At 39.2% G+C, this 60,948-nt stretch overlaps 1 protein-coding gene and 1 pseudogene across 1 annotated transcript; both read left to right on the top strand.

Moving 5' to 3' along the window:
• Positions 1-3,919: 3,919 nt before the first annotated feature.
• LOC137757638 (ubiquitin-like modifier-activating enzyme 1) lies at positions 3,920-19,044 on the top strand. The gene is given in 27 exon segments (XM_068534240.1): positions 3,920-4,706; positions 4,825-4,883; positions 4,987-5,155; positions 5,250-5,384; positions 6,025-6,135; positions 6,367-6,453; positions 6,569-6,701; positions 8,565-8,662; positions 8,751-8,897; positions 9,021-9,197; positions 9,314-9,418; positions 9,509-9,605; positions 9,921-10,075; positions 12,011-12,025; positions 12,027-12,068; positions 12,070-12,178; positions 12,301-12,497; positions 14,391-14,455; positions 14,677-14,872; positions 15,532-15,606; positions 15,730-15,916; positions 17,399-17,487; positions 17,685-17,777; positions 17,896-18,087; positions 18,372-18,473; positions 18,578-18,709; positions 18,837-19,044. Coding segments are annotated over 26 exon segments (3,159 nt in total). The 5' UTR covers positions 3,920-4,487; the 3' UTR covers positions 18,683-18,709; positions 18,837-19,044.
• Positions 19,045-45,900: 26,856 nt separating this feature from the next.
• On the top strand, positions 45,901-47,349 carry LOC137757629 (ubiquitin carboxyl-terminal hydrolase 11-like; annotated as a pseudogene).
• Positions 47,350-60,948: the final 13,599 nt, after the last annotated feature.

The raw sequence follows: 60,948 nt of genomic DNA, 5'->3' as shown, positions 1-60,948 counted from the left end.
AGATGGACCCAGCCCTGCCAACATGTTGACTTTAGCCCAGTAAAACGGATTTGGGACTTCTAACATTTAGGATTGCAAGAGAACAATTTGTAATGTTTTAAACCACTGAATTTCTGGAAATGTGTTACAGCAACAATAGTAAACTAATGCAGTTACTTTTTTCTCTTACCAGATTTAAAACACAACTCCATAGGAAAAAGAATTATTAATTGGTGCTGATGTATAAAGTGTATAAAGATGTAATTTATGATAAAAACAACACATGAAAAAGGGGGATAAACTACATAAAAGCAAAAATTCATATTTTGAAATTAAGTTGGTATTAATCTGAACTAGATTGTTAGAAACTGTCAGTTTAATTTATAACAACCTAACTCCAGAGCAACCACTAACAAAATGACTCTAAAATGTATATAGTAAAAGCAATAACAAATGACCATAAAAATGGTACACTAGAAGATGTCCAATTAAAAAGCAGAATGGCAGTATGGATTTTTTAAAAACATGACCAACTACATGTTGTCAAAGAGACAAATCTTAGAGTGAAACAAATAGATTTTAAGTAAAAAGTGGCAAAGAAAAGTTTCATGCAAACAATAACCAAAAAAGAGCTATAGTGACTATACTAATGGCAGACAAAACAGATTTTAAATAAAAAATTTTATGAGACAAATGACAGTATATATTACTATATTATTATATTAGATTAATAATATATTATTGATAAAGGGGTAAATCTGTTGAAATACGTAAGAATTATAAACATATGGTCACCTAACAAAACAGTTCCAGATACCTGAATCAAAAACTGACAAAATTTGAGAGAGAAATAAATAGGTTCAACAGTATATCCAAATAAATGACAGAACATAAGATCACAAAGGGAACAGAAGACCTAAACAACACTATAATATAAACCAAGTGGACTTAACAGACATGTACAGAAAATTCCTCCCAAGAACAGAAGAATACACTCTCCTTTCAAGTGAACTAGGAATGTTCTCCAGGATAGACTTTACGTTAGGCCATAAAACAAGTGTCAATAATTTAAATCACACCAAATATGCTCTCTGACCACACAGGAATGAATAATGGGAAATCAATAACGGGAGGAAATTGTGAAAACTTGTAAATATGTGGAAATTAAACAGCACATTCCTAAGTAATCAATGAGTCAAAGAGTGTCCAAGGGATATTGGAAAATACTCTGAAGTGAATGAAAATAAAACACAACATACCAAAACATGGGATATGGCAAAAGCAGAACCCAGGGGAATATATATATATATATATATATATATATATATATATATATATATATATATATATATATATATGTATGTATATACATACACACACACACATATACGCAAGCCTACATAAAAAGGAAGAAAGAGTTCAGAAACTGGAAAAAAAAGTCTAACCCCAAAGCAAAGCGAAAGAGGAAAATAATAAAGGTTAGTATAAAAATAAATAAAATAATATAAATAGAAAAAGAGTAAAGAAAATCAACAAATACCAAAAGTTGGTTCTTTGACAAGATTATTAAAATTGAAAAACCTTAGGTTGACTGAAAAAACAAAGAGAGAGAGAGAGAGACGACTAAATTACCAAAACCTGAATGAGTAAGATAAAATTGCTATGAAACCATACAGAAATAAACAGAATTGTTAGGAATTCGCTTGGACATTACTTTTGACTATATGAAATAGTCAAATTACTAGAAAAACAGAGTGACTAAAACTAAGTAAAAAACTAGAAAATCTGAATAGACTTGTAACAAAGAGGTTGGATTAGTAATCAAAGTTTCCACAAATAAAAGCATGGGACCAGATCTTTTTACAGTGTACTCTACCAGATGTTTTTCTGAGCATGCCAGTGGCAAAATGTCAAAGACACAGGTGTACTGTATATTAGCAAACAGTTAATGTCATATCTTATGATTATTCAATAGAAATGCATTGGGTGCTTATTGTATATCAGGAGGTTTGTTAAATGGTGGTGCCTATGATGACTTGGTATTGTGTTTTTCTTATTTCATGGGCACTGGTAACATTAGCATTATGCTTTCAGGGTCACTCTGGAAGGGTGTTTCAAGGCCTCATTATGAAATCATGTCCCCAAATGGAGGTTTCTCTGGTGCCTGGGTATATCTTCACCCATAATCAATTTCATATTAATAGGAAAACATGTATTAACATATAAATTTTACGTTAATATTTAAACTTAACATTTAGTGTTTAGTGCATAGACCGCATTGCTGTAAACTTTTTACACAATAATGATTATTCATTTTATCTTATTTCCATGTACATAATATTTCAAATTTCATAACATATCGACCATATCAGGTGGCTGCTGTTATCACAGTTGTATAGAAGAGGACAGTGAGGCATTGGCCCCTAGTCACTTATTAAGTTCAGGAGTGGTAATGGAAATCAGAGCGCTCAGGTGGCAGAGCAGAAATTTTAAATGCTTAAAATATGTGCTGTTAAAAAGAACCATAAGCAGTTCCGGGAAACTTTAGCACCCGTTTGGTTTCATATGCCTCTGTTGCAAGTCTCTTTCGGCACGGACTTCCACTCAGGCCGTTAACACGTAGAGTCTTGTATAATTCGAGACCAAAAGTCGACTTCTCTAGCTTGCTGTCTTCCCTCAGAGTGATTCAGAGATGTAACGATGCGTGTTTCAGCTTATACCCATTTTACTGATGCAGCCACTAGATGGAGCTGTTTTCCTTCTGCCGGCAGCACACGTAGTAAGTCACACAAGGGCTGCTGACGTCACCAGTGATTCACTACCGGTGCGACGGCGAGTAGGACCAAACTTCTTGTTTGGGCTTCCGGCTCAGCGGCCGCCACTTTATCTCGGCGGTTGAGGTAAAGGAGGCGTGGTCAGTGGAAGAGGGTAAGGCTGCGGCGTCTGCAGCTCTCCTCCAGCCAGTCGGCGGGGGAGGAGGAGTAAAAAGAGGGCGGCGGCCGGGCTTGGCTTCGGCTCCACTTGGAGTTGGCGGCGGAGCGACCCTGGGAACGGGCATTTGTAACAAACGGCCTTTCTCGACACCTCTCCCCGGGCAGGGTTTTCGGGAGGGTCTTGGAGGTGGCTAACTGGGCGGAAGAGGCGGCATGGGGGCGGTTGCTGGGGCGGGGCCGATGTTACTCTTTCTTCCCTGTGTTCTGGAATCTGACCTCAGGGCTCCAGAAGCCCAGTTCCTACCTTTAAAGTCTAGGGTCCAACATATCTAGCCAAGAACCTTATTCCCTCACAGATCTAGCATGTTATAGCACCAGATTCAATATTCCCAGTCAATGTATTACATTGAAGACCTTAAACCAAAATTACTATCCTCACAGCTTCCAAGAGGAACCGGAGCCCTGTCAAGGTCTGTTTCCGTCTCATTTCCCTAAAAGAGATCTTTCTCTAACATCTTTACTCACACTTCACTCCCTTTTTTCCTCCTCCTAATCACCTTTCAGAGCTAAAAAAGTACAACACTATGGAATACCACAGACCCTGACTCGTTCTCAGAGACCCCTTCCTCACATCTCACCCTGGTAGTCTCGTCTGTCAGAGATCACTCTGTATGCAACATTTCTACTTAAAAATTTTTTTTAGCATTTCCGTTTAAAGACCTTTATTACCTGCCGTTTAAGACCTTCCTGTCTATGGCATCTTCAAGAAATGTCCCTACACCCAGAATTTCTACTTAGTTGTTGACCTTCCCAAACTCCATTTTAGCATTTTCCATCAGAAACACCTCCGAATCCAACTTTGTCCTTCACTAAAATGTTTTACTACTAACCCAATATCTGCTGTTAGAAAATACACCCCTTTTCCATCGTCTCAGAATTCTTTCCAGATAATCCCAAGTAACTGCCCTCAGAAGCTCCCAAGGGACCAGATACCAGGTAGGAATTCTTCAGATACATAATCTGCCAGACATCGCTTCCCAGGCCCCCATCACTGCACCAGGTTTTGATAGACCCTTTCAGATTTTGGTTCTAACCACCCCTATCAGAGACTCACCTTCACAGTCTTGCCCAGGGCTCTACCTGTGCATTCAAAAGCAAACAGGTTTTCCTACCTTCTTTTAAGATCCTGTTACTCCACATCTTGCCTTATAGTCTCCCCTAGGGCCTTTCAAGGTGCCAATATCTTCATTCAGAAGCCCTCAACTTCTGCTTTCAACCTCATAGGCCCCTATATCATTATTATACAACCCCTCCCCCAGCACGCTTCCATCAGACTAGATCCCCTTCTCGGCATCTGTTCAGCCTGCATGGTGCTCTGCATCATTAGTCACAGAAGTCCAGCCAGACTTCACAATCTAGCCAGTGTCTGCTCACTCAGTCTTTTAGCCTGTTATCTTCCTGAAACTTTTTATCCTCCATTCCTAGGGAATATCAGCTGTCTGAGCTCAGCCTCCTCTTTCCTCCCTCTCAGAGTAGCTCTAGTACCTAGCATGTCTTCATGTTTCTGTTCCTGAAATGAGGATGCTAGTACTTAAGTCCTTCTCTCCACCAGAGTTACCACTAACAAAACAGAAAAGCCTCCCTGTATCTGGCTCACCTCTGACCCTTTTTCTAAAGATGTCCACTTTGCCACAATCGAAGAAACGTTGTATGTCTGGACCTGATCCAAAACCAAGTTCTAATTGCCCTTCTGCATGTTCTGTAATGTTCAAAGTGCCATCAGAACCAACCAACGTGAGTGTCTTTTCCCTAAATCTTGGAGGTGGGATGGTATTGTGGTTGGTGGGAAAGTACCTCTTATTTAAGCGTTTTTTTGCTGTCTTGCTGAAACTTTTTTCCCCTCCATTCCTAGGGAATGCCCAAAACAGGCAGTGCAACAGACGTAGATGAGGGTCTTTACTCCCGGCAGCTGTGAGTTTGGCTGAGCCTGGGAATGTGAAGCAGGAGAGGGGCACAGAGAGGATAGAGTTGGGTGGGCCAAGCCCTGACCCAGAGTCTCCTTCAAATCTGGCAGGTATGTCCTGGGCCATGAGGCTATGAAGCATCTCCAGACATCCAGTGTGCTGGTGTCGGGCCTTCAGGGCCTAGGGGTGGAGATTGCGAAGAATATCATCCTTGGTGGGGTCAAAGCTGCCACCCTCCATGACCAGGGCACTGCCCAGTGGGCTGACCTCTCATCCCAGGTACCTCTTCCTGGATCCCTTCCCCTTGCCCAAGCACCAAACCCCCTGGTGTCTGCATTCACTTCACTTCTTTCCTTCTTGTATCTTCTTGTAGTTCTACCTAAGGGAGGAGGACATTGGTAAGAACCGGGCTGAGGCATCACAGCCCCGCCTTGCTGAACTCAACAGTTATGTGCCTGTCACCACCTACACTGGGGCCCTTGTTGATGACTTCCTTAGTGGTTTCCAGGTACTTTGCAGCATCACCCTGCCTCCTGACTTACACCCTCAGATCCTTTTCCTGGTTGGTTTGTTCAGTATTTATTTAATGGACCAGCCCTGTGGGTGCTTGCGCTGGGGTTTCCCAGAGAACTTGGGCACTGGAACTCCTGATGCAGCAGTAGGAACTTATCCTGGTGAATAAGGAAGGGAATTCAAAGATGCCCTACCAATCATCGCCGAGCAGGCTTTGCTTTGTTCTGTTTTGTTTTATTTGAGAATTGAAGCAAATGAGTGTAGGATTTGGGGATAAACCCAAACTTTAACTGGGAACAGACTGTGCCTCATTGTTTGACTCCCAGGACATGCAGGGCTGTAGGCAGGCAGGAATGGGTGTTTTTCAAATAAGTGGATTAGTTGTCTTCAAATTCTGTCCTCCTAATACTGTTTTACTTTTCTTGTCATAGTCTGGGGTTTCATATTTCTCTTCATTGAGTTTTACCCTCACTGAGTATGACACACATACTTTGTAAATATTTGTAGAAAAGGTCTGAACCAGTAAGCTTTAGTCCTGACATTCTGCCAACCCCTGGCCTGCCTTTCTCCTTTATTTTCTTATTTCCCTTCACCCCAGTGCCAGTCCCTTTGCATGAGCTTCCTTCTTGTTACAGGTGGTGGTCCTTACCAACTCTCCTTTGGAGGACCAGCTGCGGGTGGGTGAGTTTTGTCACAGCCATGGAATCAAGCTGGTGGTGGCAGACACTCGGGGTCTGTTTGGGTGAGTGCCTGCTTCTTCCTTTATCCCCAGCTCCTTCCAAGCCCAGGCTAAGACCCCCTGGCTCCCAGTGCTGTAATGCTACTCTCAGACCACCAGGTTTTCCATTCTCCATGTTCACCTCTCCCCAGTTGGCATGAGCACTGATTGCCAGCAGTGATGGCTAAGCTTTCTTAGGAAGTATTCACTATGTCTAAGGGTCTCAGGCATCAGTCCTGTTGTCTCCTTTTACGGGCAGTTGTTCTGTGACTTTGGAGAGGAGATGATCCTGACGGACTCCAATGGGGAACAGCCTCTCAGTGCTATGATATCTATGGTTACCAAGGTAAGGAGATTGGCCCCAGGGGTTCTGATAGGCATGTGGGTAGCCATAGTTCTCCTTTATGCTCCTGGTACCCTGATCCTACCTCTGAGGCTTTCTTTACTTCTCTTCCAACCAGGACAACCCTGGTGTTGTAACCTGCCTGGATGAAGCCCGACACAGGTTTGAGAGCGGTGACTTCGTCTCCTTCACAGAAGTTCAGGGCATGAATGAACTCAATGGCATCAGTCCCCTAGAGATCAAAGTCCTGGGTATGCCAAGACTGGGGGGCAAGAAATGGTTGCCCAGATCAAACAGAGAATTGTCCCTGTGGTGTGGGCTGACCCACAGCCGAAGAGGTGACACATTTGACTTGTACCAAAGTCCAAGAGGAGATGCCTCTCTGAAATCTGACTTGAGACTTAGAAGAGATGTGTCCAGGTAGCCTTAATAAAGACATGTGAACTGAGCTACAGGCAGAAAAGGTTTATACCACTAGTATTTGATTCCATTATTATTTTTTGGCCCATTGACTATATCTCTTTTTTTTTTTTTAAACTGTTTTAGAGTGTATAGTATAACAATCTCTAAGTAATACTTCATCACCGCACATATTAAAGAAAAACTTACAACAAAATGTTTCCACTTTCTGGTTCACCATTTGCTATCGTCGTATATTTTATGTCATAAACTTCTCAATACATTATTTTTGACTTCACTGTTATACTGTTGAAAAGATTTAAGAAAGTTTATTTTTACCCACATATCACCATTTCCAGTATACTTTTCTGTGGCTCTAGATTTGCATCTGATGCCATTTTTCTTCTGCCAAAGAAAGCCTTTAACATATGTTGTGGAATGGAGTCTGCTGGTGGTGATTCTTTTAGCGTTTTAATGCTTGAAATTTCATTTTGCCTGTGTTTTTGAAAGATGTTTTTACAGGGTGTAGCATTTTAGATTTCATTGCTTTAAAGACATGGCTTTATTGTCTTTCCTGCCTTATTTTCCACAGGAAGTCTGCTATTCTTATCCTTGTTTTTCTGTATTTAATGTGCTTATTTTCTCTATCACTGATCTTAATCAATGGAATTATGATATATACATTAGTATAGTTTTCTCCGTGTCTCTTTTGCAGTTTATTAAATTTATATTAACTATGGGTTTATAGTTTTATCAAATTGGGAAAATTTCTGGCCATAGTTTTTTTCAAAATATTACTTTCGCAGCTCACTGCCACCCCATTATCTCTTTCCAGAACTCCAATTATGTGTATATTAGGCCACTTGACTTTTTTGTCTTTTTCCCTGCCTCTTTGTTGTATTTCGGATAGTTTCTTCTGCTTTGTTAAATCTCCTAATTTTTTCTTGTGTGTTAATTTGTTAATCACATCTGTTATGTAAAATCACTGGTCAAGAACATTAAAACAACTATTATACATATATTTCACATGTCAAAGAAATTCCCAACAAAGGTGTGGGCTGAAAGAGTTTTTGAAGAAATAATGGCCAAAAATTTACAAATTTGATGAAAACTAAAGCCACAGATCCATGTTCTGGTAAGTTTTGATGGATGGAAGGTAATTGTGAATGTTAGCTTTTTGGAGTTGCGTTTTGTGTTCCTTTAATATTTTTGAGTTTGTTCTAGAGAAATTATGTAGTTGCCATTGGATCGTTTCAGGGCTTACTTCTTTTTCTCTAGAGTGGTATTTAGACATAGGGTACCTGTGCTGTCTGAAGAAATCAGCATTGTGTTTTTGTTGGTTTTTTATGATGCACTATACCTTATTTTTATTTCTTAATTGAAGAATAGTTGATTTAATGTTTAATGTTGTGCTACTTTTTGCTTTACAGCAAAGTGACTCAGTTATCTATATATACATTCTTTTTCATATTCTTTTCCATGATGGTTTATCTCAGGATACTGAATAGAGTTCTGTGTGCTCTACAGTAGGACCTTGTTGTTTATCCATTCTATATATAATAGCTTACATGTGTTAACACAAAACTCCCACTGTATGGGGGAGGGGGTTGGGGGAGGAATGGAGTGGGAGGTTTTCCCATTTTTGTTTTGATAGTGCTGTTGATCTTGGGAGGGAATGAATTGACACATAACCGTTCATTCTTTTCATCCCCCAGCTCCCTACACCTTTAGTATCTGTGATACCTCCAATTTCTGTGACTATATCTGTGGAGGCGTTGTCAGTCAGGTCAAAGTAACTAAGAAGATGAGCTTTGTGAGTATGAGCAGGAGGGTGTGCTGTATGGTTCCAGGCATCTCTACGTGTTTTACTTTTTTTGGTTCTGATATCTTGCTCTCCACAGAAATCCTTGCCCACTTCACTGGCAGTGCCAGACTTTGTGATAACAGATTTTACCAAGTATTCTCGCCCTCCGCAGCTGCACATTGGCTTTCAGGCCCTGCACCAGTTCTGTGCTCAGCATGGCCAGCCCCCTCGGCCCCACAATGAGGTAGATGGGTGGGCAAGCCAGCCAGGTCCTTGAACCAAAGCTCCACTATGTGTCTTCATCTATTTAGTTTTTCTACCTCTCCCTCTCCCCACAGTGGTGTGCTTGTTCTTTTTCTTGTTCCAGGAGGGTGCAACAGAACTGGTGACCCTAGCACAGGCTGTGAATGCCCAAGCTCTGCCAGCAGTGCAGCAAAACAGTCTGGATGAAGACCTCATCCAGAAGCTGGCTTATGTGGCTGCTGGGGATCTGGCACCCATAAATTCCTTCATTAGGGGTGTGGCTGCCCAGGAGGTTAAGAAGGTCAGTGCGAGTGGAGGACAGTGCTGGGAGTGGGCCAGGTTCCTTCCTGGCTCTGCTACTTGCTGTCCAGCTCTGATTAACCAGTGATCATTTCCTCTTTCTTACCCCCTCCTCAGGCCTGCTCTGGAAAGTTTATGCCTGTTATGCAGTGGCTGTACTTTGATGCCGTTTAGTGTCTCCCTGAGGACAAAGAGGCCTTTACAGAGGACCGGTGCCTTCCAGTATGTGATTGGGGCCCATGGAGAAGACATTATTATGGTTCTTTTAAAGGTGCCTTTTCTCTAACCCTCTCTTCCCTTCACATGACTCAGTGCCAGAACCGTTATGATGGGCAGGTGGCTGTATTTGGCTCTGGCCTGCAAGAGAAGTTGGGCAAGCAGAGATACTTCTTGGTGAGAGATCCTTTTGGTCAAAAGCTACCTTTATGTCCCCTAGCCTCTGGCCACCTCTTCTGGAGTCTCCTCTTGGCTTACAAGGGAGGGTGTTTGGTTGTACCCTCATCTCATCCCTTTTCCATTTTCTTCATACCAGGTCCTTTATTCCCTGGTCTTGTGCCTCTTTCCTTAGATGACCATGGATTGTTTTGGCCCTGGGACTTAAATATGCAGTAGTAGATCCTCTTACCCTCTCTTGCCATCTCCAGGGGGAGTGAGGACTGATGAGTGGCTTTGTTACCCCAGTGACTCTAACCATCTTCTGTCTCTCTTCTTGGCCACCTCCCAGGTGGGTGCAGGGCCATTGGCTGTGAGCTGCTCAAGAACTTTGCCATGATAGGGCTAGGCTGCGGGGAGGGCGGGGCAATCACCATTACAGACATGGACACCATAGAAAAATCCAATCTGAATCGACAGTTTCTGTTCCAGGCTTGGGATGTCAAGGTGAGTGGAATGGACATGGTAAGTGGTTGAGCTTTGTTTCTCACTTTTTTCCTGTCTTTTTCTTGTTATCTGTCGTACTGCCTTAGGACTTTTTTGTTTCTCTCTTTCCTTCAGTTCTTCCCTTATTTCTTTTTCTCTACCATTCAGTCTTTCTTCCAGCAGATATTTATTGAGAACTTACTACATCTTTCATTTGTGAGTTTACACGTGTCCCCACCCATTTTTTTTTCCTTTGGTTTTTGGTTACGGCTAATGTGGAACTATAGAAGCTAGGTTATAGAGGGATCTATCTGGGAAGTCTTCTGTAAAGCTCAGTGTTATTTTTGCCTGCTCAGTGTTTATCTTTCCTTTCATGTTATCATGCAAATACTAGGTAATACTTAAGTAGTTAGAATATATAAGATAGCAAAAGAAAGGTTTCTGCTTTTGTCTAGTGAGAAGACATAGTAAATGAGAGATTCTCAAAAGCAGTGGAGGTTGACAGCACTCTTTCCTCAAATCCAAAAGATCACAACTGTTTTAAGAATACTAAGACATTATGTCCTTTTTATCCTCATTTTATCAGGTGAAAGGGTAATTTTCCACTCTACTTTAGGAGGCTGTCCCTAACCCAAAGACACAGTATTTTCCAAATGACCAGACCAGTTCATGATGGTACAGAATTGTGCATTAACTAAAGAACCATTCAAAATACAGAGAAAGCCAGGGGGTATTGATGTGGATTCAGTATTTCACCTTGCAACTAAACTTTAAAGTACTATCACTTGTCAAGTTTTGATGTATTTTTTAAAAAATATCAACATTCGTCTGAAAATGTGATTGAAACATTTTTCTGTAAGGCTGGGTATCCCTTACATCTTTCAAGCAAAACATGTAATAGATTAAATGCAGTAGATAATGAAAATTCAGCTATCTTCTAAGATATTATATAACTTAAAACAAATTTGCAAAACTGTAAATACAGTTTGACTCCTGTCATTAAAGTTTTGTATTGGAGTTTTTTTTCATAATGTTTGTACCATATAATGGAATTATTCCCATTTTTAAATGGAGTAATAATATTTTAAAATTTTCTGAGTTTAAATGTCTAATGTAGGAAATCTTGATAGCTGTGCATCACATTAAAAAAAAAACACCTCTTTTTAAGATCGTTATTTTGGACAACTGCTACAGCAAATAATAAATACAAGAGCACAGTATGTGGTTAGAACATCAGAAGGTGAAAAATACTGTGTAGGGGCGAGAATGAAAAACAAGATAAAGAATTGGAAGTGCCATGAGAGGGTGGTTTGCAGTGTGGTAAAGGAAATCCTCATTGGAAAGGTGGTATTTCCACAGAGAATTAAAGATGATATACGAGAAGAGGAAAAAATCTCAGGGAAGAGTATGTCAGGTGAAGGTAACAGTGTGAGCAGAACCCTGAGGTTGGAATATGCCTGCTGTGTTTAAGGAATAGAGACAGAGACAGACCATGGTAAGAGAGAAAGTTGTAAAAGTAATAGGGACCAGCTCATTTTACCCTTAGTGAAAGTGGGAATCAGTAGAGGGTTTTGAGAAGGAGAGGAATGTGATCTGACTTGGACTTTCAGAGGATCCTTTTTGTTTTTGTAAGTTCAGAGGACCTTGGTTTTCTTTGGGTGAATGCACTCCAACTCTGAGTGCTAGTAACTAAAAAAAACAATGGATGTTCGGTAGACAAAAGAGCAGATATTCAACCCATTGTCTCCTATTGTATCACTGTTTTCCTTTTTTATTCACCCCATTCCCCATTTGTCCCAGCCCAAGCTGTGTGGCATTTGTCATAGACCACAGAGCCTCCTGACCTCAGAGCCTAGGTCTTGTGCATCATTACATAAATCAATTTTCAGAACAGCTCTGTAAAGTTTTGTTGGGTGATTATATGAATGGCCGTTCTGTTTCTCCATCCCTACCCAGAAATTGAAGTCTGATAACAGCTGCTGCAGCTGTGAGCCAGATAAATCCACACATCATGGGTGATGAGCCATCAGAACTGTGTGGGCCCTGACACAGAGCATGTGTATGATGATAACTTCTTCCAAAACCTGGATGGTGTGGCCAATGCCCTGGACAATGTGGATGCCCGTGAGTTTCGCGGGTGGGTGAGGATGAGGGGAGAGTAATGTGTGTGTTTTAGGGAGTGTGTGTCACCGTGTCCTATCCTGATGTTATTTTCCCCACCCTCACCTGCTGCAGCTTTCTCACAGACACGTATATGGACCACTGCTGTGTGTACTACCGTAAGCCACTTCTGGAGTCAGGCACACTGGGTACCAAGGGTAATGTGCAAGTGGTTATCCCCTTCCTGACAGAGTCATACAGCTCCAGCCAGGACCCTCTTGAGAAGTCCATCCCCATCTGCACACTGAAGAACTTCCCGAATGCCATCGAGCACACTTTGCAGGTGATCAGCCTTGCAGGGAGAAAGAGGTGGAACAGATAGGTACCTGGAGAGTGTCTCAGATACCAAACTCCTGTTTTTCAGATGATGAAGCCTCAGTGTATGTAACATCTGCCCTCTCTTTAACTGTCCTTCACTCACTTTAAACCTAGCAGCCTAAGCTTTTCAAAATGATGTTTTTTTAACTTGAAATTTTTATTTTGGAAACATACAGGGAAGTATTATTTATACCATGTAAAATACTTTATGTAAGAAGTGTATATCTAAAAAGTGAGGATATGTTTCTTTGTATAGAGGATACTATTTTCTTGTTGAACAAAATTAACTTAATATCATCTCTGCTAGTTATTTAAATATCTCTAATATTAAGTCCACATTTAGGACTAATTTTCTAATTGTTTCCCAAAATATGTTTGATAGCTTGTCAGCATAGTTGTGTTTATATAGTACACATACATACAAAACACCATACCTATCATGTAGATTGACAAAGTAAAAGCACCCCATTAACTGGCCCTCAGAACTTAGCCCTAGTTACAGTCCCCTTTCAAACCACAAATAACCATCATTTTATCAAAATGATTCTTAATGCAGTCTTTGAGGCTATGTTTAGGAAGTATGGGAATAGGAAGAAAATGAGCAGTAACAGTTCAGTCTGTCACTTTTCCTTCCAGAATGGATGAGTTTATACTTGTGGAGTCAGTTCAGTATGTGTCTTTCTCCCTGTCCATACATCCCATGTTGGTTGTGTGTGTGTGTGTGTGTGTAGGGGTGTGTGTGTGTGTGTGTGTGTAGATACAGAGAGACGGAGAGAGAAAGAGATGTGTTTGTGTGTGTGTGTTCATTTCTATATATATAAAACCTCTACTAGGTTATGGTTCTATCACTGTGTTTCTCTGTACCCGGCATGCAGAAAGGCCAATAAAAAGGCTTTTAAAACAAATATACTACGTGCCCTTGGACTTAACCTCTTCATGCTTCAGATTCCTTATCTGTAAAATTGGAATGACAGTAGTAACTCTCACAGGACTTCTGTAAAGCATTTACACTTAATATGTCCTTGTGACTTTCAAACTAAGCTTTAAATATACACATGTGTACTTATTTCATATTAACTCCATGAGGTGTGGTTTTACTGTTACAGTGTATGTTTTTGAAATGAGGATACATGAGTAAAGATATACCTGATGGTCACAAAACTGTGGCAGAGCTGGCATTTGAACCTGGATTTCCAGCATCAAGATCCTCCAGATCACTTCACCAGTGACTATTTATCGACCTCCTAATTCTCATGGGGCAAACCTCTATCTTACTTTCTGCCCATTCCCCAGAACCTGTGTGGAGATCATTCATGTTTTATTCTTGGTGTGAACTTTTTCTTTTATTGAGGCATGACATACCTAGGGTAAGGTGTGCATCTTAATAAATTCTGCATGGATGTACACTTGTGTATTTTTTTAAAAAATATTTTTAAATTTTATTTATTTATTTTTCGCTGTGTCAGGTCTTAGTTGCGACATGCTGGATCTTCCTTGTGGGTTCTTTTGTTGTAGCACATGGGCGTAGTTGCCCCACAGCATGTGGGATCTTAGTTCCCCAACCAGGGATCGAACCCATGTCCCCTCATTGGAAGGCAGATTCTTTACCACTGGACCACCAGGGAAGTCCCTACGCTTGTGTATTAACCTCTGCCCAGATTAAGATCATTGGTTTTTAAATTGCAGTGGTGGGGGCTTGACAAGTTTGAGGAGTCACATTGGGAGGGCTTCTTTCCTCTGTTCTCCCATAGCAGCCATGCTTTTCCTATTTGCTGTATTTCCTGATGGTCTTCCTAATGCCTACAGAAACATATTTGTTTCCCATAACCCACGTAGTGTTTATTTGCTCTGTCTGCATTGGGCTCGGGATGAGTTCGAAGGTCTCTTCAAGCAGCCAGCAGAAAACGTCAACCAGTACCTAATGTGAGTAATTCTGTCCAAATCCTCACTCACCCTGTCTCCTGCCTGTCAGTCAAAGCATTCTGTAACCAGTGTAACACTTAGGACCTGGCCTACTTTTCGAATAAACTGATGATTCCTTGGGCCTTATAACTTTGGGAGTCAGGACTGACTTTTCATGGAGTTAAGCTCACTCTGGGATCACTGTGTAATTTGGAGTTTGTGTCTCCTCTAATTCTTGATAGAGATTCAACATTTGTGTAGAGAACACTGCACCTGGCAGGCACCCAACCCCTGTAGGTGCTGGAGGCTGTGCAGCACAGCCTGGTGCTTCAGCGGCCATATACATGGGCTGACTGTGTGACCTGGGCTTACTACCACTGGCACACCCAGTACTCCAACAACATCAGACGGCTGCTGCACAACTTTCCCCTGAACCTGGTGTTACACTCTTGTGGGGTCCATTTGTCAGAATAGGCTTACTGGAAACGGTTTGCTACACGCTTTTGACATGATTCATTGCAATTAATCCAGTTGTGGCAAGCCCACCAAGTCCCAGAGATCTCATAAAATGAACAAGCGAGTGATTTTTGAAGTCTAAGACCTATTCCTCCCGACCCCTCTCCTCTACCTGCCCATCCCTGTTCTCTCAAGCAAGATACTTGGTACCTATTTCCCTTAGATATGAGATGAGTCTTTCCAGATTCCCAGTCAGGGCTATAGAGATTGTAGAAGAGAAATTTTGGTGTTAAGAGCACAGGACTGAGGTGGGTTCAAGTCTCAACTGCATTTGATATTGGGACTAATCATGTATTCCCTATCTGTACCTCAGTATCCTCATGTAGGAAGTAGGAATAATGGTGACCTAATTTCATGAGAGTTTTATGAGGGCTAATTGATATTTATTAAGTTAATAAATTAATTATGTTAGTACATGCCTGGCAATCCATACACATTTCATAAATAGCTCTGCGTCTGGCACAAAGTGAGTGCCCAGCGATACTAAGTTGGGACTTCCGGGCTTGAAAATGAGGAGTCACAATTATCAGAAAGACCTCTCCTTTCAGGTCCCACTGCCCCCAATCTTTCTGTTTTCGTAGCTTACAAGCTCAGGAGCCCCTTTCTGGTCTGGGCCTAAACGCTGTCCACACCCGCTCATCTTTGATGTCAGCAGTGTAAGTCTCCTCCCTCGGGTCCCCGACAGTCGGGTAAAATGTGGGTACGTGGATGGGAAGGAGGCTGCAGCTCCTTAGGTGAGTACTGATATGCTTACCCCTCCATACCTTGCCTTCTCTTAGCCCCTGCATCTGGACTACGTGATAGCTGCTGCCAGCCTGTTTGCCCAGACCTATGGGCTGAGGGGCTCTCAGGACCGAGCTGCTGTGACCATACTCATTCGGTCTGTGCAGGTCCCTGAGTTCACCCCGAAGTCTGGTGTCAAGATGCATGTTTCTGACCAGGAGCTGCAGACCACTTCCTGTGTTGGTGAGGATGTTTAACTAGTTGGCCTACAGCTAGCATCCTTCTTATCACCTATCTATGCAAGCCTCCTCTGTACTTGTGTTTTGCCACTGGCTCTGCTCTGAGATCTCAGGCCTGAGATTTATCCACACTGTCCTTTGGTCCTTGCTTCTTCCAATTTAAAATAAGGTTGGTTGGTTGAGGCAAATTCTCTGATGTGCTACTACTTTGTTCTTCCCACTCTTTCTCTCTCAGGTGCACCAGTTGTCTGTCTCTTTTCTGTGTGTGTGTTTGCTTTGTTTTGTTCTTTCCTCTGTTTCTTTTTGTGTTTGTATGCAGGGACAAATGGATATGATCTTTACCAGTAGTCTCTCTGCCTTGATTTCTTCCCTGGTTCATTTCATTATAGATCTCCTCATCCACCTCCCCACCTTCCTTCGGTATGCATCTTTATCCTGTTTTTAACCTCCATATATCTTTCCTCATCTCCCTCTCAAGATAGCCCTCCTCATCTCTCCATCTATAACTACCCCCCAACGCAAATTTCCCTCCCTCTCCCCTATCCTGTCTCATGCTCTGTAAGTCTTCCAGTACGTTTTATCTTCTTTGTGTATATCCTTCAATTTCTTCATCTGTATATCTCTCCCCTCCTCATATATTTCCTGCATTTCCCTTCCCAAATAACTACTCTCTCATGTTCCTCTTTGTATATTTTCTTTATATATCTCCCTACCTGTCTCCCTTTCAGGTATTTTGTACTTTCTCATTCTCTGTACATTCTCTTAATCTTCAGCTTTATTCCCCTTGGTCTCCCTCTTCAAATTTTCTCAGGTTTATCCCATTTCATATTACTCTCTTCTTTCCTGTCTGTGCATTTTCCCCCAATGCCCCTTTCTGTATCTTTTATCCTTCTGTCTCCTGCTTTCCCTTATATCTTCCTTCATGTCTCCCCTTCTCTCTCTATGTCTTTCTTTTTCAGTATGTTCCCATTGACATCCTTTTTTTTAAAAATTGTGGTATGAAACACAAAAGATTTACCATCTTAACCATCTTTAAATATAGTAGACTTCCATTTTGGAAGGCTTAATACTTCATTGAATGGATTTTAAGGCTAAATATTTTAAGGCTTAATATTTCATTGGATGGATAGATAATGTTTTTCTATCCACTCATTCATCAGTGAACAACTTCGGTTGCTTTCACTGCCTATCTGTTATGATTAGTGCTGCTGTCTACATCCTTTCTTAGTGGCTTTATCTCTTTCCCTCAGTGGCTCTAGATATATCTACATGTCCCACACACCTGTCTGCCTTTTTCTTTTCTGAGGTGTTTTCTGCCCTATCTTTCCCCCTTCCTTTTACTCTTTCCCATGATGTGTCTCCTTTTCAAATCCTTTATCTGCCTGAACATCTCTGCCCCACCCTGGACTCCTGCTTTCACCTCAGACCCTGGCCTGGGATCTAACATGTATCTAAGGACTAACATGTACTACCTCCCTTTCTGCAGATGATAACCACCTGCAAGAGCTCAAGGCCATGCTGCCCAGCCCAGAGAGCCTCCCTGGGTTCAAGAGGTACCCCATCAACTTTGAGAAGGTGCTGTGATGGGGACCTTCAACAGTGTAGTAGGATGGGCTGAGCTATCCTAAGCTTTTGTGGGGATTACAGGCCTGCCACTGTGGCTGGTCTGGCAGGTAATTGAGGTGAATATACTCCAGTCCCCAGTATCGAGGAAACCTTTTGTTCCTTTAACTCTGTGTCTCCTGTTCTTCCTCTGTCTCCACTCAGAATAGGATGATGACAGCAACTTTCATATGGATTTCATTGTGGCTGCATCCAATCTCCGGGCGGAGAACTATAACATTCCCCCTGCAGACCGGCATAAGGTAACAATAGACCTAACCTTGCACCCCTTTCCAAGTTTGAGTCTGCCACATTTGACCTCTTCTGTAGACCTTGAACATCTCTAACAACTACCTCTGCTCATCACCTTCTGTGTTACAGAGTAAGTTGATTGCAGGGAAGATCATTCCAGCCATTGCCACAACCACAGCAGCTATAGTTGGCCTTGCATGTCTGGAGCGGTACAAGGTGGTGCAGGGACACCAACAGCTTGAGTCCTATAAGAACAGCTTCATCAGCTTGGCCCTGCCCTTTTTCAGCTTCTCTGAGCCCCTTGCCCCACACCATCACCAGGTAAGGGCTTGCTTGTATAGAAACCTTTGGTGTTACCCATCAGTGAGTGATGCTGTGTGTGGGGGCGGGGTAGAGGTTGTGTGTATCTTATCTCCGTAGAACTGGCTCTAGTTTTCATCATACCAGGTGAGAGGCTTTCTTTAATTTTGTGTATCCTTTGTTCATTGTTTGAACCTGTGCAAAGTAGGAATGGAACTGGCATGTTCGTGAAAGAAAGAGGAGCATGTGATCTCGGCTTGCTCCCATTTCACTCTTTGTGATTTACTCTGTGCTTTGTCCCACAGTACTATAACCAGCAGTGGACATTGTGGGATCGCTTTGAGTTACAGGGGCTGAAGCCTAATGGTGAAGAGATGCCCCTCAAGCAGTTCCTTGACTACTTTAAGGTAAGGCCCCTTCACTCACTGCACCTGTGGTGGTGGTTGCCCAGGTTACTGGTACTGTCCATCCCAGTGACATTGTTGCCCCTCCTCCTTTCCACCCTCCACAGACAGAGCACAAGTTAGAGATCACCATGCTGTCCCGAGGTGTATCCATGCTCTACTCCTTTTTCATGACAGCAAGCAAGCTCAAGGAACGGTTGAATCAGCCATGAGTTGGGCCAGTGGGCAAGCAGAAACAGGTCCTGCCTGGGGTGGGAAGCATCAGCTAGCTATGCAACTCATGTTCACTGTTCTCCTTACTTTATTTGTCTCCGTAAGTCCTTTCCTCACTTTCTACTTCCCTGACCCTCTTTTTCCTCACCCCAGGATGACAGCAATAGTGAGATGAGTATCAAAGCGACAGCTGGGACACCACGTTCAAGCACTGGTGCTTGAGCTGTGCTGCAAGGACGAGAGCGGCGAGGATGTGGAGGTCCCCTATGTACGATACACCCTTCGCTGATCCCTCTACACCCATCTACCTCATTCTCAGTCAAGTCAATCTATTTCCGTTTCTCTTAGAGTTGTGGCAAAAGCTGAGCCTTAAGTTCTTTTGAGAACTTTTTGTTGTTGTTGCTGCTATCTACTGTTTGGAGTTGGAATTCTTAATAAAGAGTTATTAATCCAAGTGTGTCATATCCTTCTTTTGTCAAAGGCCCACACCCTGTTGTCTGTGGGAAAGACCAGCCTTTCTTTAGCTCTGTAGGTTCAGGTGATAATACTAAAGTCTCAGCCCCTCCGCACCAGCATGGAATTTGCCTCACATCCAAGCTTATGAGAAAAGATTAAATCCAACTGTACTGGTAAATCATTGGTTTGCTATTTTTTCCTTTGTCCTCTCTGTTTAAAAAGAAATAGAAGTGAGAGTGGCATAGACATATATACACTACCAAGTGTACAATGGATGGCTAGTGGGAAGCAGCCGCGTAGCACAGGGTGATCAGCAACTTTTTCTTCCAAAAGAGGACACATTGGGTATTGCTAGATAGCTCCACGGGTCATTTCTCAACTCCCCCTCACCCACAGCTACTTCTATATTTGTAGTGGTGGAATCACACTGTAAAAGGAAGTCATCCATAGGTATGTGTTTTTCACCTATATTCCTGCCCTGTCCATCTGCCTTCTTACACGCTAACCAGATTCTCTCAGCTTTCCCCTGTAGCTAGACCAGCTTTCTGCATAGTGGATGCTGATTTTCTAAGACACGTCCAGAACTCAAAAGGAGATGCTACGCCCCTTGCAATGTAGTGGAACTTTGACTCAGTGGAGACTACTGACCACCTGTCCATTCGCATTCCTGCATCATTCTTGTCAGGGAGCCCTTTTCAAGTTTCATTTACTATTACCAAGTTTATTATTTTCAGATCCTATTTTTAAATACTGTGCCTTTTTGTCAAGACTGACTGGACTCCATCCTTCACCTGTGAAGCTCCATCAAAGTTTTACATGCAGTTAAGTACCATCCCAGCTATAAAACCGTCACCGGCAAGAACATCAATTCTTATATAAAAAGTCCTGACCATCCTCAGACTTAGGGCGTCAGCTGGGAGAAACCACACCTTAATTACCCATCTTCTCCCTTTTTGACTACTGCTCATAGCTGTGTGAATATCCTTGATGGAAAACCTCAGCATCACCTCCAGTTCTCCCCGGGAGAAGGATGGGACAGATAGAAGTGCGGCATTAGGTGTGGTGAGGTTGACTGTCCAGTGGCCAAGTCTTCTCTCTAAAGCAAACCTCAACGAAGCCCTCTTACCCATTCCTTGCTTGGTACTGCTAAGTAAGAGGGCTGGGGACAGACTGAGTTGAGAAGACATAGTACATATATATATATGAGTAGGAATGGGTCCTTCCACTATACCTTGTTCTGGAGATGACTCAGCAATACCTGAGCTGAGTGAAAAGGTAAGGTTGTGGTTGGCACCACATAGTGCAGATAGTTGGGACAATTTTAAATCACAATATGAAATAAAATCATAAGAGAAAAGTCTATTGCTGCAAATCCCTTCTGGGGAGAAAATGTCTCTAGCTGGGATAACTGTTAGGAACTTGGAGAATTCACCCTGGTCCCTGTTATTGAGGAGAGCATTGGAAGTTAGCCACGGATACTTCATAACTAGCTCAAAGGGCACTCATCAAGCTGAGTTAGATAGTCTGAAGAGAAGCTGGTAGAAATTCTGATCAGGTAAAAAAAAAAAAAATTCTGATAAGGTAAAACTCAAGGAGTCAGATTTACTGAGGAATATGAGGAGACCAGATCAAGGAAGAAGTTTGGAAAGACTGCTCGTTTGAAAGACACTTGGAAGGCCCAATAGAACCAGACACTCAGGTGTTTGGTTGAAGTGTGATGCACGGAGGTTCAGCGAAGATACCAAATATAAGACCAAGGTCTGGAGTGGCAACAGGAGATGATGTAAAGATTGGGAACACTGAGTTGAGAGGTATCCTTTAACATTTGGTTCTGGAATTCAAGAATGGAGCCAAAGATGGAGCTGAAAGTTGATATCCATGTGGTAATCAAGCCACAGAATAAATGAGATTACATGAGGAAGAGTATAACTGATTAGGGAAGGCATGTAGCCTAATGCATCACAATTGTGTTCTTGGCTGAATGCGGGAGCAGTTTTTAAACTCTTTTTCTTGCACATTCTAACCATTCCACCCTATTCTTTTGCTCCGTGTGGTTATGACTTGCCTACCTAATTCTGGATGAAATCTAGGAAATTTCTCCTCAGGGAGAAAAGACAGGTGGTTCTGTTAGACAACATACTATGAGGAAAACTGAATAGCATTGCTTTGAGCCATCAAGATGTTTAATGCATAACTGCAAAAGCAAGGACTCTTGTGCTCCATTCCATGGTCCAAGGAGGTATTTCCATAGCTCTATCGTGCCCCCTTAGTGTTTTGGTGATGTTTTCCTAGTGTATTGATGCAGACTACCCAAATGGCTGCTGAGTCTTCAGAGGAATCAGAATACACTCCCTGACTGTTTCAACAAGCAAAACTTCCAGAATTCTGTCAATTGACTTCCTCTAATATTGCGTTGGCTTGACTACTTCTGATAATAATGAAGGCTGGTGAGAATATAGCTCTTGCCACTGGGACTGTGGATTGTCACCGAAATTTACCTCTCTAATCTGGGTGCTTGATAAATGTGAACAAACGCAATGCCCTTTAATTGCTGGAGATACTCTGCAGACCTTGAGATGAAATGGCCATTGGATGCACATGTTTTTTTAAATTAATTTATTTCATTTATTTATTTTTGGCTGCGTTGGGTCTTTGTTGCTGTGCACGGGCTTTCTCTAGTTGCGGTGAGCGGGAGCTACTCTTCACTGCAGTGAAGAGGCTACTTCACAGGCTTCTCATTACAGTGGCTTCTCTTGTGGAGCACACGCTCTAGGCGCGTGAGCTTCAGTAGTTGTGGCACATGGGCTCAGTAGTTGTGGTGCACGGGCTTAGTTGCTCCACAGCATGTGGGATCTTCCCAGACCAGGGCTCGAACCTGTGTCCCCTACATTGGCAGGCAGATTCTTAACCACTGTGCCACCAGGGAAGGCCCAAGAGGCTTGTTTCTGCCTCCAGGAACTCAGTGGATATAGTGAAGGAAGTAACTGAAATAGAATGAGAATCATAAGCTTGTCTTGGGAAATTTGTGGCATGCCCAGGTAGGAGTGAGATATGATAGAGGAACATAGGAATCTAGAGGAAAGCATTCAAGTTGTCATCAGGTAGTGAGAGGTTTGTGAGCAGGTAAAGTTAACCAAAAATCCTAGAGGGCCAAGAAGGAAACAAAGAACAAGGAGGTACAGTATAAAGGTTACAAGTTCTGGAATTAGAACACGTTAGTCCTATAATATATTAGCTTGAAAAATAATATTTCTGATCCTTTGATCCACTATCTATAAATGGGGAAAAAAATACAACAAATAAAGCACCTAAAATAAAACCTTACAACATAAAAAGCACGATTCAAGTATATTATTATTTGTAATGTTATTGTTGAGAATACTTAGAGCAGGGGTCCCCAAATTTTTGGCACCAGGGACCAGTTTCATGCAAGACAATTTTTCCACAGATTGGGGGGGTCTATTTCAGGCTGTAATGAGAGCGATGGGGAGTGGCCGATGAAGCTTCATTAGCTCGCCTGCCGCTCACCTCCTGCTGTGCCGCCAGTTCCTAACAGGCCGCGGGCTGGTACTGGTCCCTGGCCAGGGGTTGGGGACCCCTGACTTAGACCATTGTATACTATGAGGGACTTCAGGCAGAATTTTCCTCTACACACAACTGTCAAATTAATAAATAGGTCTGTTTCAAGGAAGGAAGCAATAATCTTCAGGCCAGTTTTGTCAATCACTCACGGATGAGAATGCTTTTGTGGAAGTCCGGGGTACAACAGAGAAGTTCCACAGCACACTGCTGGAGAAAAAAAAAACTAAGGTTAAACACATTGAAGAAAGTAAAGGGAACAGTTTGACTTTATCCAAGTCACCCCTCCCCAAATGTGGCATAGCTCAATGCCAAGGGAGCCCTACTTGGCTCAAGAAAGTGAGATAATGTGAATTTTCCCAGATAGTGGTGAGAGACTATGTGGATAGCAGCAGGCTTGAAACAATTATCATAGGGACATTATACTAGCTGCATCATGAATTAAATCAAGAGAGCTGTGCATTAACCACTGTGGATTACCCAGCTGGCACATGGACACTCCTGAAATTCTTCATGCCTCTCCCCAGCCCCTCATTGTACCCTGTGTCTGGCTCCCTGTGTGCTCCCAATGGCAGCATGAATGAAGTTTTGCAGACAGCTTGTGAACATTTGCAGAAAGCTCATCCTAATTTTCAGGCCTGTAATAAACCATAAATTTGAGCATTCAGCTGTGTGCTAGGAAACACTAAAGGGAGGCTGTCCATATTGATCTAGCTTTGAAGGTTTCACAGAAGGCACACAAGCTTAAGTTCTGCCACAACACGGAATAACAAGTGTGCAGTACATGTACCCATATAAAAGGCCTGAGAAAGCCTCAGAATCTGTAGCAGAGTTGACAGAGGGTATTTATTTCCTAAAATCAGTCAGTAAAGACTGGAGGAGGTGAAACCTTCTTCAAATGTGAACACAGCAATTAAAGACTTTAAAGAACACAAGAAATCGAGGAAATATGGCACCATGAAAGGAACAGTAGCCAACACCAAAGAAATGGAGATCTGTGATTTACATGGTAATAAAAAATATATATAGCTGTTTTAAGGAAGCTTAGTCAACTACACAGAAAGAAAATTCAATAAAATCAGGAAAACAATAAACACACACACACACACACACACACACACACACACACACACACACAATGAGAAGCTTAACAGAGAGATTAAAACATAAAAAAGAACAAAACATAAACTTGGGAGCTGAAAATATGAGTCAAATGGAAAAAATGCAATAGAGAGCATCAAGAACAGGCTCAATCAAGACCTTTGAATTAATCCAGTCATAGGAAAACAAAGAAAAAAGAATAAAGAAGAGTGAGGAAAGCCTATGTGAACTATGGAATAGCATTAATAGAAAGAGTCTACAAATCATTCTTCTCTCAGGAGAAGACCTGAGAGAGAAAAGGGGACAGAAAGCTTACTTAGAGAAATAATGGCTGAAAATTTCCCAAATTTGGGGAGAGAGTTGGACAAACAACTTAATAAAACGAATAGGTTATCTCAAAATTTCCATCCAAAATTAGCGTCTCCAAGATACACTCTAATAAAACTGTATAAAATGGAATACAGAGCAAATTTTTAAAGCAATAAAATAAAAAGCTTTTTTAATAAAGAAAATCCCAAGAAGCTTTCAGTGGATTTTGCAGCAGAAACTTTGTAGGCCAGGGGCAATGGGATGATATATTCAAACTGCTGACAGTAAACAACAGCCAAACAAGAACACTTTACCAATGTAATCCCTATCAAACTACCAATGGCTTTTTTCACAGAACTAGAACCAAAAATTTCGCTATTTGTATGGACACTCAAAAGACCCCAACTAGCCAAAGCAATATTGAGGGAAAAAAATGGAGCTGGAGGAATCAGGCTCCCTGACTTCAGACTATACTACAAACTTACAGTAATGAAGACAGAATGGTGCTAGCACAAACACAGAAATATAGATCAATGGAATGGGATAGAAAGCCCAGAGATAAACCCATGCACATATGGTCACCTTATTTTTGGTAAAGGATGCAAGAATATACAATAGAGAAAAGACAGCGACTTCAATAAGTGGTGCAGGGAAAACTGGACAGCTACAGGTAAAAGAATGAAATTAGAATATTCCCTAACACCATGCACAAAAAATAATCTCAAAATGGATTAAAGACCTAAATGTAAGGCCAGACACTATCAAACTCTTAGAGGAAAACATAGGCAGAACACTCTATGACATAAATCACAGCAAGATCCTTTTTGACCCACCTCCTAGAGAAATGGAAATAAAAACAAAAATAAACAAATGGCACCTAAGGCAACTTAAAAGCTTTTGCACAGCCAAGGAAACCATAAACAAGACGAAAAGACAACCCTCAGAATGGGAGAAAATATTTGCAAATGAAGCAACTGACAAAGGATTAATCTCCCAAATTTACAAGCACCTCAATATCAAAAAAACAAAGAACCCAATCCAAAAATGGGCAGAAGACCTAAATAGATATCTCTGCCAAGAAGATATACAGCTTACCAACAAACACATGAAAGAATGCTCAACATCGCTAATCATTCGAGAAATGTAAAGCAAAACTACAATGCGGTATCACTTCAGACCAGTCAGAATGGCCATCATCAAAAAATCTACAAATAATAAATTTTGGAGACAGTGTGGAGAAAAGGGAACCCTCTTGCTCTGTGGGTGGGATTGTAAATTGATACAGCCACTATGGAGAACAGTATGGAGGTTACTTAGAAAACTAAAAATTGAACTACCACACGACCCAGCAGTCCCACTACTGGGCATATTCTCTGAGAAAACCATAATTCAAAAAGCGTCATGTACTACAATGATCATTGCAGCTCTATTTACAATAGCCAGGATATAGAAGCAATGTAAGTGTCCATCGACTGATGAATGGATAAAGGAGATGTGGCACATATATACAATGGAATATTACTGTGCCATAGAAAGAAACAAAATTGAGTTATTTGTAGTGAGGTGGATGGACCTAGAGTCTGTCACACAGAGTGAAGTAAGTCAGAAAGAGAAAAACAAATACAGTTTGCTAACACATATATATAGAATCTAAAAAAAAAAAAGGTTCTGAAGAACTTAGAGCAGGACAGGAATAAAGATGCAGATGTAGAGAATGGACTTGAGGACACGGGGAGTGGGAAGGGTAAGCTGGGACGAAGTGAGAGAGTGGTATGGACTTATATATACACTACCAAACGTAAAACAGATAGCTAGAGGGAAGCAGTCGCATAGTACAGGGTGATGAGCTCAGTGCTTTGTGATGACCTAGAGAGGTGGCTTAGGGAGGGTGGGAGGGAGATGCAAGAGGGAGGAGATATGGGGATAGATGTACATGTATAGCTGATTCACTTTGTTATAAAGCAGAAACTAACACACCATTGTAAAACAATTATACTCCAATAAGATGTTAAAAAAAAAAAAAGAACACTTTACCTAGGGCAAAGTTGTACTTCAGAATGAGGTGAGATAAACACATTCCAGACAACCAAAAGCTAGGGGAGTTCATCCCACTAGCTCTGCCTTACAAAAAATACCAAAAGGAATTCTTCAAGCTGAAATAGAAGGAGCTAATTAGTTACATGGAAAAACAGAACACACAAGTTGAGGTAAGTATATAGTAAGATTGAGAATACTGTAATACTTTAATATGGTGTTGTGTTAACCATCTAACTCTTGTATAAAAGTAAGAGGGCAAAAGTACTGAAATTAACTACAGGAACAATAATACGTTGGTAAATACATAGTATAAAAAGACATAAATTGTGACATCAAAAACATAAAATGGAGGAAGTAAAAGTGTAAAGTTTTTGTATGTAATTGAAGTTAAGTTGTTATCATAGACTGTCATATTTCTCAGATGTGGCAAGAGTATCTGAGGGAAACCACAAAGTGAGCCCTATAGTAGATAAACAAAAGATAAAAGAGAATCAAAGAGTACCACCACAGAACGTCATCAATTCAAAAAGGAAGACAGCAGGAGATGAAGAAAGGAACCAGGGAACTAAAAAAGAGTCAAACAAGAGTAAGATGGCATTAGAACTTACTTACCTTTCAATAATTATTTTTTTTAACATCTTTATTGGAGTATAATTGCTTTACAATGGTGTGTTAGTTTCTGCTTTATAACAAAGTGAATCAGTTATACATATACATATGTTCCCATATCTCTTCCCTCTTGCATCTTCCTCCCTCCCACCCTCCCTATCCCACCCCTCTAGGTGGTCACAAAGCACAGAGCTGATCTCCCTGTGCTATGCGGTTGCTTCCCACTAGTTATCTATTTTATGTTTGGTAGTGTATATATATGTCCATGCCACTCTCTCACTTTGCAACAGCTTACACTTCCCCCCTCCCTATATCCTCAAGTTCATTCTCTAATAGGTCTTTGTCTTTATTCCTGTCTTGTCACTAGGTTCCTCATGAGCTTTTTTTTCCCCTTAGATTCCATATATATGTGTTAGCATACTGTATTAGTTTTTCTCTTTCTGACTTACTTCACTGTGTATGACAGACTCTAACTCCATCCACCTCACTACAAATAACTCCATTTCATTTCTTTTTATGGCAGAGTAATATTCCATTGTATATATGTGCCACATTGTCTTTATCCATTCATCCGATCATGGACACTTAGGTTGCTTCCATGTCCTGGCTATTGTAAATAGAGCTGCAATGAACATTTTGGTACATGACTCTTTTTGAATTAAGGTTTTCTCAGGGTATATGCCCAGTAGTGGGATTGCTGGGTTGTATGGTAGTTCTATTTTTAGTTTTTTAAGGAACCTCCATACTGCTCTCCATAGTGGCTGTATCAATTTACATTCCCACCAACAGTGCAAGAGTGTTCCCTTTTCTCCACGTCCTCTCCAGCATTTACTGTTTCTAGATTTTTTGATGATGGCCATTCTGACCGGTGTGAGATGATATCTCATTGTAGTTTTGATTTGCATTTCTTTAATGATTAATGATGTTGAGCATTCTTTCATGTGTTTGTTGGCAATTTGTATATCTTCTTTGGAGAAATGTCTATTTAGGTCTTCTGCCCATTTTTGGATTGGGTTGTTTGTTTTTTTGTTATTGAGCTGCTTGAGCTGCTTGTAAAATTTTTAGATTAATCCTTTGTCAGTTGCTTCATTTGCAAATATTTTCTCACATTCTGAGCATTGTCTTTTGGTCTTGTTTATGGTTTCCTTAGTTGCACAAAAGCTTTTAAGTTTCATTAGGTCCCATTTGTTTATTTTTGTTTTTATTTCCATTTCTCAAGGAGCTGGGTCAAAAAGGATCTTGCTGTGATTTATGTCATAGAGTGTTCTGCTTATGTTTTCCTCTAAGACTTTGATAGTGTCTGGCTTTAAAGTTAGGTCTTTAATCCATTTTGAGTTTGTTTTTGTGTATGGTGTTAGGGAGTGTTCTAATTTCATACTTTTACATGTACCTGTCCAGTTTTCTGAGCACCACTTATTGAAGAGGCTGTCTTTTCTCCACTGTATATGCTTGCCTCCTTTATCAAAGATAAGGTGACGGTATTTGCGTGGGTTTATCTCTTGGCTTTCTATCCTGTTCCATTGATCTATGTTTCTGTTTTTGTGCCAGTACCACACTGTCCTGATTACTGTAGCTTTGCAGTATAGTCTGAAGTCAGGGAACCTGATTCCTCCAGCTCCATTTTTCATTCTCAAGATTTCCTTGCTTTTCGGGATCTTTTGTTTTTCCATACAAATTGTGAAATTTTTTGTTCTAGTTCTGTGAAAAATGCCAGTGGTAGTTTTCTCGGGATTGCATTGAATATGTAGATTGCTTTGGGTAGTAGTGTCATTTTCACAATGTTGATTCTTCCAATCCAAGAACATGGTATATCTCTCCATCTACCTGTATCATCCTTAGTTTCTTTCATCAGTGTCTTATAATTTTCTGCATACAGGTCTTTTGTCTACTTAGGTAGGTTTCTTCCTAGATATTTTATTCTTTTTGTTGCAATGGTAAATGGGAGTGTTTTCTTAATTTCACTTTCAGATTTTTCATCATTAGTGTAAAGGAATGCAAGAGATTTCTGTGCATTAATTTTGTATCCTGCTACTTTACCAAGTTCATTGATTAACTCTAGTAGTTTTCTGGTAGCATCTTTAGGATTCTCTATGTATAGTATCTTGTCATCTGCAAACAGTGACAGCTTTACTTCTTCTTTTCTGATTTGGATTCCTTTTATTTCTTTTTCTTCTCTGATTGCTGTGGGTAAAATTTCCAAAACTATGTGGAATAATAGTGGTGAGAGTGGGAAATGTAAATGGCTAAGTTTCACTCATCAAAATTCATACAATAGCTGAATGAATTAAAGGTAGGTAAATGACTCTGGATGATCTGTCTGCCTGATCCTTCCTGACCGTATGTAAGTTACCTACAAAAAACTTTATAATTGCAGTTTATGTAGTTGCTTTTTTAGTTTCAAAGTTTCTTTTCAGTTCCAAGGATATTAGTCAATATCTAAATATCCCAACAGGTAGAAAGGAAATTTTAACAATATTAACTCCTTTGACTCATGAACACAGGATACTTTAGACTGAGTTGCATTCTTCAATATCTGTCATAAATGTCTTATAGTTTATGGTGTACAGTCTTTCATTTCCCTTGTTCAATTTATTCCTAAGCATTCTGATGTTTTGGTGATATTGTAGATGAAATTATTTTATTTATTTCACTTTCAGATTACTCATTGATAGCTTAAAGAAATATAACTTATTTTTGTATATTTGTAATCCAACCTGAAACTTTACTGATTTCTATTAGTTTTATTAGTTCTGTGTGTATGTATTGCTAAGATTTTTCTTATATACAAGATCGTGTCAACAGAACAGAAACATAATTTTACTTCTTTCTTTCCAATTTGGATGATGTTTATACCTTTTTTTTTCTAGGTTAATTACCCTTTCTAAGATTTCCAGTACTTCATTCAATTGGAGTGTTGAGAATGAGCACACTTGTCTTATTCCTGAACTCAGAGGAAAAGCTTTCAGTCTTTCACCACTGACTATGATGTTGGCTGTGGACTTGTCATATATGGCCTTTATTATCTTGAGATGTTTCTTGTATAGCCAATTTGTTCAGAGTTTTTATCATAAAATGATGCTGAAGTTTTTAAAATGAATTTTCTGCACCTATTGAGATAATCGTTTGTTTTCATTTTATTAACGGGATGTATCACATTTATTGATTTGCATAAACGGAATCATCTTTGCATCCAGGGATAAATCCCAGTTGATTATGTTGTATGAGCTTTATAGTATGCTGTGGAATTAAGTTTGCTAGGGTTTTGTTGAGAATTTTTGCTTCCATATTCAGGAATATTGGTATGAATATCTAGTTTTCTTTTTTTATGGTATTCTTATCTTCCCTTGGCATAATGTGATGCTGGCTGCAAAAATGGTTTAGGGAGTTTTCCCTCCTCTTCCATTTTTTGGAAGAATTTGAGAAAGATTTGGTGTTAATTTTTTAGAAATGTTTGGTATAATTTACTCATGAAGTCATCTGGTCTTTGTCTTTGAGAGGGTTTTTTTTGTTATTGATTCCATCTCCTTATTATTGCTTGTCAATTTTCTATTTTTCATGAGTCAGACTATGTAGGTTGTAAGTCTAGGAATAAACATATTTCCTTTAGATTATCTACTTGTAGTCATATAATTGTTCATTGTAGACTCTTATGATTCATGGTATTTCAGTTATACCATTTGTGTGTGTCCTCTTTCTTTTATAATTTTATTGTTTAGTCCTTTGTCTTTTTCCTTGGTAAGACTAGCTAAAATGTTGTCAGTTTTGTTTATCTATTTATACAAACCAACTCTTCCATCTGAAGGGAGGCCAAAAAAGTCTAGAAATGATTTGTGAATTATTGACAATAAGGAACAACTGTATCCAGGTCATGATGCAAGGGAACACCAAAGTATTTTCAAAAGGAAAGCATCAAAATTTAATGAGGCCAGACGGAAGAGAAGACTGAAACTAATGTTGTAAATAATGTCAACTTTACTTACCTCTTTGAAGCCAAATGTGATAGAGCTATACTTGTGAATATTAATAGTCACCACTTGGTTTGCAGAATCTTCAAAACGCTTGCATGTTTTTTCATGAGGCCATTGCTTTGTCACCTTTTTAAGATTTGCTTTCAGCTTTTAGCAAGAGCTTTTTCATAAATTAGGTATTACCTTTTAAAATTGTTGGTTTTTTAATGTAAAAATATAAAGATCTAAACATTCTTTGTATGAAATAAAATATCTAAGTCTAAAAAAATGTAAGTTTTATTGATCATTTATTTTTTTGGTCTATTCTCCATTTCATTGATTTCTGCTTTGATCTTGTTATTGTCTTCCTCTCATAATCTGAGGATTAGTTCTTGCCTTTCTATTTCTTTGAGGTGTAAGGTCAAGTTATGTATTTGAGGTCTTTCTTTTTTTCATCATCTAGTCTTTTATCACTACAAACTTTTTTCTTAGCACAGCCCTTGTTGCATCCCATAAGTGTTGGTATGTTGTGTATTCACTTTCATTTGTTTCAAGATATTTTTAATTTCTCTTTTGATTTTTTTGACCCATTGGTTGTTCAGGAGTGTGTTGTTTAATTTCCACAAATTTGTGCATTTTCCAGTTCATCCTATGTTTAACTTCTAGTTTCCTATGCCTTTGGTCTAAAAAGATTCTTGCTGTAATTTCAGGCTTTAAAATATTTTCTGAGACTTGCTTTGTGACCTAATATATGATCTATCCTGGAGAAAGTTTCATATGCACTGGGGAAGAATGTGTATTCTGTCACTACTGGATAGAATGTTCTCTATGTCTGTTAGTTCCACTTGACCTAATGTATAGTTTAAGTCCAATGATTGATTCCTTATTGATTTTCTGTCAGACGATTTATCCATTATTGAAAGTGGGGTATTTAAGTTCTCTATTGTAAGTGTATCCTTGTCTACTTATCCCTTCAGATCTGTTAATATTTACTTGTATATTTCAGTGCTTGGATGTTGGGTGCATATACCTATATATGTTGTGAAATAAAGGTTTATATCTCTAGTTTGTTGCAAAGAAAAGTAAAAAAAAAGTGTGAAAACTATTTTCAGTAACTTACCTTTATTTTTGTTTATTGAAGTATAGTTTATTTACAATATTGTGTTAGTTTCATGTGTACAGTATAGTGATTCAGTATTTTTTTTCAGATTAAATTCCATTATATATAATAGTATTTAATTGTTATCTTAAAATAGACTGTAATAGCCAGAGGGTAAACACAAAACAAACCATAGTAAATACACACAATATAAATATAAAAGAATTAAAATGTATCATTATAGAAAATTAATAATCCACAAAGGAAGAGAGCAAGATACATATATATATAAATATATATGTATATATACACATTCATATATATTTACAGTTTCTATATCCTCAATGAATTGACCACTTTATCATTGTATAACCTTCTTTTTCTCTTGTTATAGAGTTTGGGTTAGTCTTTTTTTTTTTTTTTTTTTTTTTTGGTCTGGTATAATCCCTACTCTCCCCCCCCCTTTTTTTTATAAAGATGCATTTTGTTAAGTCAAAGAGATGATTTTTTATTTTATTTTATTTTTTAAAAATGTATTTATTTATTTATTTATTTTTGGCTGTGTTGGGTCTTCGTTTCTGTGCGAGGGCTTTCTCTAGTTGTGGCAAGTGGGGGCCACTCTTCATCGTGGTGCGCGGGCCTCTCACTATCGCGGCCTCTCTTGTTGCAGAGCACAGGCTCCAGATGCGCAGGCTCAGTAGTTGTGGCTCACAGGGCCAGTTGCTCTGTGGCATGTGGGATCTTCCCAGACCAGAGCTTGAACCCGTGTCCCATGCATTGGCAGGTGGATTCTCAACCACTGCACCACCAGGGAAGCCCCCTGATCCCTTTTGATTTCCATTTGCATGAAATATCTTTTTTTCCTCTCTTCGCTTTAAGCCTATATGTGCCTCTACAGCTGAAGTGAGTCTCTTGTAGATAGCATATTACTGGTTTTAATTTTTTATTCATTCTGTCACTCTGTGCCTTTGGGTTAGAGAGTTAAATACATTTGATTTTAAATTAGCTATTGAAAGAAATGAACTTGTTATCTCAATAATTGTTTTCTAGCTGTTTTGTAGTTGCTTTGTGATTGACTCTTGCTCTTGCTTCCTCTCTTGTTCTCTTCCTTCGTGAATTAATAATAATTAATTTTTAGTAATTTATTAATTTTCTATAGTGACACACTTTAATTCCCTTATATTTTTATTGGTATTTTCCATATTTTATCACTGGGAGAATGGGCTAATAGGAGTTCATTTTCCACAAAAGGGATTCCCATGAACCCTTAAAAAATATGGCTTTCCTTTCACACTTCCCTTTTCCAAGGTGACTAAAGCAGCTGATGCCAGTGCTGCTTTCAGGAACTATTTGTTTCCGGTCCACGTGTTAGGAAATATAAATGTCAGGTCACTTCCTGTCTTTGGCTCAGTAGCTATGAGACATTTAAGGGGACTGAAATGGTGATAGTTGAGGCCACTACTGAGGCGGTGGAAGCAGAGGACTGACTGGTAGTGGAAAGGGTATCAGCTTTGCAAAGTCAGTGGCAGCAGGTCAAGGACTGTGAAAGCAGTAGAAAGTGGTACTAGTCCTGGAGGGAGCTATTAAGCCAAGACACCTCGTTAGTCTGTGGGCATATTCAAGTCATGAGGGCATGGAGGGGACTGGGTTTTTAACGCCGTGGAGTCAAACTGGGCATAGGAGGAAGGATTTATTAGGGAGCTACCTTGGTGGTGGGGCAGGTCGTGTGGCCTTAGATTACAGCAGGAGAGGAGTGGCTGTGGGGAGTGAAAGGGTGCCTTCTAAGGCGCTACGTTTCCTGGGAACCTACAGACCCTTGGACTCACCTTCAAAGCAATTGAAGTTTATGTCTTAACAGAGAGGAACTTGTTTTCCTTTGTAGAATTTAATTCCTAGTGACTGTTGGCAGTTTATTAGGTAATGGTGAGTGGTATTGGGTGGGAGAAGATCGCTTTTGATGAGTGAATCTTTGAGATATGTATCTATATCTATATATCTATATCTATATCTATATATCTATCTATATCTGTATATCTATATGTTTTAGCATCCCTTTCAGATAGCATAAGGTCCAGAGTCTGGGTCTAGAACATAAAAGGAGATTCTGGACATGGGGCTTTAGTGAGAAATTGGACACGTGGAATGGTGTAGCCTTTTGGGGTGGGAGACCTGTAATTCTGGGACCAGGATTTATTGTAACCCTTGACTTCAGGGGGTGGTTTTGCACAGGGGTCAGCAGCATCTTTTAGAAGTTTGTTACTTTCTATTTCCTATGCATGTTGAAATGCTTATCATTTTCCTAATGGTAATATGAAGTAAGTTGATTTTCTAATAGCAGGACTCTTTTTGATTTGAGGTTTAATCCAATCTTAATATATTATAGAATTTATTTTGTAATAGTTTGCTTAAGACCTTTACATGTGTATTCATGAGGGAGACTTGTCATTAATTGTCTTATAAACTTTTGGTAGCAAGTATATAATTGTTACATGGAATGAGTGACTGAATGTTTTTGTGATTTTAGTCATATGTAAAATTTTAATCATATTTTTCTTAAAAGTTTGGCTGCACTTACTTGCCTTTAAAGTATCTATAACAAGATAGCATAACTTTCATTATTTCTAATTTTTTGTAGATTCCCTTGAATTATCTATTGTAGACTCAAAAACCTACAGGTGAAAATTTTTCCTTCTTTTACAGTATTCTTTTTTTCCTTTCTTTGTGCTAGCTAGAGGTTTTGATGACAGATTGAAATCATAATGGTGTAATCATTATTCAGGCATACAGAATGAAGTCAGGCAGCCATTGAAGATCTAGTCTCAGATACATCCCTGTACTACTGAGAACTTTAATTTTTGTGAACTATTGCAAACTCAAAGACACCATCCATTTTTAAAACGACATTTGCCAATTGCAGCATTGTGCAATTGGCACAAGGATAAAGAGGGCTTTCCCTCCTGTAACTATGCAGCCATTTGCTTAACAAACACCCTACTTCTTGCTAGCTCCAGTTATAATTCTTGACACACTACTCATGTAAGTAACTGTGACTTTATGGTTTTTGCCTTTATAAGCTTTCTCCATTTTGTTTGGTGGAACATAATTCAAGTACTTCTTGAAGCCCTGTCACCTGGGTTTCAGTCCTAAAAAACCTCAAATAAATGCCTCTGTATTTCAGTCAGGTCTCCCTTTCTGAAGTTTTGGCTAACATAGTCAATGTAGAATAATAAGACTAACATAGTCCTGTGTATCTGTTCCTGATTTTAATGGAACTGTTTTAAGTTATATCTAACTGTATTATTTCTTGTCTGTTTCTAATAAACCCATTACCAGGTAAGGAAATTCACTTATATTCTTAGTTTATTAATAGGGTATTTAAAGTTTTTAATTGTAAGCCCAATTGTCTTAAATTTTATCCATTAAATATTCTACAATTCATTGAGATAAGCATGAACTTTTTAAAAAATTGGGATATAGTTGCTTTACAATGGTGTGTTAGTTTCTGCTGTACAATGAAATGAATCAGTTATCTGTATACATATATCACCTCCCTCTTGGACCCCCCAACCATGAACTTTTTATTGTTTGATTTGCTAAAAAGTTTAATTGTGAAAAAATTTTAAGTTTGTAATTATTTTGAAACATAGGGAAAAAAATGGGAGAAAGTTATAAAGTTCAATTAACAAATATTCTGTATTTCCAAAAAATAAGTGTGAACGTTTTTCATATTTGCTTCAAGTCTTTTTGTAAAATACAGACTTTGTAAATGAAGTCTTATGAATGTGCCAAAGTTGATTTGTGCAGTTTGTCTTTTATTTATGTCTTAAAGTGGCTTGTTGTTTCTCTTAGAACCTGTAGAATCCAAGTGTGATGTCCAAAGTATGTTTACAAAGCAATTCAAATAATGCTTCCTTGAATAGTCTCGTACATGTTTCTTTTTTTTTTTTCCACACACTTGCATTTCTGTTGGCTGTCTATGAGTAGAATTTCAAGGTCATAGGGTATTTTATGTTTAATACATAGTATTATTAATAATGTGTTAATAATATACTTAATTAATAATGGCACTAATAGTATATTAATAATTGTAGAGTCTTCCAGAAAGCTTTTCTGTTGCCAGGAACACTCTTATTGAAAGTTAATCTTTTATGCAGCAACTTGCTGAATTCTTTGTTTGCCAGTCCCGATTTATAAAACCACCTGTGGTCTTTATGTGTAGTGATATCTTTTGCCTCAATAATATTTGCAAGTACTCTGGTCTCACTGTCTTGTTTACATTTTGGTTATTTTATGTATGAGCTCTGAGCTATTGGCAAATTCCTGTACATCTCTGTGCCTCTTGCATTAATATAAAGGTGATTATGATTGTATCTACCTCATAGGGTTCTTACAAGCACATTAGCATCTAGAAAGTTTTGAATAGCACACCAAAATCATAAGTAATTAGTATCTATTGAGTCATCATGATTTTTTTGTTTATAGTTATTTGTGAGTAGTTTTCTCATTCTACTGGTTTTCCAGTGTAAACTAGATTAGGAGTGATAGGCATTCTTGATTAATTTCTGACATCAGTGAGACTGCTTCTGAAATATTTTTGTTAAATATGTTTCCTGATATATTTGTTACTGATAAATTAAGTTTGCAGTAGATTTGTTTGGTCTTAAGTTGATGAATATCATTACAAAATCAGCCCAGAGAAACACAGTTTCATAAGCGGGGAGTGTGGAATTAATGACATGGTGATTGGTGGGCACTGACTTTATGGGTTCTTGTATTTTTCTTGTTTGGGTGTTATTTGCCCAACTGCAGTTACTAACTATAAGTTGTCATATAATTAACCCCCAGATAACTAGAAACCTTTGTTATATATCTGGTGTCCAGATTCCCTGTGGAGCACCACTGGTATAAATATATTGAGGTGCAAATAAAGAAGGAGTCAAGACTTCAGTACCTTCCCTAGCCATATCAACAATGCTGAGCTCTTTGAAGGTATTTGTGCTTCCTTGCGTCAACCTGCACAAATTCTGGACTTGTTGGTTTCTCCATCCATACAAATGATCACAAGCAGTCCTCTAGACTGTTGGTGGGTAGGTGTAGTTCCTGGAATTGCCTCTGAGTCTCCTACCTTATTTTTTTCCCTGTGGTCCTCACACATCAGGTGACCTGACATCTCAAGGAGTGGCTGGTAGAAGGTGAGGAGTGTGTGTTTCTCCCAACAGCTACTTTACATCAGCTACTGAACTGGTATGATTTAGAGTATGGCCAGACACCCATTGAAAACAAGGTACAGTGAGTGGAGAGGGTTTTGGGATCCTGTGGAAGGTGCAGGAGGAGGTACACCTAGGACAGGGAGTGTCTGTGTGGGTATGTCTCTGTAAATGCTATGTTTATCATCCTCTACCTTCACAGATTTTTGTGGTTATATCTGTGTATATTTGCTTTATGGTTACATCCATGGGCATATCTCTCTACCCTTACAGGTGTGGAACTTCCCAGCACCCGGAAGGTTGAGGTTTACACATTAGAGCTGTTACTTTTCCAGCAAGCAACATGAATATCCTTCAGTTTAGCCACACAGACATAATTGATAAGTCCTGGGATGGGCCTTGGGCACTGATGACCTGGTTTGAGGAACCCAGAGAAGTATAAATCATAGAAGGTAGCTTAGTAATGCACTGGTTGGTCTCTAGTGGCCTGAAAGGGTATCAGCCAGATTTTAGAGAAGTAAGAAGACAATAGTCACAGTTGACTTTGGTGGTGGTGGATAACTGAGGAAGTACAGGCCATTGTATTAGTTTCCTAGGTTTGCAGTAACAAAGTACCACAAAGTTAAAAAAGAGAAATTTATAAGTCTTAAGGCTAGAAGTTAGCAATCCTGCCCTCCACTCCTGGTCCCCAACCAGTTCATGTCTTTCTTACATGAAAAATACATTGACTGCATGTCAACATCCCCAAAAGCCTTAACCCATTCCAGCATCAACTCTAGGTCCAAAATATAAATATCAGCTCAAAAAAATACCAGATGTCTTTGAAGTAATCTAGGTAAGGTAGGGTTGAAGTTCTGCATATGACCCATCTGAGAGAAAAAAATTCCCCTCCATTTCTAGATCAGTGAAACTAGAAAACAAGAAATCTGCTTCCAGATAGATAATGGTATCTTCAATGTAGATAAATAGCAGCATAGGAAAGACATTTCCATTTTGAAAGAGAGAAAATGGAAGTAATAAAGGGATCATTTGTCCCAAGCATGTTTGAAATACAGCCAGGCAAATTCTATTGGGTTTCAAAGCCTGACAGTAATCATCTGTGGCTCATTGCTCTGCCCTCTGGGCCCATAGAGACCTCACTAGCCCTGGTCTCTGGGTCATGGCTCCTCTTTCTCTGGTGTCAGCATTTGTGACTCAGACCTTGGAGTCATTTTCGTACATTTTGTCTCATCTCTGATTGATCCCTCAAAATCAGTCTTTCAGTGTTGTGCTGGTATAGAAATCTCAGAATATATGTTGGTCTGTTGATGTTAGGAGGATCCATGCTATCAGAAAAGACGTTTCTCCACAAATCTTTCTTGGAGAAACCAGGCAATACCTTCTACACTTTACTTGGAAATCAACTCAGCTAAAATCCAGATTCATGAATTCTTCCCACCTGGGCAGTAGGACAGGAACCCTCCACATGGTTCCAGCTTTTCTTGGGAGGCTGTCAGCCCCACCCACCCACTTCTCAACTCCCATGCTATTGGCTGCACAGCTTCCAGGTGTCCACTCCTCTGATGAGACAGGGCCAGGAGACACTCTCCTCAGCTCCTTGCCTGGGTGGACAAATCAGGCCCTAGGGCTGGAAGCAATCCTCATTTGAGGGTCCCACTGAGTTCCCCGGTCATAGTGCTGTAGCTGAGTGGAGTGGCTGCTTGGGACTACTGTTCAGGAACTGCAGAAAGCCTTCTTGGAATGTGACATGTTATCACTTTGGGACTGTTGGCCAGCTGCTCCTGACTTGGCCACATGAAAGCTGACTCCCAGTCTTTGAACTGAAGAGAACAAACACTATTAGCATGTCTCATCACCATGAATGCAAGGTATTTCAATAAAGAGTATCAGGAGAACATCTACAAATCCCAGACTGGAGTGTGCAAGTTCTGAGAAATGGTGGAATAACAAAATGTATCTGGGTGACCTTTGGAGACAGCTGAGACAGAGCTACAGTAGGGCAGTGGCTGACACCTAACTCATAGCCCATCTTCCCCAGCCATGTGTCTGACAGGCTCTTGGTGCTCTGGCCAGGTGTCAGTCCTGAGCCTCTGTGGGGGGAGAGCCAAATTCAAGACATTGGTCCACCAGAGACCTCCCGGCCCCATGTAATATCAATCAGCGAGAGCTTTCCAAGAGATCTCCATCGAAAAGCTAAGACCCAGCTCCACTAGATGACCAGCAAGCGACAGTGCTGAACACCCTATGTCAAACAACTAGCAAGACAGGAACTCAACCTACCCATTAGCAGAGAGGCTGCCTAAAATCATACTGAGTTCACAGACACTCAGAAACACACCACCAGACACAGTCTTGACCACCAAGAAGACAAGATCCAGCCTCATCCACCAGAACACAGGTACCAGTCCCCTCCACCACGAAGCCTATACAATCCACTGACCCAAACTTACCCACTGGGGGCAGACACCAGAAACAATGGGAACTACGAGCCTGCAGCTTGTGAAAAGGAGATGCCAAAAACGGTAAGTCAAGCAAAATGAGAAGACAGAGAAATACACAAAGAAACAAGATAAAAACCCACCAGACCAAACAAATGAAGGGTAAATAGGTAGTCTACCTGAAAAATAATTAAGAGTAATGATAGTAATGATGATCCAAAATTTTGGAAATAGAATGGAGAAAATACAAGAAACATATGACAAAGACCTAGAAGAACTAAAGAGCAAACAAACAATGATGAACAACACCATAAATGAAATTAAAAATTCTCTAAAAAGAATCAGTAGCAGAATAATTGAGGCAGAAGAACGCATAAGTGACCAGGAAGATAAAATAGTGGAAGTAACTACCTCAGAGCAGAATAAAGAAAAAAGAATGAAAAGAATTGAGTACAGTCTCACAGACCTCTGGGAAAACATTAAACATACCAACATTCAAATTATAGGGGTCCAAGAAGAAGAAGAGAAGAAGAAAGGGTCTGAGAAAATATTTGAAGAGTTTATAGTTGAAAACTTCCACTAATATGGGAAAGGAAATAGTCAATCAAGTCCAGGAAGCACAGAGAATCCCATACAGGATAAATCCAAGGAGAGGCATGCCAAGACACGTATTAATCAAATTATCAAAAATTAAATAAAAAGAAAAAATATTAAAAGCAGCAAGAGAAAAGCAACAAATAACATAAAAGGGAATCCCCATAAGGTTAACAGCTGATCTTTCAGCAGAAATTTTGCAAGCCAGAATAGAGTGGCAGGACATATTTAAAGTGACGAAAGGGAAAAACCTACAACCGAGATTACTCTACCCAGCAAGGATCTCATTCAGATTTGACGGAGAAACTAAAACCTTTACAGACAAGCAAAAGCTAAGAGAATTCAGCAACACCAAACGTGCTTTACAACAAATGCAATAGGAATTTCTCTAGGCAGGAAACACAAGAGAAAGAAAAGACCTACAATAGCAAACCCAAAACAATTAAGAAAGTGGTATTAGGAACATACATATTGATAATTACATTAAATGTAAATGGATTAAATGCTCCAACCAAAAGACATAGACTGCCTGAATGGATACAAAAACAAGACCCGTATATATGCCATCTACAAGAGACCCACTTCAGACGTAGAAACATATACAGACTGAAAGTGAGGGGATGGAAAAAGACATTCCCTGCAAATGGAAATCAAAAGAAAGCTGGAATAGCTGTTCTCATATCAGACAAACTAGACTTTAAAACAAAGACTATTACAAGAGACAAAGAAGGACAGTACATAATGATCAAGGGATCAATCCAAGAAGAAGATATAACAATTGTAAATATTTATACACCCAACATAGGAGCACCTCAGTACATAAGGCAAATGTTAACAGCCCCAAATGGGGAAATCGACAGTAACACAATCATAGTAGGGGACATTAACACCCCACTTTCACCAATGGACAGATCATCTAAAATGAAAATAAATAAGGAAACAGAAGCTTTAAATGACATATTGAAAAAGATGGACTTAATTTATATTTATACGACATTCCATCCAAAAATTGCACAATACACTTTCTTCTCAAGTGCTCATGGAACACTCTCCAGGATAGATGATATCTTGGGTTACAAAACAGGTCTTGGTAAATTTAAGAAAATTGAAATCGTATCAAGGATCTTTTCTGACCACAGCTCTATAAGACTAGGTATCAATTACAGGGAAAAAATGTAAAAATAGAAACACATGGAGGCTAAACAATACACTACTAAATAACTAAGAGATCACTGAATAAATCAAAGCAGAAATAAAAAAATACCTAGAAACAAATGACAATGAAAACAAGATGACCCAAACCGTATGGGATGCAGCAAAAGCAGTTCTAAGAGAGAATTTTATAGCAATATAATCCTACCTCAAGAAACAAGAAAAATCTCAAATAAAAAAACCTAACCTTATACCTAAAGCAATTAGAGAAAGAAAAACAAAAAACCTCTAAAGTTAGCAGAAGGAAAGAAATCATGCAAATCAGATCAGAAATAAATGAAAAAGAAATGAAGGAAACAACAGCAAAGATCAATAAAACTAAAAGCTGGTTCTTTGAGAACCTATACAAAATTGATGAACCATTAGCTAGGTTCATCAAGAAAAAAAGGGAGAAGACTCAAATCAATAGACTTGGAAATGAAAAAGGAGAAGTAACAACTGACACTGCAGAAATACAAAGGATCACAAGAGATTACTACAAGCAACTCTATGCCAATAAAATGGACGATCTGGGTGAAATGCACAAATTCTAAGAAAAGCACAACATTCTGACCCTGAAAAGGAAGAAATAGAAAATATAAACAGACCCATCACAAGCACTGGAATTGAGACTGTGATTAAAAATCTTCCAACAAACAAAAGCACAGGACCCGATGGCTTCAGAGGCAAATTCTATTAAACCTTTAGAGAAGAGCTAACACCTATCCTTCTCAAACTCTTCCAAAATACAGCAGAGAGAGGAACATTCCCAAACTCATTCTACAAGGCCACCATTACCCTGATTCCAAAATCAGACAAAGATGTCACAAAATAAGAAAACTACAGGCCAATATGACTGATGAACATAGATGCAAAAATCCTCAACAAAATACTAGCAAACAGAATCCAACAGCACATTAAAAGGATCATACACCCTGACCAAGTGGGGTTTATCCCAGGAATGCAAGGATTCTTCTATATACACAAATCAATCAATATGATAAACCATATTAACAAACTGAAGGAGAAAAACCACATGATCATCCCAACAAATGCAGAAGTAGCTTTTGACAACATTCAACACCGATTTATGATAAAAACCGTCCAGAAAATAGGCATAGAGGGAACTTACCTCAACATAATAAAGCCCATATATGAAAAACCCACAGCGAACATTGTTCTCAATGGTGAAAAACTGAAACCATTTCCACTAAGATCAGGGACAAGACAATGTTGTCCACTCTCACCACTATTATTCAACGTAGCCTAGGAATAAACCTACCTAAGGAGACAAAAGACCTGTATGCAGAAAACTATAAGACACTGATGAAAGAAAGTAAAGTAAAGATGATACAAACAGATGGAGAGATATAGCATGTATTTGGGTTAGAAGAATCAACATTGTGAAAATGACTATACTACCCAAAGCACTCTACAGATTCATTGCAATCCCTAGCAAACTATCAATAGCATTTTGGACAGAACTAGAATAAGTAATTTCACAATTTGTATGGAAGCACAAAAGACCCTGAATAGTCAAAGCAATCTTGAGAAAGAAAAACGGAACTGGAGGAATCAGGTTCCCTGACTTCAGACTATACTATAAAACGTCAGTAATCAAGACAGTATAGTACTGGTACAAAAACAGAAATATAGATCAACAGATCAGGATAGAAAGCTGAGAGGTAAACCCACACACATATGGTCACCTTATTTTTGATAAAGGAGGCAAGAATATACAATGGAGAAAAGATAACCTCTTCAATAAGTGGTGCTGGGAAAAGTGGACAGCTACATGTAAAAGAATAAATTAGAACACTTCCTAACACCATACATAAAGTAAACTCAAAATGGATTAAAGACCTATGTGTGGCCAGACAGTATAAAACTCTTAGAGGAAAACATAGGCAGAACACTCTATGACATAAATCACAGCAAGATCCTTTTGACCCTCCTCCTAGAGAAAGGGAAATAAAAAAAATAAACAAATGCGACCTAATGAAATTTAAAACCTTTTGCACAGCAAAGGAAACCACAAACAAGACGACAAGACAACCCTCAGAATGGGAGAAAATATTTGCAAATGAAGCAACTGAAAAAGGATTAATCTCCAAAATATACAAGCAATTCATGCAGCTCAATATGATAAAAACAAAATATACAAGCAGTTCATGCAGCTCAATATGATAAAAACAAACAACCTTATCCAAAAATGGGCAGAAGACCTAAGTAGACATTTCTCGAAAGAAGATATACAGCTTGCCAACAAACACCTGAAAGGATACTCAACATCACTAATCATTAGAGAAAGGCAAATCAGAATTACAATGCGGTGTCACCTCATACCGGTCAGAATGACCATCACCAAAAGGTCTACAAACAATATATGCTGAAAAGGGTTTGGAGAAAAGGGAACCCTCTTGCATTGGAGGGAATGTAAATTGATACAGCCTCTATGGAGAACAGTATGGAGGTTCCTTAAAAAACTAAAAATAGAACTACCATACGATCCAGCAATCCCACTACTGGGCATATACCCTGAGAAAACTATAATTCAAAAAGAGTCATGTACCAAAATGTTCATTGCAGCTCTATTTACAATAGCCAGGACATGGAAGCAACCTAAGTGTCCATGATCGGATGAATGAATAAAGAAGATGTGGCACATATATACAATGGAATATTACTCAGCCATGAAAGGAAATGAAATTGAGTTATTTGTAGTGAGGTGGAAGGACCTAGAGTCTGTCATACAGAGTGAAGTAAGTCAGAAAGAGAAAAGCAAATCCCATATGCTAACACATGTATATGGAATCTAAAAAAAAAAATTCTGAAGAATCTAGGGGCAGCACAGGAATAAAGATACAGATGTAGAGAATAGACTTGAGGACACGGGGAAGAGGAAGTGTAAGCTAGCACAAAGAGAGAGTGGTATCTATATATATACACTACCAAATGTAAAATGGATGGCTGGTGGGAAATACCTGCATAGCACAGGGAGATCAGCTCAGTTCTCTGTGACCCGTTAGAGGGGTGAGATAGGGAGGGTGGGAGGGAGACACAAGAGGGAAGGGATATTGGGATATGTGTATATTTCTGGCTGATTTGGTTTGTTATACAGCAGGAGCTAACACACCATTATAGAGCAATTATACTCCAATAAAGATGTTGAAAAAAAAATCCAGATTCATCACTTAAGAAATGCTAATTTCCACACAGCATAACATAATTAAGCCACGTTTTCTGCCACTTTATAATAAGTATTATATTTTATCCAGGGTTCAATAGCATATTCATCATTTTGTTTTAAGATTATCTAAAGCAACTTCCATGTTCATATTTCTACAGTCTGTTTATAATGTATTCTCTAAAATGATAGGATCTTTCTTTACTGTGCTGCTTAATTCCACCTGAGAACTCACCCAAGTTACCTTTAGTATTCCTATTTCTAGTCTCTTCAAGGCAATCTAGGCTTTCTTTATTATGCACCTGGGAACTCTTCCAGCTTTTACCCATTACTCAGTACCACATCCAGTTCTACAGTTGTAGTTATTTGTTACAGCAACACCCTACTATCTGTATTATCTGTTCCAAAACCAGTATTAGTTTTGTAGGGCTCATGTAACTTAATACTACAAATTGAGTAGCTTAATACACCAGAATTTCTTCTCTCACTGGTCTAGAGGCTGGGAGTCTGAAATCAAGGCAATCCTTCCTTTGAATCTTCTGAGGAAGTATTTTTCTTTGCCTTTTCCTAGTTTCTGGTGGTTTCAGCAATTCTTGATGTTCGTTGGTTTATAAATATAGTATGGCAATCTCTGCCTCTGTCATCACATGACATTGTCCCTGTATGAATTTCTGTGTCTCTCTGCATAGCCTTCGTATAAAGATACCAGTCACTGGATTAGGGCCCCTAATCCAGTATTATCTCAACTAAACCTGGTTACATCTGCACAGGCTGTATTTTCAAATAGGGTCACATTTAGATACCAGAGATTAAGACTTCACATATGTTTTTTTTTTGTGGACATAATTCAACCTATGAAAGCTATGTTCCAGAGTCTGAAGGGCATGTAAACTGCATACTGGTGGTTAAATTGTTTCACAGGACTATGGAGATCCAAGTGGCCTCAACTTCTAAATATAGATTAGTCAGTTGAAGATTGATTGGGGACACAATAACCTAATTTAGATACTGAACAAGTACGTAAGGTAGTGGGGAAGAGTTAGGAGTCTGTTGCTGAGATAGGTTAATTATTCTGGGTCCCAGGAAGACCTCGAATGAGCTCTGTCACTCTCCACAGACCTGTTTCACACTGCTCAGAAGCAGTCCCTAGTGAATTAGGGCTGGTTTGGCACCCAGCAGCTGGGGTGTTCTTCAAAGAGCTGGAGTTTTACGGACAGAGCTAGGGTACTAGGTGGACTGCTAAGATCCCACAATTCTGAAATGACCTGCTCACATTTCTTCTTTACCCATCACTCCATCCACCTGAAATATCAATACTCTCTCCCACTGCTCATCACCTGTTTTTCCTTCTCTTCTCTCCTTTGCTACCACATTCTTCCTTCTTCTGAAATATTAATATCTTCTCTCCTTCATTTCTTACCCCCTTTTTTTTTGTTCTCCCTACTTACTTAGCATGTCCCATCATGTCACCTTTATTCTCCTCTTATCTGCCTTATTCACCTGGCGCTTGCCTCCTGCAGTTCATCACCAGTGTGTCACAGCTTACTGACTACTTCATCAACCGCTACCTGGAGGAGCTCCACTTCTGCCATCTACTGGGTATGAGGGGTGAGATTGCAGAGGTCTATGCAGAGCATAGACATGTTCTGGGCACCATCATTCTATTCTGTCCTATATACTCAAGGTATGACTTTACCTTGAACACTTCCCCCTTGTCATGCATACATTTCTCTTGGTTCTCCTAACTCCCTCTCCCTTTGTGATATGCTATCCATCTTCCTAGACCAACGTCTCCCACATTGTATCTCAGTTTCCAGGCTACCAGCAACATGACTTGCAGAAGCTGCTGTAGTTCATCCTTGATTTGTGCATGAGGATCTCAGTCGGGTGAAGAAGATAGAACATGTAGTGCTGTGTGATGCCATTCAGGGTAGTTTGCTCCTGAAAGACCCTCAGTTCTGAGAGCCTCATTAAAGCCACGGGACATTTGTTTCAGGGTTTCTTTGGTCTCCCTGGGATCCAACAAATGCACTATTTTCTGTTAATGTTCCCTCCACCATGACCTAAAATTCAACCTCAGTCTCAACGTTAGCTCTAACACCATATTTGCCCCCATTTCTAGCCCAGAGTTAACCTCCTCCCAGTCTTCTGCCCAAAGTAATCTCCAACCTCAACAGTGAACACAGGCTACAGATATCCAAGTAACTCTACCTTTTGACTTTATCGGCATCTCTAACCACATATGCTTCCATACTTGCCCCAGAAAACAACTTCACCTTCCTATATCTCCCTAGCATGATTGTGAACAAGAGGTTGCTCAGGAGACCTGGAAGAACCACAAGGAGAAGAATGATTCTGTGATAGTGGCACTTTCCAGGGTGTCTTCAGATCTACACTAGTGTGCTCTAATTGGAGCCACATATCTGTAACCTTCAACACCTTCTGCTACTTCAGTGTCCCACTACCGATCAGCCATGAGAGGGTGATGGAGGTCTTCTTGGTCTCCATGGATCCCCACAGCAAACCAGAGCAGGTATGGGAGGAATGAGAATGTGGGACATATAGTCAGAGTGTGATTACTCTGCCATACCTCAAGGTTCCCTGCATTAATTTAGCACTTACCTTTCTGATCTTTTCTGGATGTGATTTCTTTCTAAGCCCTGGCTCATGGTCCCCAAGAAAGGAAAAATCTTTAATCTGTGTGGCTTTGTCCACACATGCAGGTGTTTTGCCAGACAGGGTGAGGCTTTGTGATGGAGAAAGAGTAGGACTCAGGGAAAGGGAGACAGAAGGACATGGGGAGACACTGTAGATTGATCCACTTGCTACATGCGTCTCCTCCCCAGATGACGATTGCCTATGTCTTCTGACATCACTTTTACAAGATATATAAGAGAGGGGCTCTACACTGAGGAGATATATTCCTGTGAGCAATGGCCCAAAAGACCTCCTCTGCCTCTTTTTATCTGACCCCCAGCTAGGCCATCTTTTCTTTTTCCTTACCCCAGCTATTCACCTGGCACTTTCCAGTACAGTATTCCTCAAAAAGGCAGGGAACTTAGTGCCACTGATTCAGTGAGATAGAGGATGACAGAACTTTACACTGAGTGTCCTTGAGGTTTTTTTCTTGTTGTGAGAGTGAAATTGCTGGTTTTTATATATTTTATTTAGCACCTACTAACTGTCTCCTGTACCAGATGCTAACCTGAACTTCTTATTTATTTATAATCATCAAAAATAGAAGGTATTTTTAAAAATGGAAAACACTAAGTCAAAAATCAGTGGGAATTATAAAAATTTCAGAAAAAAAGAGTTTTCAGAAAAAAAAATTTGAGGGTAAGCAAAAGTTGAAATAGAAAGTTATTTGTAAATTGTGCATTTTCAAAAATAAATTACAATTTTCTCCAGCAGTTTGGCCATGTCAAAATACTGTTTAGGAAGATCAGGTAAAAACTAAAGTGCTGTATAAGTTATCCAGCACTTGGTAAGGCAGAAAACTTTTGGTGAATTTTCAGGCCCTTTAAAAATACTTTCAAGCTCTAAGGAGTGAGCGTGTGAAAATAGTTATGGCAGGACCATAGAATTTTTCTTTGGATGCCCTGATCAGACTTGACCTGATATCCCTTTTCTTTGCCCCCCACAGACATAACGTATCAAGTAGGGTTAGGATCATCAGAGCACAGGAGAGGGCATTGTACTTCCTCTCTAACTGTGGGAACTTACCCCAGCCCAGGACCATACTTTTACAATGATCTAATTTTCTTTGGGCAACTACTCCTGGTGTAAGTGCCCCGACAGCAGCTTACCTGTGATGCGTTGTATTACATCCTGTTACATCAGCTCTCATGATTGTGTCCTTCTTGAGAGGAAGGGAGAAATGAGATCTGAATTTAATCCTGGGTATATAACTGTTTATTTGATACTTTTCAACATCCAAAAGACAACTCAAGCAACATAGCCATAAGGGAGCTTTTAATTTTTTTCTTCCTCAAAACCTCTGGCTGCACAACTGCCCCACTTAGGTGGTGGTGATGCAGAGGTGAACAAAACAGACAAAATACAGAACTTTTCATCTTGTGCTTAGTTGTCTTGTCCTTGGATAGGCATGATTATTTGTGTTTTCACCAATAGACTTTCATGACACTTAAAATCGAAAGTCTTTTTCATGGCTAACAAAGCAGTACATTTTCTGGCTACTAAGTATACATTAAACTGTCGTGCCTCATTCTGTACTTAAATGTACTGAGAAGTTTACAGATGTTTGTTTTTGTTTACCATTAGCTTCTTATCATACTTAAAATCTAAATTCTTGTGGCACACAAGATCCTACACTATCCAGTCACTGGATAGTGAGCAGTCATGCTCACCTACCACATATTTATGTCACCTCCTCAGACTTTCTCCTAATTAAGAACTGATTATGCGTGGTGTCACCAGTGGCTTTCCATTAAAAAGTAAAATCATGGGCTCTGCCTTTCACTGCCTTGTGTTCCTGCCTCAGATATCTCCTCTTCTCCACTGATGGATAGTACGTGATCAGACCCAACTTAGATGAGAAAGGTAAAGTAAAGGAGGGAGAGAGGACACACAAGGATGAGGGCCTGTACGTATAGTATCATGGCCTGAATGACAGTGAGGAGCAGAGGGGCAGGTAGTTCAGGAATTGAGGGTATGGGAAACGTCTAATCAACATAGGATTCCTCAGATATACATTTCAGCTCAGCCCATTAAGGCTTGCATAACTCTTTCCGTCTTTGAAATTCTACCCTGTCCCAGGAGACACAGAGGATAAAGACAACATCTCTATGGCAGGGAAAACAGATGAAAGTAGTCCCCAAGACCATGGGCAAGAACAAAGACCAATCCAGGGTGTTAGGTGGGAGCCACACTCTCTCAGACAGCTCACCAGGCTCAGCTCACAGAGGAACAACAGGGCAAGCTTCTATTCACCCTAAAGACAGTGAATTCCAGTGGGACTAGCAACTAGTCAGCCTTCAGCAAGGATAGCCATAGTGTCTCCTTCACGTATGAGCCACCAGGATAGGGAACCTGGGTAGTAGTCTTTCTTGGGAACAGAAAAGATTGACCATCTACGCTTGTCCCTGACCAGCTGTACATTGCCATCAGCTGGGAGCCAGAGATGAAGGAGAGTTTCTATGACACGATGGAGGCTGAGGTAAACAAGATTCTAGTAATTTGGGTATATGTTCACATTATGCTCCCCCAACTCTCCTTATGCTTGGCTCCCTTAACTACTCCCGCTGTGAACAGGGAGAGATAGGGTCCAGGTTCAGTACAGCCTTGAAACCTGATTACCCATTTGAGAATTCTCAGGGCTGCAGTTTTTTATGTATCTTTTGCAGGAAAGATGGAGCGTCTCTTGTGACTACATGTTGGAAGAGAGTGGGAGGAACGGTTAGGAAGTTTTCTCTCTAAATCTGGAGACTTTTCTCTCTATCTTATTGTAATGTTCAGTGTATCTATAGGAGGGAGAAGTAGCAGCAGCAGCAATAACAGAAGCAATAACAATGCTACATTGTATGTATATATATATATATATTTTTTTTTTTTTTAACATCTATATTGGCGTATAATTGCTTTACAGTGGTGTGTTAGTTTCTGCTTTATAACAAAGTGAATCAGCTATACACATACATATGTTCCCAGATCTCTTCCCTCTTGCATCTCCCTCCCTCCCACCCTCCCTATCCCACCACTCTAGGTGGTCACAAAGCACAGAGCTGATCTCCCTGTGCTATGCGGTTGCTTCCCACTAGCTATCTATTTTACGTTTGGTAGTGTATATATGTCCATGCCACTCTCTCACTTTGTCCCAGCTTACCCTTCCCCCTCCCCATATCCTCAAGTCCATTCTCTAGTAGGTCTGTGTCTTTATTCCCGTCTTGCCACTAGGTTCTTTGTGACCTTTTTTTTTCCCCTTAGATTCCATACATATGTGTTAGCATACGGTATTTGTTTTTCTCTTTCTGACTTACTTTGCTCTGTATGACAGACTGTAACTCCATCCACCTCACTACAAATAACTCCATTTCATTTCTTTTTATGACTGAGTAATATTCCATTGTATATATGTGCCATGTCTTCTTTATCCATTCATCTGATGAGGGACACTTAGGTTGCTTCCATGTCCTGGCTATTGTAAATAGAGCTGCAATGAACATTTTGGTACATGACCCTTTTTGAATTATGGTTTTCTCAGGATATATGCCCAGTAGTGGGATTGCTGGGTCGTATGGTAGTTCTATTTTTAGTTTTTTAAGGAACCTCCGTACTGCTCTCCATAGTGGCTGTATCAGTTTACATTCCCACCAACAGTGCAAGAGGGTTCCCTTTTCTCCATGCCCTCTCCAACATTTATTGTTTCTAGATTTTTTTAAAACATCTTTATTGACGTATAATTGCTTCACAATGGTGTGTTAGTTTCTGCTTTTATAACAAAGTGAATCAGCTACACATATACACACGTTCCCATATCTCCTCCCTCCAACATCTCCCTCCCTCCCACCCTCCCCATCCCATCCCCCCAAGCGGTCACAAAGCACTGAGCTGATCTCCCTGTGATATGTGGCTGCTTCCCCCTAGCTATCTATTTTACATTTGGTAGTGTATATATGTCCATGACACTCTCTCACCCTGTCACATCTCACCCCTCCCCCCTCCCCATATCCTCAAGTCCATTCTTTAGTAGGTCTGTGTCTTTATTCCCATCTTGCCACTAGGTTCTTCATGCCCTTTTTTCCCCCCTTAAATTCCATATATATGTGTTAGCATACTGTATTTGTTTTTCTCTTTCTGACTTACTTCACTCTGTATGACAGACTCTAACGCCATCCACTTCATTACAAATACCTCCATTTCATTTCCTTTTATGGCTGAGTAATATTCCATTGTAAATATGTGCCACATCTTCTTTATCCATTCATCTGATGATGGACACTTAGGTTGCTTCCATGTCCTGGCTATTGTAAATAGAGCTGCAATGAACATTTTGGTACATTACTCTTTTTGAATTATGGTTTTCTCAGGGTATATGCCCAGTAGTGGGATTGCTGGGTCGTATGGTAGCTTTATTTTTAGTTTTTTAAGGAACCTCTATACTGTTCTCCATAGTGGCTGTATCAATTTACATTCCCACCAACAGTGTAAGAGTGTTAACTTTTCTCCACACCCTCTCCAGCATTTATTGTTTGTAGATTTTTTGATGATGGCCATTCTGACCGGTGTGAGATGATACCTCATTGTAGTTTTGATTTGCATTTCTCTAATTATTAATGATGTTCAGCATGTTTTCATGTGTTTGTTGGCAATCTGTATATCTTCTTTGGAGAAATGTCTATTTAGGTCTTCTGCCCATTTTAGGATTGAGTTGTTTATTTTTTTGTTATTGAGCCGCGTGAGCTGCTTGTAAATTCTGGAGATGAATCCTTTGTCAGTTGCTTCATTTGCAAATATTTTCTCCCATTCTGAGTGTTGTCTTTTGGTCTTGTTTATGGTTTCCTTTGCTGCGCAAAAGTTTAAAGTTTCATTAGGTCCCATTTGTTTATTTTTGTTTTTATATCCATTTCTCTAGGGGCTGGATCAAAAAGGATCTTGCTGTGATTTATGTCATAGAGTGTTCTGCCTGTGTTTTCCTCTAAGAGTTTGATAGTGTCTGGCCTTACATTTAGGTCTTTAATACATTTTGAGTTTATTTTTGTGAATGGTGTTAGGGAGTGTTCTAATTTCCTACTTTTACATATACCTGTCCAGTTTTCCCAGCACCACTTATTGAGGACACTGTCTTTTCTCTACTGTGTATCCTTGTCTCCTTTATCAAAGTTAAGGTGACCATATGTACGTGGGTTTATCTTTGAGCTTTCTATCCTGTTGCATTGATCTATGTTTCTGTTTTTGTTCCAGTACCATACTGTCTTGATTACTGTAGCTTTGTAGTATAGTCTGAAGTCAGGGAGCTTGATTCCTCCAGCTCCATTTTTCGTTCTCCAGATTGGTTTGGCTATTCGGGATCTTTTGTGTTTCCATACAAATTGTGAAACTTTTTGGTCTAGTTCTGTGAAAAAAACCAGTGATAGTTTTCTCGGTATTGCATTGAATATGTAGATTGCTTTGGGTAATAGAGTCATTTTCACAATGTTGATTCTTTCAATCCAAGAACATGGTGTATCTCTCCATCTGTTTGTATCATCCTTAGTTTCTTTCATCAGTGTATTACAATTTTGTGCATACAGGTCTTTTTTCTTCTTAGGTAGGTTTCTTCCTAGATATTTTATTCTTTTTGTTGCAATGGTAAATGGGAGTGTTCTCTTAATTTCACTTTCAGATTTTTCATCATTAGTGTATAGGAATGCAAGAGATTTCTGTGCATTAATTTTGTATCCTGCTACTTTACCAAATTCATTGATTAGCTCTAGTAGTTTTCTGGTAGCCTCTTTAGGATTCTCTATGTATAGGATCATGTCATCTGCAAACAGTGACAGCTTTATTTCTTCTTTTCTGATCTGGAGTCCTTTTATTTCTTTTTCTTTTCTGATTGCTGTGGCTAAAACTTCCAAAACTATGTTGAATATACATTGTTTATTAAACCCACTATATTCTAAGTAGTTGCTGTTCCGAGACTTTACAAACATTAACTTTTCATCTTCACAAGAACCCAGTGATGCATAGTCATTATTATTCCCTGTTTGAAAATGAGGAAACTGAGATACAAAGAGGTTAAATAACTTATCGAGCAGCACAGAACCACTAAGTAGCAGGGTTTGATTGAACCCAGGCAATCTGTTGTTGGAGTCCATGCTCTTAACACTTGGCATTTGTCCATCATTCTTGACTTGCTGTTTATTCACCCCTTCTTACACTTAGTTATCTGTTCACCTAACTCTAGGGCTATGTGAAGCATGACTCTATCGGGTGTATCTTGAAGAAGTCTCTGGTGTGTATACATGAGTGTATTGAAATCCTCACCACTGCAGAGACTCTAGAGAAAGAGAATCTCTGGTGAGAAACATGCATAGAGCCTTTGGGACTTTACAGTCAGGTCTTTGATACCTCTCCAAATACGTGCTGCTCTTCCCCTCAAATTGCGTCTGCTTCATGGACTTCAACACCTCAGTTGTGTTCTATCTCAGAATTTTGTGTAGTTTATTTCTGCCAGAAAATGTCTTCTTCCTGATGACTGCAAAGTTTATTTCTCCTCTTCTTTGCTCAGGTTACCTTCTGCTCACGGGTTATTTTCTGAAAGAGATCTTCCTTACTACTATAAATAAATACTCTGACTTGTCCATTTTTATCTTCTATTCAGTTTCTTGGCTTTTTACTTTATTTTTTAATATAAATTTATTTATTTTATTTATTTATTTTTGGCTGCGTTGGGTCTTCATTGCTGCACGTGGGCTTTCTCTAGTTGCAGTGAACGGGGTTACTCTTTGTTGTGGTGCATGGGCTTCTCACTGCTGTAGCTTCTCTTGTTGCAAAGCACAGACTCTAGGTGCACAGGCTCAGTAGTTGTGGCTCATGGGCTCTAGAGAGCAGGCTCAATAGTTGTGGTGCACGGGCTTAGTTGCTCTGCAGAATGTGGGATCTTCCTTGAGCAGGGCTCAAAACCCTTGTCCTCTTCATTGGCAGGCAGATTCTTAACCACTGTGCCACCAGGGAAGCCCGGCTTTCACTTTTTAGATGAGTACTATCACTTGATGTCATGTCATATGACCCCTTGTGGTTACTACTTGTTCTCTCAATTAGAGAGTAAACTCCTTCAAGATTGAGTTCTTTAAGCATATCTTTAAGTGTATCTGTGTTTCTCTCATTGCTTATAGTACTGTTGGGCTGTAGTCAGCATTCAGTAGATATTTGCATAGTAAGCAAATAGAGAGCCAGAAAAACAAAGCCAGTCTTAAAAATAAGGCCAACATTTTCATAGACTAGATATTGAAAATATCAAAAGAGTAAAACAGTAAGTACGAGACAGGTGAATGAAGGAATAAAAAATAGAAAGATAGGTAAATTAAAGGGGCAAAAGCAGGCTCTAAAATAAAACTAGCATCTCTAGAACAGAAAAACAAATATAATAGACAGGCTGAAAGTAAGACCAGCATCTCTATGGACTAGACAATGAAAAACAACAATAAAAAGAGAATAATCAGAAAATGTATTGTTGACTGATTCAGGTCCTGTTTGTAAATACTGCCCTACTGCAACCAATATAAGCTGGACCTGTTGATGGTGCCTGAAACCCTATTATCCACCTGAAGTTCTTTTCCTACACCAATGTCTGCGAGAAACTGTATACCCTTATGGAGTTTCCTGTCTGGTCTGGGGTCAGGGGGAAGGTAGGTGGTGATTACGATGGCACCAGTTCTAACCTTCTCCTCACCCATAGAGATCTGGACTTTTCTCAGTTTGTCATCAAAGCACAGAGAAAGTTGGATTCAGTGCTTTACAGATATGACGTCCTTACAGTTTTAAACCATTATGGGGGTCTTTGTGATGGACATTGTGTCAATTTCTGAGCAAGGGGTGTCCCTAAAGGGAAGTGAGGATATTTCTAGTTGGTGACTAAGGATGTGGACCAGCGGGTACTGGGTGAGTGGACATCTTCCAGGTGCAACATTTGTCCACAACAGAGATAGTGGTCAATGGTATTACTTTAATGGTAGCAGTGTTTTACCTGTGGCTGAGTTAGGTAGCGGTACAACCACTGTCCCTGCATGAACACGCATCTTTCCTTCTTTCAACTTAAAACACATGGACTCATTTTTGCAATCCAAAGATGCTTATATCCTCTTCTATCCCTGACAAGACACAGAACACTGCTTCTGGCTCAGCTGGCTCCAAAGCACCCCCTTCTCATGGGTTACTACCTTGTTCTGAGTTCATGGTTAGGTACTAAGGGGCCTTGGTCCCTTCCACATAGGGAGAAAAACCAACTCCATCATATTTCTCTGTGACTCCACCATCTTTTCCTCCACTCCTACTCTCACCAGACTCCCTGCCACCCTCTCATGCATGTCAGGTGCTCCTAGAAATCATTCCAGACTCACTTATGGCTACTGTTTCCATCAGCACCCCACAAGGAAAGAAAATGGGGATTCTGTTCATTTTTTAACATTAATGTTAAAGATAATGATTTTTATATTTGGCAAATTATATTTGTGTTTTCCCATTATTCATGACCTGAAGGATAGTTTCAGGGGCTTAACAGTGTATTTTCTTTAAGCATGTTTCCTCTATCTGTGTATAAAAAGAGACTCACTCCATGGTGTCTGCATTATCTTTTATATTTTTATTGTATACCACTTAGACCTAGCTTTGTTTAAACCATTTATTTAGAACTACTTCTGAGACGTACTGAGCACCAGCTATGTACCAGGTTCTGTGCTAAGTGTTTTTTGAATAAGAAAGTGTATTTTTCTAAGTTCCAACTGGTAACTAACTGAAGGTCTTTTTTTTTTTTAAGTCAGGAATACTTGGCAATTAACAACTGTATATATTTAAGGTGTGCAATTAGTTGATTAGATTAGATACATATGCTGTGATATAATCACCACAATCAAGCTTATTAACATAACTATCAATAAAATAAACTATCCATAAAATATGCTTTATTGCTTAAAAATGCTAGCCATCATTCAAGTCTTCAGTAAGTCATAATCTTTTGCAATAGAACATGAAAGATCACTGACTACAGATCATAAAAAATATAAAAATAATGGCAAAGTTTGAAAGTTTGTGAGATTACCAAAATATGACACAGAGACATTAAGTGAAAAAAATGGTGCTGATAGACTTGATCTATTTGTAAAAACAGAGTATTTGTGAAGTGCAAAAAGTGAAGTGCAATAAAATGAAGTATGCCTTGTTTATATACAGTTTAATTTTTTAACTTTATGGAGTGTTAATTTACATATAACATTCTGTAAATTTAAGGTGTACAATGTGTTGATTTGCAAAGTGATTACCACCATAGTGTTAGTTAATTCTTTTGTCATGTCACATAATTTTTATTTCTTTCTGTGGTGGGAACATTTATGATCTACTATCTTAGCAATTTTCAAATATATAATACAGTACTGTTAATATAATCATTGTGCGGCACATTAGATCCCAGTGTTTTTTCATGTTCTAACTGGAAATTTGTACCATTTGACAAACATGGTACCCTCTTTTCTCTAACCCCCAACCCCTGGTAACCATCATTCTACTCTCTGTTTCTATGAAGTCAATGTTTTCCACCTACAAATGATCTTATTTAGTATATGTCTAACTCTCCCTTACTTAGCATATTACCCTCAAAATTCATCTAAGTTGTCACAAACCGCAGGATTACCTACGTTTTCATGGATAAATAATATACATATATTCACACAGACACACACAATACATTGTTATCCATTTGTTGGCTGGCAGTCACTTAGGTTGTTTTGTGTCTTAACTATTTTGAATAGTTCAGTGAACACAGGAGGGCATATATCTCTTTTGAGAGCCTGTTTTTATTTTCTTTGGATATTTGCCCAGGAGTGGGATTTCTGGATCATGTGGTAGCTCTATTTTTAGTTTTTTAAGGAATCACCATACTGTTCTCCATAGTGACTGCACCAATTTACATTCACACCAACAGCGTTCAGAGATTCCATTTTCTACACACCCTCTCCAGCATTTATTATTTGAGACTTTGAAATGATGGTCATTCTGTTGGCCTGAGGTTGTACCTCCTCATTATTTTGATTTGCAATTCTCTAATGATGGGCATCTTTTCATGTGCTTACTGCCCACCTGTATGTCTAATTTGGAGAAATAACTATTTAGGTCTTCTGCCCAGTTTTCGATTGAGTTGTTTGTTTTTTTGTTGTTGAGTTGTATGAGCTGTTTGTATATTTGGGGTATTAAGCCTTTGTTGGTTGCATCATTTGCAGATATTTTCTCCCAGTCTGTAGGTTGGCTTTTTTGTTTTGTTTATGATATCCTTTGCTGTGCAAAACTTACAAGTTTGATTAAATCCCATTTGCTTTTTTTTTTCCTTTTATTTCTGTTGCCTTGGGAGACTGACCTAAGAAAACGTTGGTATGATTTATGTCAGAGAATGTTTTGCCTTTGATCTGTTTTAGGAGTTTTATGGTGTTATGTCTTATGTTTAAGTCTTTAAGCCAATTTTTTTCCTTCAAACCATTTTAAGTTTATTTTTGTGCATCATGTTAGGGTGTGTTCTAACTTTGTTGATTTAGATGCAGCTGTCCAACTTTCCCAACACCACTTGCTGAAGTGACTGTCTTTTCTCATTTTATATTCTTGCCTCCTTTTTGAAAATTAATTGACTGTAGGTGTGTGGATTTATTTCTGGGCTCTCTGTTCTGTTCCGTTGATCCATATGTCTGTTTTTGTGCCTCACTGTTTTGTTTACTGTAGCTTTGTAGTATTTTCTGACGTTTGGGAATGTTATGCCTCTGCTTATTTCTTTTTTCTCAGGATTTCTTTGGCATTTCTGAGTCTTTAATTGTTCCAAATGAATTTTTGGATAATTTTTCTACTTCTGTGAAAAATGTCATGGATAATTTGATAGGAATCACATTGAATCTGTAGATTGCTTTGGGTTGTATGGCCATTTTAACAACATTAATTCTTCCAATCCAAGACCATTGGATATCTTTTCATTTCTTTGAATCATCTTCAATTTCCTTTATTCATGTTTTATAGTTCTCAGCATGTAAGTCTTTTGCCACCTTGGTGAAGTTTATTCCTAAGTATTTTATTTTGGGGAGTACAATTTTAAAAGGTATTTTTTTTTTACATTCCCTGTCTGATATTTCATTGTTGGTGTAAAAAAATGCAACAAATTTCTGTATGTTAATCATGTATCCTGAAACCTTGCTGAATTTGTTTATCAGTTCTAGTAGTTTTTGTGTGGAGTCTTTAGGGTTTTCTATATATAGTATCATAACATCTTCATATAATGACAGTTTTACCTCTTCACTTCCACTTTGAATACCTTTTATTTCTTTTTCTTCTTTGATTCCTGTGTCTAGGACTTCTAATAATATCTTTAATAGAGGTGTAGAAGTGGTGAGAGTGGTCAACTTTGTCTTGTTTTGGACTTTAGCAAGAAGGCTTTCAGCATTTCACCATTGAGTATTATATTTGCTGTGGGTTTGTCAGTTTTTATTATCTTGAGATATGTTCCCTCTATACCCACTTTGGTCAGAGTTTTTTTTGTCATGAATGGATGCTGAATATTGTCAGATGCTTTTTCTGCATCTATCGAGATGATCATGTGATTTTCTATTTTATTGATGTGGGTATCACATTGATTAATTTGCACATGTTGAACTATCCTTGGGAACGTGGGATGAATTCCACTTGGTTGTGATGTATGATCTTTTTTATGTGTTGTTGGATTTGGTTTGCTAATATTTGTTGAGAATTTTTGCATCTATATTCATCAAAGATATTGGTCTGTAACTCTCTTTTGGTGATGTCTTTGGTTTTGGTATCAGGGTGATGGTAACTTCATAGAATATCTTTGGGAGAGTTCCCTCTTCTTCAATTTTTTGGAAGAGTTTGAAAAAGATTGGTATAAGTTTTTCTTTGTATGGTAGATTCGCCTCTGAAACCACCTGGTCCTGGACTTTTGTTAGTAGGTAGTTTTAAAATTAGAGATTCTATTTCAGTTTTAGTGATTAGTCTGTTCAAATTATCTATTTCTTCTTGATTCATTTCTGGTGGTCGATATGTTTCTTGTTCATTTCTTCTAGGTTGTTGAATTGTTCATAATATTCCCTTATGGCTTTTTTATTTCTGCTGTATCAGTTGTTATGTCTCCTTTTTCATTTCTTATTTTGTTTATTTAGGTTGTCTCTCTTTTCTTCTTGGTGAGTCTGGTCAGTGGTTTGTCAATCTTGTTTATCTTTTTGAAGAATCAGTTATTGGTTTTATTTTTTTCTATTTTTAAAAAATCTCTATTTTATTTATTTCCTCTCTGATCTTTATTATTTCCTTCCTTTTCCTGACTTTAAGTTTTGTTTGTTCCTCTTTTTCTAATTCTTTTAAGTGATAGGTTAGGTTGTTTATTTGAGATTTTTCTTAAAGCCTGTATCGTTATGAACTTCCCTCTAAGAACTGCTTTTGCTGCATCCCATAGATTTTGTATGGTTGGGTTTTCATTGTCATTTGTATGAAGGTAATTTTTAATTTCCCCTTTGATTTTATTGTTGACTTACTGGTTTTTTTTAGTAGCATGCTGTTTAGTCTCCATATAATTGCTTTTTTCTTGTCCACCTCCCTTGTGGTTAATTTCTAGTTTTAAGCTGTTGTAGTCAGAAAAGGTGCTTGAAATAATTTCTATACTCTTAAATTTCTTGAGGCATGTTTGGTGCCTTAGTATGTGGTCAATCCTAGAGAATGTTCCATGTGCACTTGAAAAGAATGTGTGTTCTGGTTTTTTTGGAAGTAATGTCCTGAAAATATGAAGTAAGTCTAACAGTTCTGTTGTATCGTTTAGGATCTCTGTTGTTTTATTGATTCTTTCTCTAGAAGATCTGTCCATTGATGTAAGTGGAATGTTAAAGTCTCCTACTCTTATTGTAGTCCTTTCAATTTCTCCCTTTATGTCTGTTAGTATTTGTTTTATGTATCTGAGTGCTTCTATATTAGGTGCATATATGTTGATGAGTGTAAAATCCTTTTCTTGTATTGATCCTTTTATCATTATGTAGCGTCCTTCTTTATCTTTCTTTATGATCTTTGTTTTAAAGTCTATTTTGTCTGATATGAGTATTGTGACCCTCACTTTCTTGTCATTTCCATTTGCATGAAATATCTTTACTCACTTTCAATCTATGAGTGTCCTTTGCCTTAAAATGGATCTTTTATAAGCAGCATATTGTAGGATTTTGTGTTTTCATCCAATCTGCCACTCTGTGTCTTTTGTTTGGAACATTTAGTCCATTGACATTTAAGGTAATTATTCATAGATATGTATTTACTGCCATTTTAAACCTTGTCTGTGGCCTTAATATGATTTTAGGCGGCCTCTCTTCTAGTGGATGCAGTTGTGTTCCTGTCTTGCTAGTTGTTTGGCATAAGATGTCCAGCACTGTAGTTTGCTGGTCGTTGATTGAAGCTGGGTCTTGGCGTTGAGATGGGGATCTCTGGGAGATTTTCCCCGTTTGATATTACTTGGAGCTGGGAGGTCTCTTGTGGACCAGTGTCCGTAACTTGGCTCTCCCACCTGAGAGGCACAACTCTCTTGCCTGGCTGGAGCACCAAGAGCCTTTCATCCACACAGCTCAGAAAAAAGGGAGGAAAGAAAGAAAGAAGATAAAATAAAATAATGTAACAAAATAAAATAAAGTTATGAAAATAAAATATAAAAAATAATTATTAAGAAACAATTTTAAAAAGTAAAAACAAACAAACAAAAAGGAATGGACAGAACTCTAGGACAAATGGTAAAAGCAAAGCTATAAAGACAAAATCACACACAGAAGCATACACATACACAC

The sequence above is a fragment of the Eschrichtius robustus genome, chromosome Y (assembly GCF_028021215.1).
Source record: "Eschrichtius robustus isolate mEscRob2 chromosome Y, mEscRob2.pri, whole genome shotgun sequence".
NCBI classification, from domain to species: domain Eukaryota; kingdom Metazoa; phylum Chordata; class Mammalia; order Artiodactyla; family Eschrichtiidae; genus Eschrichtius; species Eschrichtius robustus.
Note: the sequence above shows the minus strand (reverse complement) of the source record. Positions and strands in the feature narration are given on the sequence as shown.